The following is a 71,509-nucleotide window of genomic DNA, read 5'->3' on the forward strand; positions in this document are numbered from 1 at the left end:
GTGGAATCTCTTCAGGCAAAAACTAGCACATGTGCTACGTACGTCACCTAACACTATTTCACCGACACACGTCCTTCTGCCTGATGACGTGCCATATCCTAACACTAAAAGAAGGTCAGCCAACTGGCTCAAAGGACTGACAGTCCATTACATCTCAACGGCTATGACGAAAAGTGAAGCAGATTATTGGATGTACCTGATGACAGAACATCAAAAGCTCGAACGACAAATGAAATACAAAGACAACTACGCAAATTTTTTGAACCGAACATTGTCTCACCGACAGAGCTGAAGAACGATCAAACGACATGTTGTTCAACCTCAGGATTCCTTTTTTTTCCTTTATGAAATTATCTATTAAGCTTCTCATTCATTTTACGCCAACAAGGTGGCTATTTCGTTTATCCATCGCCCTCGTGTCACAGCACTAATAGGTTGCTGACACACACATGAGAAGCCATCAGGCTGAAGTAAGCCTGGCTCTCCTATAAAAATCGCTCCCACACAACGATGGAAGAATGTAACAGAACTATTTGATTTCCATAACCCCAAAAGAAGGGATTTTATTTACTTGTATACATTTACTTCGTCACTCACCTATCTCAAAAAAAAAAAAAAAAACACAAAAACACATAATAAAAAAAAGAAAAAAAACAACAAAAAGAAAAAAAAAGAGACAAAAAAAAAGTGGTTAAAAAAATAAAAAAAATAAAAAGTCGGTAGAGCGTCAGACTCTTAATCCCAGGGTCGTGGGTTCGAGCCAGACGCTGGGCGGAACGGAATTTTGTTCCGCTGCAGGTGTAAATTACCGTTTTTCTGATTAACGAGATTTAATGGAAATAGCAACTTTAAACTTTGCCTACGTCTCTGTCAGTCGCAAGGAAACTGTATTTGAAGGTGAAGGTGATTTTGTAGATATGTGTGAAAGACATGTTCTGAAATGCAAGTGTTGTTGTTTGGAGAGCACATCGGTTACGTGTCAGATGTGTAGCCAAGCAGTAATTTGTCGCCATAGCTGCAAATATTAGCCGGTGATATGAAGTGTTGTCAGCTAAAGTCTGATGATGCAGACGACCGTAAGGACGAAGTACCCAAGAGTACCGCTAGGCCGCGTCTCTTTAGCTCAGTGGTAGAGCACTGGTCTAATAAACCAGGGGTCGTAAGTTCCATCCTCACAGGAGAAAGATGAATTTTGGAAATCAGTTGCGCGTCGTGGCCGTATAGCAAACAGTACCTGTGATGACGAACAATTAGCGACAGGCGTTTTTTTTAAGAATTACTCTCAGATGCGATTAAGGCGAATGGCGCAGATAAAGCATTTGCCAAAGCGGTACAGCATAAGGTGGGACGAGGCAGTCTCAATTACATTTTATAGATGTATTTCTCACATATCTCAGAGCCTCTCGCGATATTCGTCGTCGTCGTCGTCGTCGTCGTCGTCGCCGCCGCCGCTTCTGCAGAAGTAGCAAATGGCAATCGTAGCAAATGCGGCGAGGGACGCCCTGCCTTCGATTCCGAATGCACAAAGTGTGTGGTCTTGTTTCTCAGTCTATATTTGGTCGGTCTCGTCAGAGGTTGAATGTAACGAATGGGTGGGAAAGAGCAAGGGGCAGCGGCTGTGTAGAACGAAAACACAAATCCTCAGGGGTGTGAGCGTTTCGAGATGAGTCGTATACATGTAAATGTTGGTCGTCAGTGACCGTGTGGCCTAATGGATAAGGCGTCGGACTTCGGATCTGAAGATTACAGGTTCGAATGCTGTCACGCTTGTATTTTTCCAGTTCTGAAAAAGAAACATAACGTTTTAATGTAGCAATTGAGCAGTACGAAACCGTCTGAATGTTGCTGTTGACCATTTTTTGCTTGGAGATGCTCTTGAGCTTGAAACACACACAACAAGACCGGTGTTAACTAGCGAAATGGTCGGCAGAGTGCCGACACAGCGAGTTCTGACTATCACTTGCACATCTAAAACAACGTCGGAAAGTAACTCGTTCGGCTTTTCAGTCACATAAAGTATGTGTGTTAATTTTGACGCCACTAGCTCTGCATGTTGTCATGCAATTTCTTTACCTCTCAGAAATGATTATGACATAAAAGTGAAGTACGTGACGAGTGTGACGTTAGGAAAACATTAGGCATCATGGAGAGATTCTATATGGGACCACCCAACCCAAACGAGTACTGTGTGACGTGCTACCCGGCAGGTATTCACCGAGGTAGCCGGCTAGCTCAGTCGGTAGAGCGTCAGACTCTTAATCCCAGGGTCGTGGGTTCGAGCCAGACGCTGGGCGGAACGGAATTTTGTTCCGCTGCAGGTGTAAATTACCGTTTTTCTGATTAACGAGATTTAATGGAAATAGCAACTTTAAACTTTGCCTACGTCTCTGTCAGTCGCAAGGAAACTGTATTTGAAGGTGAAGGTGATTTTGTAGATATGTGTGAAAGACATGTTCTGAAATGCAAGTGTTGTTGTTTGGAGAGCACATCGGTTACGTGTCAGATGTGTAGCCAAGCAGTAATTTGTCGCCATAGCTGCAAATATTAGCCGGTAATATGAAGTGTTGTCAGCTAAAGTCTGATGATGCAGACGACCGTAAGGACGAAGTACCCAAGAGTACCGCTAGGCCGCGCCTCTTTAGCTCAGTGGTAGAGCACTGGTCTAATAAACCAGGAGTCGTAAGTTCCATCCTAACACGAAAAAGATGAATTTTGGAAATCAGTTGCGCGTCGTGGCCGTATAGCAAACAGTACCTGTGATGACGAACAATTAGCGACAGGCGTTTTTTTAAGAATTACTCTCAGATGCGATTAAGGCGAATGGCGCAGATAAAGCATTTGCTAAAGCGGTACAGCATAAGGTGGGACGAGGCAGTCTGCATTACATTTTATAGATGTATTTCTCACATATCTCAGAGCCTCTCGCGATATTCGTCGTCGTCGTCGTCGTCGTCGTCGTCGTCGTCTTCGCCGCCGCCGCCGCTTCTGCAGAAGTAGCAAATGGCAATCGTAGCAAATGCGGCGAGGGACGCCCTGCCTTCGATTCCGAATGCACAAAGTGTGTGGTCTTGTTTCTCAGTCTATATTTGGTCGGTCTCGTCAGAGGTTGAATGTAACGAATGGGTGGGAAAGAGCAAGGGGCAGCGGCTGTGTAGAACGAAAACACAAATCCTCAGGGGTGTGAGCGTTTCGAGATGAGTCGTATACATGTAAATGTTGGTCGTCAGTGACCGTGTGGCCTAATGGATAAGGCGTCGGACTTCGGATCTGAAGATTACAGGTTCGAATGCTGTCACGCTTGTATTTTTCCAGTTCTGAAAAAGAAACATAACGTTTTAATGTAGCAATTGAGCAGTACGAAACCGTCTGAATGTTGCTGTTGACCATTTTTTGCTTGGAGATGCTCTTGAGCTTGAAACACACACAACAAGACCGGTGTTAACTAGCGAAATGGTCGGCAGAGTGCCGACACAGCGAGTTCTGACTATCACTTGCACATCTAAAACAACGTCGGAAAGTAACTCGTTCGGCTTTTCAGTCACATAAAGTATGTGTGTTAATTTTGACGCCACTAGCTCTGCATGTTGTCATGCAATTTCTTTACCTCTCAGAAATGATTATGACATAAAAGTGAAGTACGTGACGAGTGTGACGTTAGGAAAACATTAGGCATCATGGAGAGATTCTATATGGGACCACCCAACCCAAACGAGTACTGTATGACATACTACCCGGCAGGTATTCACCGAGGTAGCCGGCTAGCTCAGTCGGTAGAGCGTCAGACTCTTAATCCCAGGGTCGTGGGTTCGAGCCAGACGCTGGGCGGAACGGAATTTTGTTCCGCTGCAGGTGTAAATTACCGTTTTTCTGATTAACGAGATTTAATGGAAATAGCAACTTTAAACTTTGCCTACGTCTCTGTCAGTCGCAAGGAAACTGTATTTGAAGGTGAAGGTGATTTTGTAGATATGTGTGAAAGACATGTTCTGAAATGCAAGTGTTGTTGTTTGGAGAGCACATCGGTTACGTGTCAGATGTGTAGCCAAGCAGTAATTTGTCGAAATAGCTGCAAATATTAGCCGGTGATATGAAGTGTTGTCAGCTAAAGTCTGATGATGCAGACGACCGTAAGGACGAAGTACCCAAGAGTACCGCTAGGCCGCGCCTCTTTAGCTCAGTGGTAGAGCACTGGTCTAATAAACCAGGGGTCGTAAGTTCCATCCTCACAGGAGAAAGATGAATTTTGGAAATCAGTTGCGCGTCGTGGCCGTATAGCAAACAGTACCTGTGATGACGAACAATTAGCGACAGGCGTTTTTTTTAAGAATTACTCTCAGATGCGATTAAGGCGAATGGCGCAGATAAAGCATTTGCCAAAGCGGTACAGCATAAGGTGGGACGAGGCAGTCTGCATTACATTTTATAGATGTATTTCTCACATATCTCAGAGCCTCTCGCGATATTCGTCGTCGTCGTCGTCGTCGTAGTCGTCGTCGCCGCCGCCGCCGCTTCTGCAGAAGTAGCAAATGGCAATCGTAGCAAATGCGGCGAGGGACGCCCTGCCTTCGATTCCGAATGCACAAAGTGTGTGGTCTTGTTTCTCAGTCTATATTTGGTCGGTCTCGTCAGAGGTTGAATGTAACGAATGGGTGGGAAAGAGCAAGGGGCAGCGGCTGTGTAGAACGAAAACACAAATCCTCAGGGGTGTGAGCGTTTCGAGATGAGTCGTATACATGTAAATGTTGGTCGTCAGTGACCGTGTGGCCTAATGGATAAGGCGTCGGACTTCGGATTTGAAGATTACAGGTTCGAATGCTGTCACGCTTGTATTTTTCCAGTTCTGAAAAAGAAACATAACGTTTTAATGTAGCAATTGAGCAGTGCGAAACCGTCTGAATGTTGCTGTTGACCATTTTTTGCTTGGAGATGCTCTTGAGCTTGAAACACACACAACAAGACCGGTGTTAACTAGCGAAATGGTCGGCAGAGTGCCGACACAGCGAGTTCTGACTATCACTTGCACATCTAAAACAACGTCGGAAAGTAACTCGTTCGGCTTTTCAGTCACATAAAGTATGTGTGTTAATTTTGACGCCACTAGCTCTGCATGTTGTCATGCAATTTCTTTACCTCTCAGAAATGATTATGACATAAAAGTGAAGTACGTGACGAGTGTGACGTTAGAAAAACATTAGGCATCATGGAGAGATTCTATATGGGACCACCCAACCCAAACGAGTACTGTATGACATGCTACCCGGCAGGTATTCACCGAGGTAGCCGGCTAGCTCAGTCGGTAGAGCGTCAGACTCTTAATCCCAGGGTCGTGGGTTCGAGCCAGACGCTGGGCGGAACGGAATTTTGTTCCGCTGCAGGTGTAAATTACCGTTTTTCTGATTAACGAGATTTAATGGAAATAGCAACTTTAAACTTTGCCTACGTCTCTGTCAGTCGCAAGGAAACTGTATTTGAAGGTGAAGGTGATTTTGTAGATATGTGTGAGAGACATGTTCTGAAATGCAAGTGTTGTTGTTTGGAGAGTACATCGGTTACGTGTCAGATGTGTAGCCAAGCAGTAATTTGTCGAAATAGCTGCAAATATTAGCCGGTGATATGAAGTGTTGTCAGCTAAAGTCTGATGATGCAGACGACCGTAAGGACGAAGTACCCAAGAGTACCGCTAGGCCGCGTCTCTTTAGCTCAGTGGTAGAGCACTGGTCTAATGAACCAGGGGTCGTAAGTTCCATCCTCACAGGAGAAAGATGAATTTTGGAAATCAGTTGCGCGTCGTGGCCGTATAGCAAACAGTACCTGTGATGACGAACAATTAGCGACAGGCGTTTTTTTTAAGAATTACTCTCAGATGCGATTAAGGCGAATGGCGCAGATAAAGCATTTGCCAAAGCGGTACAGCATAAGGTGGGACGAGGCAGTCTGCATTACATTTTATAGATGTATTTCTCACATATCTCAGAGCCTCTCGCGATATTCGTCGTCGTCGTCGTCGTCGTCGTCGTCGTCGTCGTCGTCGCTGCCGCCGCCGCCGCCGCCGCTTCTGCAGAAGTAGCAAATGGCAATCGTAGCAAATGCGGCGAGGGACGCCCTGCCTTCGATTCCGAATGCACAAAGTGTGTGGTCTTGTTTCTCAGTCTATATTTGGTCGGTCTCGTCAGAGGTTGAATGTAACGAATGGGTGGGAAAGAGCAAGGGGCAGCGGCTGTGTAGAACGAAAACACAAATCCTCAGGGGTGTGAGCGTTTCGAGATGAGTCGTATACATGTAAATGTTGGTCGTCAGTGACCGTGTGGCCTAATGGATAAGGCGTCGGACTTCGGATCTGAAGATTACAGGTTCGAATGCTGTCACGCTTGTATTTTTCCAGTTCTGAAAAAGAAACATAACGTTTTAATGTAGCAATTGAGCAGTACGAAACCGTCTGAATGTTGCTGTTGACCATTTTTTGCTTGGAGATGCTCTTGAGCTTGAAACACACACAACAAGACCGGTGTTAACTAGCGAAATGGTCGGCAGAGTGCCGACACAGCGAGTTCTGACTATCACTTGCACATCTAAAACAACGTCGGAAAGTAACTCGTTCGGCTTTTCAGTCACATAAAGTATGTGTGTTAATTTTGACGCCACTAGCTCTGCATGATGTCATGCAATTTCTTTACCTCTCAGAAATGATTATGACATAAAAGTGAAGTACGTGACGAGTGTGACGTTAGGAAAACATTAAGCATCATGGAGAGATTCTGTATGGGACCACCCAACCCAAACGAGTACTGTGTGACGTGCCACCCGGCAGGTATTCACCGAGGTAGCCGGCTAGCTCAGTCGGTAGAGCGTCAGACTCTTAATCCCAGGGTCGTGGGTTCGAGCCAGACGCTGGGCGGAACGGAATTTTGTTCCGCTGCAGGTGTAAATTACCGTTTTTCTGATTAACGAGATTTAATGGAAATAGCAACTTTAAACTTTGCCTACGTCTCTGTCAGTCGCAAGGAAACTGTATTTGAAGGTGAAGGTGATTTTGTAGACATGTGTGAAAGACATGTTCTGAAATGCAAGTGTTGTTGTTTGGAGAGCACATCGGTTACGTGTCAGATGTGTAGCCAAGCAGTAATTTGTCGCCATAGCTGCAAATATTAGCCGGTAATATGAAGTGTTGTCAGCTAAAGTCTGATGATGCAGACGACCGTAAGGACGAAGTACCCAAGAGTACCGCTAGGCCGCGCCTCTTTAGCTCAGTGGTAGAGCACTGGTCTAATAAACCAGGAGTCGTAAGTTCCATCCTAACACGAGAAATATGAATTTTGGAAATCAGTTGCGCGTCGTGGCCGTATAGCAAACAGTACCTGTGATGACGAACAATTAGCGACAGGCGTTTTTTTAAGAATTACTCTCAGATGCGATTAAGGCGAATGGCGCAGATAAAGCATTTGCCAAAGCGGTACAGCATAAGGTGGGACGAGGCAGTCTCAATTACATTTTATAGATGTATTTCTCACATATCACAGGGACTCTCGCGGTCGTCGTCGTCGTCGTCGCCGCCGCCGCCGCCGCCGCCGCCGCCGCTTCTGCAGAAGTAGCAAATGGCAATCGTAGCAAATGCGGCGAGGGACGCCCTGCCTTCGATTCCGAATGCACAAAGTGTGTGGTCTTGTTTCTCAGTCTATATTTGGTCGGTCTCGTCAGAGGTTGAATGTAACGAATGGGTGGGAAAGAGCAAGGGGCAGCGGCTGTGTAGAACGAAAACACAAATCCTCAGGGGTGTGAGCGTTTCGAGATGAGTCGTATACATGTAAATGTTGGTCGTCAGTGACCGTGTGGCCTAATGGATAAGGCGTCGGACTTCGGATCTGAAGATTACAGGTTCGAATGCTGTCACGCTTGTATTTTTCCAGTTCTGAAAAAGAAACATAACGTTTTAATGTAGCAATTGAGCAGTACGAAACCGTCTGAATGTTGCTGTTGACCATTTTTTGCTTGGAGATGCTCTTGAGCTTGAAACACACACAACAAGACCGGTGTTAACTAGCGAAATGGTCGGCAGAGTGCCGACACAGCGAGTTCTGACTATCACTTGCACATCTAAAACAACGTCGGAAAGTAACTCGTTCGGCTTTTCAGTCACATAAAGTATGTGTGTTAATTTTGACGCCACTAGCTCTGCATGTTGTCATGCAATTTCTTTACCTCTCAGAAATGATTATGACATAAAAGTGAAGTACGTGACGAGTGTGACGTTAGGAAAACATTAGGCATCATGGAGAGATTCTATATGGGACCACCCAACCCAAACGAGTACTGTATGACATGCTACCCGGCAGGTATTCACCGAGGTAGCCGGCTAGCTCAGTCGGTAGAGCGTCAGACTCTTAATCCCAGGGTCGTGGGTTCGAGCCAGACGCTGGGCGGAACGGAATTTTGTTCCGCTGCAGGTGTAAATTACCGTTTTTCTGATTAACGAGATTTAATGGAAATAGCAACTTTAAACTTTGCCTACGTCTCTGTCAGTCGCAAGGAAACTGTATTTGAAGGTGAAGGTGATTTTGTAGATATGTGTGAAAAACATGTTCTGAAATGCAAGTGTTGTTGTTTGGAGAGTACATCGGTTACGTGTCAGATGTGTAGCCAAGCAGTAATTTGTCGAAATAGCTGCAAATATTAGCCGGTGATATGAAGTGTTGTCAGCTAAAGTCTGATGATGCAGACGACCGTAAGGACGAAGTACCCAAGAGTACCGCTAGGCCGCGTCTCTTTAGCTCAGTGGTAGAGCACTGGTCTAATGAACCAGGGGTCGTAAGTTCCATCCTCACAGGAGAAAGATGAATTTTGGAAATCAGTTGCGCGTCGTGGCCGTATAGCAAACAGTACCTGTGATGACGAACAATTAGCGACAGGCGTTTTTTTTAAGAATTACTCTCAGATGCGATTAAGGCGAATGGCGCAGATAAAGCATTTGCCAAAGCGGTACAGCATAAGGTGGGACGAGGCAGTCTGCATTACATTTTATAGATGTATTTCTCACATATCTCAGAGCCTCTCGCGATATTCGTCGTCGTCATCGTCGTCGTCGTCGTCGCCGCCGCCGCCGCCGCCGCCGCTTCTGCAGAAGTAGCAAATGGCAATCGTAGCAAATGCGGCGAGGGACGCCCTGCCTTCGATTCCGAATGCACAAAGTGTGTGGTCTTGTTTCTCAGTCTATATTTGGTCGGTCTCGTCAGAGGTTGAATGTAACGAATGGGTGGGAAAGAGCAAGGGGCAGCGGCTGTGTAGAACGAAAACACAAATCCTCAGGGGTGTGAGCGTTTCGAGATGAGTCGTATACATGTAAATGTTGGTCGTCAGTGACCGTGTGGCCTAATGGATAAGGCGTCGGACTTCGTATCTGAAGATTACTGGTTCGAATGCTGTCACGCTTGTATTTTTCCAGTTCTGAAAAAGAAACATAACGTTTTAATGTAGCAATTGAGCAGTACGAAACCGTCTGAATGTTGCTGTTGACCATTTTTTGCTTGGAGATGCTCTTGAGCTTGAAACACACACAACAAGACCGGTGTTAACTAGCGAAATGGTCGGCAGAGTGCCGACACAGCGAGTTCTGACTATCACTTGCACATCTAAAACAACGTCGGAAAGTAACTCGTTCGGCTTTTCAGTCACATAAAGTATGTGTGTTAATTTTGACGCCACTAGCTCTGCATGTTGTCATGCAATTTCTTTACCTCTCAGAAATGATTATGACATAAAAGTGAAGTACGTGACGAGTGTGACGTTAGGAAAACATTAGGCATCATGGAGAGATTCTGTATGGGACCACCCAACCCAAACGAGTACTGTATGACATGCTACCCGGCAGGTATTCACCGAGATGGCCGGCTAGCTCAGTCGGTAGAGCGTCAGACTCTTAATCCCAGGGTCGTGGGTTCGAACCAGACGCTGGGCGGAACGGAATTTTGTTCCGCTGCAGGTGTAAATTACCGTTTTTCTGATTAACGAGATTTAATGGAAATAGCAACTTTAAACTTTGCCTACGTCTCTGTCAGTCGCAAGGAAACTGTATTTGAAGGTGAAGGTGATTTTGTAGATATGTGTGAAAGACATGTTCTGAAATGCAAGTGTTGTTGTTTGGAGAGCACATCGGTTACGTGTCAGATGTGTAGCCAAGCAGTAATTTGTCGCCATAGCTGCAAATATTAGCCGGTAATATGAAGTGTTGTCAGCTAAAGTCTGATGATGCAGACGACCGTAAGGACGAAGTACCCAAGAGTACCGCTAGGCCGCGCCTCTTTAGCTCAGTGGTAGAGCACTGGTCTAATAAACCAGGAGTCGTAAGTTCCATCCTAACACGAAAAAGATGTATTTTGGAAATCAGTTGCGCGTCGTGGCCGTATAGCAAACAGTACCTGTGATGACGAACAATTAGCGACAGGCGTTTTTTTAAGAATTACTCTCAGATGCGATTAAGGCGAATGGCGCAGATAAAGCATTTGCCAAAGCGGTACAGCATAAGGTGGGACGAGGCAGTCTGCATTACATTTTATAGATGTATTTCTCACATATCTCAGAGCCTCTCGCGATATTCGTCGTCGTCGTCGTCGTCGTCGTCGTCGTCGTCGTCGTCGTCGCCGCCGCCGCCGCCGCTTCTGCAGAAGTAGCAAATGGCAATCGTAGCAAATGCGGCGAGGGACGCCCTGCCTTCGATTCCGAATGCACAAAGTGTGTGGTCTTGTTTCTCAGTCTATATTTGGTCGGTCTCGTCAGAGGTTGAATGTAACGAATGGGTGGGAAAGAGCAAGGGGCAGCGGCTGTGTAGAACGAAAACACAAATCCTCAGGGGTGTGAGCGTTTCGAGATGAGTCGTATACATGTAAATGTTGGTCGTCAGTGACCGTGTGGCCTAATGGATAAGGCGTCGGACTTCGTATCTGAAGATTACAGGTTCGAATGCTGTCACGCTTGTATTTTTCCAGTTCTGAAAAAGAAACATAACGTTTTAATGTAGCAATTGAGCAGTACGAAACCGTCTGAATGTTGCTGTTGACCATTTTTTGCTTGGAGATGCTCTTGAGCTTGAAACACACACAACAAGACCGGTGTTAACTAGCGAAATGGTCGGCAGAGTGCCGACACAGCGAGTTCTGACTATCACTTGCACATCTAAAACAACGTCGGAAAGTAACTCGTTCGGCTTTTCAGTCACATAAAGTATGTGTGTTAATTTTGACGCCACTAGCTCTGCATGTTGTCATGCAATTTCTTTACCTCTCAGAAATGATTATGACATAAAAGTGAAGTACGTGACGAGTGTGACGTTAGAAAAACATTAGGCATCATGGAGAGATTCTATATGGGACCACCCAACCCAAACGAGTACTGTATGACATGCTACCCGGCAGGTATTCACCGAGGTAGCCGGCTAGCTCAGTCGGTAGAGCGTCAGACTCTTAATCCCAGGGTCGTGGGTTCGAGCCAGACGCTGGGCGGAACGGAATTTTGTTCCGCTGCAGGTGTAAATTACCGTTTTTCTGATTAACGAGATTTAATGGAAATAGCAACTTTAAACTTTGCCTACGTCTCTGTCAGTCGCAAGGAAACTGTATTTGAAGGTGAAGGTGATTTTGTAGATATGTGTGAAAGACATGTTCTGAAATGCAAGTGTTGTTGTTTGGAGAGTACATCGGTTACGTGTCAGATGTGTAGCCAAGCAGTAATTTGTCGAAATAGCTGCAAATATTAGCCGGTGATATGAAGTGTTGTCAGCTAAAGTCTGATGATGCAGACGACCGTAAGGACGAAGTACCCAAGAGTACCGCTAGGCCGCGTCTCTTTAGCTCAGTGGTAGAGCACTGGTCTAATGAACCAGGGGTCGTAAGTTCCATCCTCACAGGAGAAAGATGAATTTTGGAAATCAGTTGCGCGTCGTGGCCGTATAGCAAACAGTACCTGTGATGACGAACAATTAGCGACAGGCGTTTTTTTTAAGAATTACTCTCAGATGCGATTAAGGCGAATGGCGCAGATAAAGCATTTGCCAAAGCGGTACAGCATAAGGTGGGACGAGGCAGTCTGCATTACATTTTATAGATGTATTTCTCACATATCTCAGAGCCTCTCGCGATATTCGTCGTCGTCGTCGTCGTCGTCGTCGTAGTCGTCGTCGCCGCCGCCGCCGCTTCTGCAGAAGTAGCAAATGGCAATCGTAGCAAATGCGGCGAGGGACGCCCTGCCTTCGATTCCGAATGCACAAAGTGTGTGGTCTTGTTTCTCAGTCTATATTTGGTCGGTCTCGTCAGAGGTTGAATGTAACGAATGGGTGGGAAAGAGCAAGGGGCAGCGGCTGTGTAGAACGAAAACACAAATCCTCAGGGGTGTGAGCGTTTCGAGATGAGTCGTATACATGTAAATGTTGGTCGTCAGTGACCGTGTGGCCTAATGGATAAGGCGTCGGACTTCGGATTTGAAGATTACAGGTTCGAATGCTGTCACGCTTGTATTTTTCCAGTTCTGAAAAAGAAACATAACGTTTTAATGTAGCAATTGAGCAGTGCGAAACCGTCTGAATGTTGCTGTTGACCATTTTTTGCTTGGAGATGCTCTTGAGCTTGAAACACACACAACAAGACCGGTGTTAACTAGCGAAATGGTCGGCAGAGTGCCGACACAGCGAGTTCTGACTATCACTTGCACATCTAAAACAACGTCGGAAAGTAACTCGTTCGGCTTTTCAGTCACATAAAGTATGTGTGTTAATTTTGACGCCACTAGCTCTGCATGTTGTCATGCAATTTCTTTACCTCTCAGAAATGATTATGACATAAAAGTGAAGTACGTGACGAGTGTGACGTTAGAAAAACATTAGGCATCATGGAGAGATTCTATATGGGACCACCCAACCCAAACGAGTACTGTATGACATGCTACCCGGCAGGTATTCACCGAGGTAGCCGGCTAGCTCAGTCGGTAGAGCGTCAGACTCTTAATCCCAGGGTCGTGGGTTCGAGCCAGACGCTGGGCGGAACGGAATTTTGTTCCGCTGCAGGTGTAAATTACCGTTTTTCTGATTAACGAGATTTAATGGAAATAGCAACTTTAAACTTTGCCTACGTCTCTGTCAGTCGCAAGGAAACTGTATTTGAAGGTGAAGGTGATTTTGTAGATATGTGTGAGAGACATGTTCTGAAATGCAAGTGTTGTTGTTTGGAGAGTACATCGGTTACGTGTCAGATGTGTAGCCAAGCAGTAATTTGTCGAAATAGCTGCAAATATTAGCCGGTGATATGAAGTGTTGTCAGCTAAAGTCTGATGATGCAGACGACCGTAAGGACGAAGTACCCAAGAGTACCGCTAGGCCGCGTCTCTTTAGCTCAGTGGTAGAGCACTGGTCTAATGAACCAGGGGTCGTAAGTTCCATCCTCACAGGAGAAAGATGAATTTTGGAAATCAGTTGCGCGTCGTGGCCGTATAGCAAACAGTACCTGTGATGACGAACAATTAGCGACAGGCGTTTTTTTTAAGAATTACTCTCAGATGCGATTAAGGCGAATGGCGCAGATAAAGCATTTGCCAAAGCGGTACAGCATAAGGTGGGACGAGGCAGTCTGCATTACATTTTATAGATGTATTTCTCACATATCTCAGAGCCTCTCGCGATATTCGTCGTCGTCATCGTCGTCGTCGTCGTCGTCGTCGTCGCTGCCGCCGCCGCCGCCGCCGCTTCTGCAGAAGTAGCAAATGGCAATCGTAGCAAATGCGGCGAGGGACGCCCTGCCTTCGATTCCGAATGCACAAAGTGTGTGGTCTTGTTTCTCAGTCTATATTTGGTCGGTCTCGTCAGAGGTTGAATGTAACGAATGGGTGGGAAAGAGCAAGGGGCAGCGGCTGTGTAGAACGAAAACACAAATCCTCAGGGGTGTGAGCGTTTCGAGATGAGTCGTATACATGTAAATGTTGGTCGTCAGTGACCGTGTGGCCTAATGGATAAGGCGTCGGACTTCGGATCTGAAGATTACAGGTTCGAATGCTGTCACGCTTGTATTTTTCCAGTTCTGAAAAAGAAACATAACGTTTTAATGTAGCAATTGAGCAGTACGAAACCGTCTGAATGTTGCTGTTGACCATTTTTTGCTTGGAGATGCTCTTGAGCTTGAAACACACACAACAAGACCGGTGTTAACTAGCGAAATGGTCGGCAGAGTGCCGACACAGCGAGTTCTGACTATCACTTGCACATCTAAAACAACGTCGGAAAGTAACTCGTTCGGCTTTTCAGTCACATAAAGTATGTGTGTTAATTTTGACGCCACTAGCTCTGCATGATGTCATGCAATTTCTTTACCTCTCAGAAATGATTATGACATAAAAGTGAAGTACGTGACGAGTGTGACGTTAGGAAAACATTAAGCATCATGGAGAGATTCTGTATGGGACCACCCAACCCAAACGAGTACTGTGTGACGTGCCACCCGGCAGGTATTCACAGAGGTAGCCGGCTAGCTCAGTCGGTAGAGCGTCAGACTCTTAATCCCAGGGTCGTGGGTTCGAGCCAGACGCTGGGCGGAACGGAATTTTGTTCCGCTGCAGGTGTAAATTACCGTTTTTCTGATTAACGAGATTTAATGGAAATAGCAACTTTAAACTTTGCCTACGTCTCTGTCAGTCGCAAGGAAACTGTATTTGAAGGTGAAGGTGATTTTGTAGACATGTGTGAAAGACATGTTCTGAAATGCAAGTGTTGTTGTTTGGAGAGCACATCGGTTACGTGTCAGATGTGTAGCCAAGCAGTAATTTGTCGCCATAGCTGCAAATATTAGCCGGTAATATGAAGTGTTGTCAGCTAAAGTCTGATGATGCAGACGACCGTAAGGACGAAGTACCCAAGAGTACCGCTAGGCCGCGCCTCTTTAGCTCAGTGGTAGAGCACTGGTCTAATAAACCAGGAGTCGTAAGTTCCATCCTAACACGAGAAATATGAATTTTGGAAATCAGTTGCGCGTCGTGGCCGTATAGCAAACAGTACCTGTGATGACGAACAATTAGCGACAGGCGTTTTTTTAAGAATTACTCTCAGATGCGATTAAGGCGAATGGCGCAGATAAAGCATTTGCCAAAGCGGTACAGCATAAGGTGGGACGAGGCAGTCTCAATTACATTTTATAGATGTATTTCTCACATATCACAGGGACTCTCGCGGTCGTCGTCGTCGTCGTCGCCGCCGCCGCCGCCGCCGCCGCCGCCGCTTCTGCAGAAGTAGCAAATGGCAATCGTAGCAAATGCGGCGAGGGACGCCCTGCCTTCGATTCCGAATGCACAAAGTGTGTGGTCTTGTTTCTCAGTCTATATTTGGTCGGTCTCGTCAGAGGTTGAATGTAACGAATGGGTGGGAAAGAGCAAGGGGCAGCGGCTGTGTAGAACGAAAACACAAATCCTCAGGGGTGTGAGCGTTTCGAGATGAGTCGTATACATGTAAATGTTGGTCGTCAGTGACCGTGTGGCCTAATGGATAAGGCGTCGGACTTCGGATCTGAAGATTACAGGTTCGAATGCTGTCACGCTTGTATTTTTCCAGTTCTGAAAAAGAAACATAACGTTTTAATGTAGCAATTGAGCAGTACGAAACCGTCTGAATGTTGCTGTTGACCATTTTTTGCTTGGAGATGCTCTTGAGCTTGAAACACACACAACAAGACCGGTGTTAACTAGCGAAATGGTCGGCAGAGTGCCGACACAGCGAGTTCTGACTATCACTTGCACATCTAAAACAACGTCGGAAAGTAACTCGTTCGGCTTTTCAGTCACATAAAGTATGTGTGTTAATTTTGACGCCACTAGCTCTGCATGTTGTCATGCAATTTCTTTACCTCTCAGAAATGATTATGACATAAAAGTGAAGTACGTGACGAGTGTGACGTTAGGAAAACATTAGGCATCATGGAGAGATTCTATATGGGACCACCCAACCCAAACGAGTACTGTATGACATGCTACCCGGCAGGTATTCACCGAGGTAGCCGGCTAGCTCAGTCGGTAGAGCGTCAGACTCTTAATCCCAGGGTCGTGGGTTCGAGCCAGACGCTGGGCGGAACGGAATTTTGTTCCGCTGCAGGTGTAAATTACCGTTTTTCTGATTAACGAGATTTAATGGAAATAGCAACTTTAAACTTTGCCTACGTCTCTGTCAGTCGCAAGGAAACTGTATTTGAAGGTGAAGGTGATTTTGTAGATATGTGTGAAAGACATGTTCTGAAATGCAAGTGTTGTTGTTTGGAGAGTACATCGGTTACGTGTCAGATGTGTAGCCAAGCAGTAATTTGTCGAAATAGCTGCAAATATTAGCCGGTGATATGAAGTGTTGTCAGCTAAAGTCTGATGATGCAGACGACCGTAAGGACGAAGTACCCAAGAGTACCGCTAGGCCGCGTCTCTTTAGCTCAGTGGTAGAGCACTGGTCTAATGAACCAGGGGTCGTAAGTTCCATCCTCACAGGAGAAAGATGAATTTTGGAAATCAGTTGCGCGTCGTGGCCGTATAGCAAACAGTACCTGTGATGACGAACAATTAGCGACAGGCGTTTTTTTTAAGAATTACTCTCAGATGCGATTAAGGCGAATGGCGCAGATAAAGCATTTGCCAAAGCGGTACAGCATAAGGTGGGACGAGGCAGTCTGCATTACATTTTATAGATGTATTTCTCACATATCTCAGAGCCTCTCGCGATATTCGTCGTCGTCATCGTCGTCGTCGTCGTCGCCGCCGCCGCCGCCGCCGCCGCTTCTGCAGAAGTAGCAAATGGCAATCGTAGCAAATGCGGCGAGGGACGCCCTGCCTTCGATTCCGAATGCACAAAGTGTGTGGTCTTGTTTCTCAGTCTATATTTGGTCGGTCTCGTCAGAGGTTGAATGTAACGAATGGGTGGGAAAGAGCAAGGGGCAGCGGCTGTGTAGAACGAAAACACAAATCCTCAGGGGTGTGAGCGTTTCGAGATGAGTCGTATACATGTAAATGTTGGTCGTCAGTGACCGTGTGGCCTAATGGATAAGGCGTCGGACTTCGGATCTGAAGATTACAGGTTCGAATGCTGTCACGCTTGTATTTTTCCAGTTCTGAAAAAGAAACATAACGTTTTAATGTAGCAATTGAGCAGTACGAAACCGTCTGAATGTTGCTGTTGACCATTTTTTGCTTGGAGATGCTCTTGAGCTTGAAACACACACAACAAGACCGGTGTTAACTAGCGAAATGGTCGGCAGAGTGCCGACACAGCGAGTTCTGACTATCACTTGCACATCTAAAACAACGTCGGAAAGTAACTCGTTCGGCTTTTCAGTCACATAAAGTATGTGTGTTAATTTTGACGCCACTAGCTCTGCATGTTGTCATGCAATTTCTTTACCTCTCAGAAATGATTATGACATAAAAGTGAAGTACGTGACGAGTGTGACGTTAGGAAAACATTAGGCATCATGGAGAGATTCTGTATGGGACCACCCAACCCAAACGAGTACTGTATGACATGCTACCCGGCAGGTATTCACCGAGGTAGCCGGCTAGCTCAGTCGGTAGAGCGTCAGACTCTTAATCCCAGGGTCGTGGGTTCGAGCCAGACGCTGGGCGGAACGGAATTTTGTTCCGCTGCAGGTGTAAATTACCGTTTTTCTGATTAACGAGATTTAATGGAAATAGCAACTTTAAACTTTGCCTACGTCTCTGTCAGTCGCAAGGAAACTGTATTTGAAGGTGAAGGTGATTTTGTAGATATGTGTGAAAGACATGTTCTGAAATGCAAGTGTTGTTGTTTGGAGAGTACATCGGTTACGTGTCAGATGTGTAGCCAAGCAGTAATTTGTCGAAATAGCTGCAAATATTAGCCGGTGATATGAAGTGTTGTCAGCTAAAGTCTGATGATGCAGACGACCGTAAGGACGAAGTACCCAAGAGTACCGCTAGGCCGCGTCTCTTTAGCTCAGTGGTAGAGCACTGGTCTAATGAACCAGGGGTCGTAAGTTCCATCCTCACAGGAGAAAGATGAATTTTGGAAATCAGTTGCGCGTCGTGGCCGTATAGCAAACAGTACCTGTGATGACGAACAATTAGCGACAGGCGTTTTTTTTAAGAATTACTCTCAGATGCGATTAAGGCGAATGGCGCAGATAAAGCATTTGCCAAAGCGGTACAGCATAAGGTGGGACGAGGCAGTCTGCATTACATTTTATAGATGTATTTCTCACATATCTCAGAGCCTCTCGCGATATTCGTCGTCGTCGTCGTCGTCGTCGTCGCCGCCGCCGCCGCCGCCGCCGCTTCTGCAGAAGTAGCAAATGGCAATCGTAGCAAATGCGGCGAGGGACGCCCTGCCTTCGATTCCGAATGCACAAAGTGTGTGGTCTTGTTTCTCAGTCTATATTTGGTCGGTCTCGTCAGAGGTTGAATGTAACGAATGGGTGGGAAAGAGCAAGGGGCAGCGGCTGTGTAGAACGAAAACACAAATCCTCAGGGGTGTGAGCGTTTCGAGATGAGTCGTATACATGTAAATGTTGGTCGTCAGTGACCGTGTGGCCTAATGGATAAGGCGTCGGACTTCGGATCTGAAGATTACAGGTTCGAATGCTGTCACGCTTGTATTTTTCCAGTTCTGAAAAAGAAACATAACGTTTTAATGTAGCAATTGAGCAGTACGAAACCGTCTGAATGTTGCTGTTGACCATTTTTTGCTTGGAGATGCTCTTGAGCTTGAAACACACACAACAAGACCGGTGTTAACTAGCGAAATGGTCGGCAGAGTGCCGACACAGCGAGTTCTGACTATCACTTGCACATCTAAAACAACGTCGGAAAGTAACTCGTTCGGCTTTTCAGTCACATAAAGTATGTGTGTTAATTTTGACGCCACTAGCTCTGCATGATGTCATGCAATTTCTTTACCTCTCAGAAATGATTATGACATAAAAGTGAAGTACGTGACGAGTGTGACGTTAGGAAAACATTAAGCATCATGGAGAGATTCTGTATGGGACCACCCAACCCAAACGAGTACTGTGTGACGTGCCACCCGGCAGGTATTCACAGAGGTAGCCGGCTAGCTCAGTCGGTAGAGCGTCAGACTCTTAATCCCAGGGTCGTGGGTTCGAGCCAGACGCTGGGCGGAACGGAATTTTGTTCCGCTGCAGGTGTAAATTACCGTTTTTCTGATTAACGAGATTTAATGGAAATAGCAACTTTAAACTTTGCCTACGTCTCTGTCAGTCGCAAGGAAACTGTATTTGAAGGTGAAGGTGATTTTGTAGACATGTGTGAAAGACATGTTCTGAAATGCAAGTGTTGTTGTTTGGAGAGCACATCGGTTACGTGTCAGATGTGTAGCCAAGCAGTAATTTGTCGCCATAGCTGCAAATATTAGCCGGTAATATGAAGTGTTGTCAGCTAAAGTCTGATGATGCAGACGACCGTAAGGACGAAGTACCCAAGAGTACCGCTAGGCCGCGCCTCTTTAGCTCAGTGGTAGAGCACTGGTCTAATAAACCAGGAGTCGTAAGTTCCATCCTAACACGAGAAATATGAATTTTGGAAATCAGTTGCGCGTCGTGGCCGTATAGCAAACAGTACCTGTGATGACGAACAATTAGCGACAGGCGTTTTTTTAAGAATTACTCTCAGATGCGATTAAGGCGAATGGCGCAGATAAAGCATTTGCCAAAGCGGTACAGCATAAGGTGGGACGAGGCAGTCTCAATTACATTTTATAGATGTATTTCTCACATATCACAGGGACTCTCGCGGTCGTCGTCGTCGTCGTCGCCGCCGCCGCCGCCGCCGCCGCCGCCGCTTCTGCAGAAGTAGCAAATGGCAATCGTAGCAAATGCGGCGAGGGACGCCCTGCCTTCGATTCCGAATGCACAAAGTGTGTGGTCTTGTTTCTCAGTCTATATTTGGTCGGTCTCGTCAGAGGTTGAATGTAACGAATGGGTGGGAAAGAGCAAGGGGCAGCGGCTGTGTAGAACGAAAACACAAATCCTCAGGGGTGTGAGCGTTTCGAGATGAGTCGTATACATGTAAATGTCGGTCGTCAGTGACCGTGTGGCCTAATGGATAAGGCGTCGGACTTCGGATCTGAAGATTACAGGTTCGAATGCTGTCACGCTTGTATTTTTCCAGTTCTGAAAAAGAAACATAACGTTTTAATGTAGCAATTGAGCAGTACGAAACCGTCTGAATGTTGCTGTTGACCATTTTTTGCTTGGAGATGCTCTTGAGCTTGAAACACACACAACAAGACCGGTGTTAACTAGCGAAATGGTCGGCAGAGTGCCGACACAGCGAGTTCTGACTATCACTTGCACATCTAAAACAACGTCGGAAAGTAACTCGTTCGGCTTTTCAGTCACATAAAGTATGTGTGTTAATTTTGACGCCACTAGCTCTGCATGTTGTCATGCAATTTCTTTACCTCTCAGAAATGATTATGACATAAAAGTGAAGTACGTGACGAGTGTGACGTTAGGAAAACATTAGGCATCATGGAGAGATTCTATATGGGACCACCCAACCCAAACGAGTACTGTATGACATGCTACCCGGCAGGTATTCACCGAGGTAGCCGGCTAGCTCAGTCGGTAGAGCGTCAGACTCTTAATCCCAGGGTCGTGGGTTCGAGCCAGACGCTGGGCGGAACGGAATTTTGTTCCGCTGCAGGTGTAAATTACCGTTTTTCTGATTAACGAGATTTAATGGAAATAGCAACTTTAAACTTTGCCTACGTCTCTGTCAGTCGCAAGGAAACTGTATTTGAAGGTGAAGGTGATTTTGTAGATATGTGTGAAAGACATGTTCTGAAATGCAAGTGTTGTTGTTTGGAGAGTACATCGGTTACGTGTCAGATGTGTAGCCAAGCAGTAATTTGTCGAAATAGCTGCAAATATTAGCCGGTGATATGAAGTGTTGTCAGCTAAAGTCTGATGATGCAGACGACCGTAAGGACGAAGTACCCAAGAGTACCGCTAGGCCGCGTCTCTTTAGCTCAGTGGTAGAGCACTGGTCTAATGAACCAGGGGTCGTAAGTTCCATCCTCACAGGAGAAAGATGAATTTTGGAAATCAGTTGCGCGTCGTGGCCGTATAGCAAACAGTACCTGTGATGACGAACAATTAGCGACAGGCGTTTTTTTTAAGAATTACTCTCAGATGCGATTAAGGCGAATGGCGCAGATAAAGCATTTGCCAAAGCGGTACAGCATAAGGTGGGACGAGGCAGTCTGCATTACATTTTATAGATGTATTTCTCACATATCTCAGAGCCTCTCGCGATATTCGTCGTCGTCATCGTCGTCGTCGTCGTCGCCGCCGCCGCCGCCGCCGCCGCTTCTGCAGAAGTAGCAAATGGCAATCGTAGCAAATGCGGCGAGGGACGCCCTGCCTTCGATTCCGAATGCACAAAGTGTGTGGTCTTGTTTCTCAGTCTATATTTGGTCGGTCTCGTCAGAGGTTGAATGTAACGAATGGGTGGGAAAGAGCAAGGGGCAGCGGCTGTGTAGAACGAAAACACAAATCCTCAGGGGTGTGAGCGTTTCGAGATGAGTCGTATACATGTAAATGTTGGTCGTCAGTGACCGTGTGGCCTAATGGATAAGGCGTCGGACTTCGTATCTGAAGATTACTGGTTCGAATGCTGTCACGCTTGTATTTTTCCAGTTCTGAAAAAGAAACATAACGTTTTAATGTAGCAATTGAGCAGTACGAAACCGTCTGAATGTTGCTGTTGACCATTTTTTGCTTGGAGATGCTCTTGAGCTTGAAACACACACAACAAGACCGGTGTTAACTAGCGAAATGGTCGGCAGAGTGCCGACACAGCGAGTTCTGACTATCACTTGCACATCTAAAACAACGTCGGAAAGTAACTCGTTCGGCTTTTCAGTCACATAAAGTATGTGTGTTAATTTTGACGCCACTAGCTCTGCATGTTGTCATGCAATTTCTTTACCTCTCAGAAATGATTATGACATAAAAGTGAAGTACGTGACGAGTGTGACGTTAGGAAAACATTAGGCATCATGGAGAGATTCTGTATGGGACCACCCAACCCAAACGAGTACTGTATGACATGCTACCCGGCAGGTATTCACCGAGATGGCCGGCTAGCTCAGTCGGTAGAGCGTCAGACTCTTAATCCCAGGGTCGTGGGTTCGAACCAGACGCTGGGCGGAACGGAATTTTGTTCCGCTGCAGGTGTAAATTACCGTTTTTCTGATTAACGAGATTTAATGGAAATAGCAACTTTAAACTTTGCCTACGTCTCTGTCAGTCGCAAGGAAACTGTATTTGAAGGTGAAGGTGATTTTGTAGATATGTGTGAAAGACATGTTCTGAAATGCAAGTGTTGTTGTTTGGAGAGCACATCGGTTACGTGTCAGATGTGTAGCCAAGCAGTAATTTGTCGCCATAGCTGCAAATATTAGCCGGTAATATGAAGTGTTGTCAGCTAAAGTCTGATGATGCAGACGACCGTAAGGACGAAGTACCCAAGAGTACCGCTAGGCCGCGCCTCTTTAGCTCAGTGGTAGAGCACTGGTCTAATAAACCAGGAGTCGTAAGTTCCATCCTAACACGAAAAAGATGAATTTTGGAAATCAGTTGCGCGTCGTGGCCGTATAGCAAACAGTACCTGTGATGACGAACAATTAGCGACAGGCGTTTTTTTAAGAATTACTCTCAGATGCGATTAAGGCGAATGGCGCAGATAAAGCATTTGCCAAAGCGGTACAGCATAAGGTGGGACGAGGCAGTCTGCATTACATTTTATAGATGTATTTCTCACATATCTCAGAGCCTCTCGCGATATTCGTCGTCGTCGTCGTCGTCGTCGTCGTCGTCGTCGCCGCCGCCGCCGCTTCTGCAGAAGTAGCAAATGGCAATCGTAGCAAATGCGGCGAGGGACGCCCTGCCTTCGATTCCGAATGCACAAAGTGTGTGGTCTTGTTTCTCAGTCTATATTTGGTCGGTCTCGTCAGAGGTTGAATGTAACGAATGGGTGGGAAAGAGCAAGGGGCAGCGGCTGTGTAGAACGAAAACACAAATCCTCAGGGGTGTGAGCGTTTCGAGATGAGTCGTATACATGTAAATGTTAGTCGTCAGTGACCGTGTGGCCTAATGGATAAGGCGTCGGACTTCGGATCTGAAGATTACAGGTTCGAATGCTGTCACGCTTGTATTTTTCCAGTTCTGAAAAAGAAACGTAACGTTTTAATGTAGCAATTGAGCAGTACGAAACCGTCTGAATGTTGCTGTTGACCATTTTTTGCTTGGAGATGCTCTTGAGCTTGAAACACACACAACAAGACCGGTGTTAACTAGCGAAATGGTCGGCAGAGTGCCGACACAGCGAGTTCTGACTATCACTTGCACATCTAAAACAACGTCGGAAAGTAACTCGTTCGGCTTTTCAGTCACATAAAGTATGTGTGTTAATTTTGACGCCACTAGCTCTGCATGTTGTCATGCAATTTCTTTACCTCTCAGAAATGATTATGACATAAAAGTGAAGTACGTGACGAGTGTGACGTTAGGAAAACATTAGGCATCATGGAGAGATTCTGTATGGGACCACCCAACCCAAACGAGTACTGTGTGACGTGCTACCCGGCAGGTATTCACAGAGGTAGCCGGCTAGCTCAGTCGGTAGAGCGTCAGACTCTTAATCCCAGGGTCGTGGGTTCGAGCCAGACGCTGGGCGGAACGGAATTTTGTTCCGCTGCAGGTGTAAATTACCGTTTTTCTGATTAACGAGATTTAATGGAAATAGCAACTTTAAACTTTGCCTACGTCTCTGTCAGTCGCAAGGAAACTGTATTTGAAGGTGAAGGTGATTTTGTAGACATGTGTGAAAGACATGTTCTGAAATGCAAGTGTTGTTGTTTGGAGAGCACATCGGTTACGTGTCAGATGTGTAGCCAAGCAGTAATTTGTCGCCATAGCTGCAAATATTAGCCGGTAATATGAAGTGTTGTCAGCTAAAGTCTGATGATGCAGACGACCGTAAGGACGAAGTACCCAAGAGTACCGCTAGGCCGCGCCTCTTTAGCTCAGTGGTAGAGCACTGGTCTAATAAACCAGGAGTCGTAAGTTCCATCCTAACACGAGAAAGATGAATTTTGGAAATCAGTTGCACGTCGTGGCCGTATAGCAAACAGTACCTGTGATGACGAACAATTAGCGACAGGCGTTTTTTTAAGAATTACTCTCAGATGCGATTAAGGCGAATGGCGCAGATAAAGCATTTGCCAAAGCGGTACAGCATAAGGTGAGACGAGGCAGTCTCAATTACATTTTATAGATGTATTTCTCACATATCACAGGGACTCTCGCGGTCGTCGTCGTCGTCGTCGTCGCCGCCGCCGCCGCCGCCGCCGCTTCTGCAGAAGTAGCAAATGGCAATCGTAGCAAATGCGGCGAGGGACGCCCTGCCTTCGATTCCGAATGCACAAAGTGTGTGGTCTTGTTTCTCAGTCTATATTTGGTCGGTCTCGTCAGAGGTTGAATGTAACGAATGGGTGGGAAAGAGCAAGGGGCAGCGGCTGTGTAGAACGAAAACACAAATCCTCAGGGGTGTGAGCGTTTCGAGATGAGTCGTATACATGTAAATGTTGGTCGTCAGTGACCGTGTGGCCTAATGGATAAGGCGTCGGACTTCGGATCTGAAGATTACAGGTTCGAATGCTGTCACGCTTGTATTTTTCCAGTTCTGAAAAAGAAACATAACGTTTTAATGTAGCAATTGAGCAGTACGAAACCGTCTGAATGTTGCTGTTGACCATTTTTTGCTTGGAGATGCTCTTGAGCTTGAAACACACACAACAAGACCGGTGTTAACTAGCGAAATGGTCGGCAGAGTGCCGACACAGCGAGTTCTGACTATCACTTGCACATCTAAAACAACGTCGGAAAGTAACTCGTTCGGCTTTTCAGTCACATAAAGTATGTGTGTTAATTTTGACGCCACTAGCTCTGCATGTTGTCATGCAATTTCTTTACCTCTCAGAAATGATTATGACATAAAAGTGAAGTACGTGACGAGTGTGACGTTAGGAAAACATTAAGCATCATGGAGAGATTCTGTATGGGACCACCCAACCCAAACGAGTACTGTGTGACGTGCCACCCGGCAGGTATTCACAGAGGTAGCCGGCTAGCTCAGTCGGTAGAGCGTCAGACTCTTAATCCCAGGGTCGTGGGTTCGAGCCAGACGCTGGGCGGAACGGAATTTTGTTCCGCTGCAGGTGTAAATTACCGTTTTTCTGATTAACGAGATTTAATGGAAATAGCAACTTTAAACTTTGCCTACGTCTCTGTCAGTCGCAAGGAAACTGTATTTGAAGGTGAAGGTGATTTTGTAGACATGTGTGAAAGACATGTTCTGAAATGCAAGTGTTGTTGTTTGGAGAGCACATCGGTTACGTGTCAGATGTGTAGCCAAGCAGTAATTTGTCGCCATAGCTGCAAATATTAGCCGGTAATATGAAGTGTTGTCAGCTAAAGTCTGATGATGCAGACGACCGTAAGGACGAAGTACCCAAGAGTACCGCTAGGCCGCGCCTCTTTAGCTCAGTGGTAGAGCACTGGTCTAATAAACCAGGAGTCGTAAGTTCCATCCTAACACGAGAAATATGAATTTTGGAAATCAGTGGCGCGTCGTGGCCGTATAGCAAACAGTACCTGTGATGACGAACAATTAGCGACAGGCGTTTTTTTAAGAATTACTCTCAGATGCGATTAAGGCGAATGGCGCAGATAAAGCATTTGCCAAAGCGGTACAGCATAAGGTGGGACGAGGCAGTCTCAATTACATTTTATAGATGTATTTCTCACATATCACAGGGACTCTCGCGGTCGTCGTCGTCGTCGTCGCCGCCGCCGCCGCCGCCGCCGCTTCTGCAGAAGTAGCAAATGGCAATCGTAGCAAATGCGGCGAGGGACGCCCTGCCTTCGATTCCGAATGCACAAAGTGTGTGGTCTTGTTTCTCAGTCTATATTTGGTCGGTCTCGTCAGAGGTTGAATGTAACGAATGGGTGGGAAAGAGCAAGGGGCAGCGGCTGTGTAGAACGAAAACACAAATCCTCAGGGGTGTGAGCGTTTCGAGATGAGTCGTATACATGTAAATGTTGGTCGTCAGTGACCGTGTGGCCTAATGGATAAGGCGTCGGACTTCGGATCTGAAGATTACAGGTTCGAATGCTGTCTCGCTTGTATTTTTCCAGTTCTGAAAAAGAAACATAACGTTTTAATGTAGCAATTGAGCAGTACGAAACCGTCTGAATGTTGCTGTTGACCATTTTTTGCTTGGAGATGCTCTTGAGCTTGAAACACACACAACAAGACCGGTGTTAACTAGCGAAATGGTCGGCAGAGTGCCGACACAGCGAGTTCTGACTATCACTTGCACATCTAAAACAACGTCGGAAAGTAACTCGTTCGGCTTTTCAGTCACATAAAGTATGTGTGTTAATTTTGACGCCACTAGCTCTGCATGTTGTCATGCAATTTCTTTACCTCTCAGAAATGATTATGACATAAAAGTGAAGTACGTGACGAGTGTGACGTTAGGAAAACATTAGGCATCATGGAGAGATTCTGTATGGGACCACCCAACCCAAACGAGTACTGTGTGACGTGCTACCCGGCAGGTATTCACCGAGGTAGCCGGCTAGCTCAGTCGGTAGAGCGTCAGACTCTTAATCCCAGGGTCGTGGGTTCGAGCCAGACGCTGGGCGGAACGGAATTTTGTTCCGCTGCAGGTGTAAATTACCGTTTTTCTGATTAACGAGATTTAATGGAAATAGCAACTTTAAACTTTGCCTACGTCTCTGTCAGTCGCAAGGAAACTGTATTTGAAGGTGAAGGTGATTTTGTAGATATGTGTGAAAGACATGTTCTGAAATGCAAGTGTTGTTGTTTGGAGAGCACATCGGTTACGTGTCAGATGTGTAGCCAAGCAGTAATTTGTCGAAATAGCTGCAAATATTAGCCGGTGATATGAAGTGTTGTCAGCTAAAGTCTGATGATGCAGACGACCGTAAGGACAAAGTACCCAAGAGTACCGCTAGGCCGCGCCTCTTTAGCTCAGTGGTAGAGCACTGGTCTAATAAACCAGGGGTCGTAAGTTCCATCCTCACAGGAGAAAGATGAATTTTGGAAATCAGTTGCGCGTCGTGGCCGTATAGCAAACAGTACCTGTGATGACGAACAATTAGCGACAGGCGTTTTTTTTTTAAGAATTACTCTCAGATGCGATTAAGGCGAATGGCGCAGATAAAGCATTTGCCAAAGAGGTACAGCATAAGGTGGGACGAGGCAGTCTGCATTACATTTTATAGATGTATTTCTCACATATCTCAGAGCCTCTCGCGATATTCGTCGTCGTCGTCGTCGTCGTCGTCGTCGTCGCCGCCGCCGCCGCTTCTGCAGAATTAGCAAATGGCAATCGTAGCAAATGCGGCGAGGGACGCCCTGCCTTCGATTCCGAATGCACAAAGTGTGTGGTCTTGTTTCTCAGTCTATATTTGGTCGGTCTCGTCAGAGGTTGAATGTAACGAATGGGTGGGAAAGAGCAAGGGGCAGCGGCTGTGTAGAACGAAAACACAAATCCTCAGGGGTGTGAGCGTTTCGAGATGAGTCGTATACATGTAAATGTTAGTCGTCAGTGACCGTGTGGCCTAATGGATAAGGCGTCGGACTTCGGATCTGAAGATTACAGGTTCGAATGCTGTCACGCTTGTATTTTTCCAGTTCTGAAAAAGAAACGTAACGTTTTAATGTAGCAATTGAGCAGTACGAAACCGTCTGAATGTTGCTGTTGACCATTTTTTGCTTGGAGATGCTCTTGAGCTTGAAACACACACAACAAGACCGGTGTTAACTAGCGAAATGGTCGGCAGAGTGCCGACACAGCGAGTTCTGACTATCACTTGCACATCTAAAACAACGTCGGAAAGTAACTCGTTCGGCTTTTCAGTCACATAAAGTATGTGTGTTAATTTTGACGCCACTAGCTCTGCATGTTGTCATGCAATTTCTTTACCTCTCAGAAATGATTATGACATAAAAGTGAAGTACGTGACGAGTGTGACGTTAGGAAAACATTAGGCATCATGGAGAGATTCTGTATGGGACCACCCAACCCAAACGAGTACTGTGTGACGTGCTACCCGGCAGGTATTCACAGAGGTAGCCGGCTAGCTCAGTCGGTAGAGCGTCACACTCTTAATCCCAGGGTCGTGGGTTCGAGCCAGACGCTGGGCGGAACGGAATTTTGTTCCGCTGCAGGTGTAAATTACCGTTTTTCTGATTAACGAGATTTAATGGAAATAGCAACTTTAAACTTTGCCTACGTCTCTGTCAGTCGCAAGGAAACTGTATTTGAAGGTGAAGGTGATTTTGTAGACATGTGTGAAAGACATGTTCTGAAATGCAAGTGTTGTTGTTTGGAGAGCACATCGGTTACGTGTCAGATGTGTAGCCAAGCAGTAATTTGTCGCCATAGCTGCAAATATTAGCCGGTAATATGAAGTGTTGTCAGCTAAAGTCTGATGATGCAGACGACCGTAAGGACGAAGTACCCAAGAGTACCGCTAGGCCGCGCCTCTTTAGCTCAGTGGTAGAGCACTGGTCTAATAAACCAGGAGTCGTAAGTTCCATCCTAACACGAGAAATATGAATTTTGGAAATCAGTTGCGCGTCGTGGCCGTATAGCAAACAGTACCTGTGATGACGAACAATTAGCGACAGGCGTTTTTTTAAGAATTACTCTCAGATGCGATTAAGGCGAATGGCGCAGATAAAGCATTTGCCAAAGCGGTACAGCATAAGGTGGGACGAGGCAGTCTGAATTACATTTTATAGATGTATTTCTCACATATCACAGAGACTCTCGCGGTCGTCGTCGTCGTCGTCGTCGCCGCCGCCGCCGCCGCCGCCGCCGCCGCTTCTGCAGAAGTAGCAAATGGCAATCGTAGCAAATGCGGCGAGGGACGCCCTGCCTTCGATTCCGAATGCACAAAATGTGTGGTCTTGTTTCTCAGTCTATATTTGGTCGGTCTCGTCAGAGGTTGAATGTAACGAATGGGTGGGAAAGAGCAAGGGGCAGCGGCTGTGTAGAACGAAAACACAAATCCTCAGGGGTGTGAGCGTTTCGAGATGAGTCGTATACATGTAAATGTTGGTCGTCAGTGACCGTGTGGCCTAATGGATAAGGCGTCGGACTTCGGATCTGAAGATTACAGGTTCGAATGCTGTCACGCTTGTATTTTTCCAGTTCTGAAAAAGAAACATAACGTTTTAATGTAGCACTTGAGCAGTACGAAACCGTCTGAATGTTGCTGTTGACCATTTTTTGCTTGGAGATGCTCTTGAGCTTGAAACACACACAACAAGACCGGTGTTAACTAGCGAAATGGTCGGCAGAGTGCCGACACAGCGAGTTCTGACTATCACTTGCACATCTAAAACAACGTCGGAAAGTAACTCGTTCGGCTTTTCAGTCACATAAAGTATGTGTGTTAATTTTGACGCCACTAGCTCTGCATGTTGTCATGCAATTTCTTTACCTCTCAGAAATGATTATGACATAAAAGTGAAGTACGTGACGAGTGTGACGTTAGGAAAACATTAGGCATCATGGAGAGATTCTGTATGGGACCACCCAACCCAAACGAGTACTGTGTGACGTGCTACCCGGCAGGTATTCACCGAGGTAGCCGGCTAGCTCAGTCGGTAGAGCGTCAGACTCTTAATCCCAGGGTCGTGGGTTCGAGCCAGACGCTGGGCGGAACGGAATTTTGTTCCGCTGCAGGTGTAAATTACCGTTTTTCTGATTAACGAGATTTAATGGAAATTGCAACTTTAAACTTTGCCTACGTCTCTGTCAGTCGCAAGGAAACTGTATTTGAAGGTGAAGGTGATTTTGTAGACATGTGTGAAAGACATGTTCTGAAATGCAAGTGTTGTTGTTTGGAGAGCACATCGGTTACGTGTCAGATGTGTAGCCAAGCAGTAATTTGTCGCCATAGCTGCAAATATTAGCCGGTAATATGAAGTGTTGTCAGCTAAAGTCTGATGATGCAGACGACCGTAAGGACGAAGTACCCAAGAGTACCGCTAGGCCGCGCCTCTTTAGCTCAGTGGTAGAGCACTGGTCTAATAAACCAGGAGTCGTAAGTTCCATCCTAACACGAGAAATATGAATTTTGGAAATCAGTTGCGCGTCGTGGCCGTATAGCAAACAGTACCTGTGATGACGAACAATTAGCGACAGGCGTTTTTTTAAGAATTACTCTCAGATGCGATTAAGGCGAATGGCGCAGATAAAGCATTTGCCAAAGCGGTACAGCATAAGGTGGGACGAGGCAGTCTCAATTACATTTTATAGATGTATTTCTCACATATCACAGGGACTCTCGCGGTCGTCGTCGTCGTCGTCGCCGCCGCCGCCGCCGCCGCTTCTGCAGAAGTAGCAAATGGCAATCGTAGCAAATGCGGCGAGGGACGCCCTGCCTTCGATTCCGAATGCACAAAGTGTGTGGTCTTGTTTCTCAGTCTATATTTGGTCGGTCTCGTCAGAGGTTGAATGTAACGAATGGGTGGGAAAGAGCAAGGGGCAGCGGCTGTGTAGAACGAAAACACAAATCCTCAGGGGTGTGAGCGTTTCGAGATGAGTCGTATACATGTAAATGTTGGTCGTCAGTGACCGTGTGGCCTAATGGATAAGGCGTCGGACTTCGGATCTGAAGATTACAGGTTCGAATGCTGTCTCGCTTGTATTTTTCCAGTTCTGAAAAAGAAACATAACGTTTTAATGTAGCAATTGAGCAGTACGAAACCGTCTGAATGTTGCTGTTGACCATTTTTTGCTTGGAGATGCTCTTGAGCTTGAAACACACACAACAAGACCGGTGTTAACTAGCGAAATGGTCGGCAGAGTGCCGACACAGCGAGTTCTGACTATCACTTGCACATCTAAAACAACGTCGGAAAGTAACTCGTTCGGCTTTTCAGTCACATAAAGTATGTGTGTTAATTTTGACGCCACTAGCTCTGCATGTTGTCATGCAATTTCTTTACCTCTCAGAAATGATTATGACATAAAAGTGAAGTACGTGACGAGTGTGACGTTAGGAAAACATTAGGCATCATGGAGAGATTCTGTATGGGACCACCCAACCCAAACGAGTACTGTGTGACGTGCTACCCGGCAGGTATTCACAGAGGTAGCCGGCTAGCTCAGTCGGTAGAGCGTCAGACTCTTAATCCCAGGGTCGTGGGTTCGAGCCAGACGCTGGGCGGAACGGAATTTTGTTCCGCTGCAGGTGTAAATTACCGTTTTTCTGATTAACGAGATTTAATGGAAATAGCAACTTTAAACTTTGCCTACGTCTCTGTCAGTCGCAAGGAAACTGTATTTGAAGGTGAAGGTGATTTTGTAGACATGTGTGAAAGACATGTTCTGAAATGCAAGTGTTGTTGTTTGGAGAGCACATCGGTTACGTGTCAGATGTGTAGCCAAGCAGTAATTTGTCGCCATAGCTGCAAATATTAGCCGGTAATATGAAGTGTTGTCAGCTAAAGTCTGATGATGCAGACGACCGTAAGGACGAAGTACCCAAGAGTACCGCTAGGCCGCGCCTCTTTAGCTCAGTGGTAGAGCACTGGTCTAATAAACCAGGAGTCGTAAGTTCCATCCTAACACGAGAAAGATGAATTTTGGAAATCAGTTGCGCGTCGTGGCCGTATAGCAAACAGTACCTGTGATGACGAACAATTAGCGACAGGCGTTTTTTTAAGAATTACTCTCAGATGCGATTAAGGCGAATGGCGCAGATAAAGCATTTGCCAAAGCGGTACAGCATAAGGTGGGACGAGGCAGTCTGAATTACATTTTATAGATGTATTTCTCACATATCACAGAGACTCTCGCGGTCGTCGTCGTCGTCGTCGTCGCCGCCGCCGCCGCCGCCGCCGCCGCCGCTTCTGCAGAAGTAGCAAATGGCAATCGTAGCAAATGCGGCGAGGGACGCCCTGCCTTCGATTCCGAATGCACAAAGTGTGTGGTCTTGTTTCTCAGTCTATATTTGGTCGGTCTCGTCAGAGGTTGAATGTAACGAATGGGTGGGAAAGAGCAAGGGGCAGCGGCTGTGTAGAACGAAAACACAAATCCTCAGGGGTGTGAGCGTTTCGAGATGAGTCGTATACATGTAAATGTTGGTCGTCAGTGACCGTGTGGCCTAATGGATAAGGCGTCGGACTTCGGATCTGAAGATTACAGGTTCGAATGCTGTCACGCTTGTATTTTTCCAGTTCTGAAAAAGAAACATAACGTTTTAATGTAGCAATTGAGCAGTACGAAACCGTCTGAATGTTGCTGTTGACCATTTTTTGCTTGGAGATGCTCTTGAGCTTGAAACACACACAACAAGACCGGTGTTAACTAGCGAAATGGTCGGCAGAGTGCCGACACAGCGAGTTCTGACTATCACTTGCACATCTAAAACAACGTCGGAAAGTAACTCGTTCGGCTTTTCAGTCACATAAAGTATGTGTGTTAATTTTGACGCCACTAGCTCTGCATGTTGTCATGCAATTTCTTTACCTCTCAGAAATGATTATGACATAAAAGTGAAGTACGTGACGAGTGTGACGTTAGGAAAACATTAAGCATCATGGAGAGATTCTGTATGGGACCACCCAACCCAAACGAGTACTGTGTGACGTGCCACCCGGTAGGTATTCACAGAGGTAGCCGGCTAGCTCAGTCGGTAGAGCGTCAGACTCTTAATCCCAGGGTCGTGGGTTCGAGCCAGACGCTGGGCGGAACGGAATTTTGTTCCGCTGCAGGTGTAAATTACCGTTTTTCTGATTAACGAGATTTAATGGAAATAGCAACTTTAAACTTTGCCTACGTCTCTGTCAGTCGCAAGGAAACTGTATTTGAAGGTGAAGGTGATTTTGTAGACATGTGTGAAAGACATGTTCTGAAATGCAAGTGTTGTTGTTGGGAGAGCACATCGGTTACGTGTCAGATGTGTAGCCAAGCAGTAATTTGTCGCCATAGCTGCAAATATTAGCCGGTAATATGAAGTGTTGTCAGCTAAAGTCTGATGATGCAGACGACCGTAAGGACGAAGTACCCAAGAGTACCGCTAGGCCGCGCCTCTTTAGCTCAGTGGTAGAGCACTGGTCTAATAAACCAGGAGTCGTAAGTTCCATCCTAACACGAGAAATATGAATTTTGGAAATCAGTTGCGCGTCGTGGCCGTATAGCAAACAGTACCTGTGATGACGAACAATTAGCGACAGGCGTTTTTTTAAGAATTACTCTCAGATGCGATTAAGGCGAATGGCGCAGATAAAGCATTTGCCAAAGCGGTACAGCATAAGGTGGGACGAGGCAGTCTCAATTACATTTTATAGATGTATTTCTCACATAACACAGGGACTCTCGCGGTCGTCGTCGTCGTCGTCGCCGCCGCCGCCGCCGCCGCCGCTTCTGCAGAAGTAGCAAATGGCAATCGTAGCAAATGCGGCGAGGGACGCCCTGCCTTCGATTCCGAATGCACAAAGTGTGTGGTCTTGTTTCTCAGTCTATATTTGGTCGGTCTCGTCAGAGGTTGAATGTAACGAATGGGTGGGAAAGAGCAAGGGGCAGCGGCTGTGTAGAACGAAAACACAAATCCTCAGGGGTGTGAGCGTTTCGAGATGAGTCGTATACATGTAAATGTTGGTCGTCAGTGACCGTGTGGCCTAATGGATAAGGCGTCGGACTTCGGATCTGAAGATTACAGGTTCGAATGCTGTCTCGCTTGTATTTTTCCAGTTCTGAAAAAGAAACATAACGTTTTAATGTAGCAATTGAGCAGTACGAAACCGTCTGAATGTTGCTGTTGACCATTTTTTGCTTGGAGATGCTCTTGAGCTTGAAACACACACAACAAGACCGGTGTTAACTAGCGAAATGGTCGGCAGAGTGCCGACACAGCGAGTTCTGACTATCACTTGCACATCTAAAACAACGTCGGAAAGTAACTCGTTCGGCTTTTCAGTCACATAAAGTATGTGTGTTAATTTTGACGCCACTAGCTCTGCATGTTGTCATGCAATTTCTTTACCTCTCAGAAATGATTATGACATAAAAGTGAAGTACGTGACGAGTGTGACGTTAGGAAAACATTAGGCATCATGGAGAGATTCTGTATGGGACCACCCAACCCAAACGAGTACTGTGTGACGTGCTACCCGGCAGGTATTCACAGAGGTAGCCGGCTAGCTCAGTCGGTAGAGCGTCAGACTCTTAATCCCAGGGTCGTGGGTTCGAGCCAGACGCTGGGCGGAACGGAATTTTGTTCCGCTGCAGGTGTAAATTACCGTTTTTCTGATTAACGAGATTTAATGGAAATAGCAACTTTAAACTTTGCCTACGTCTCTGTCAGTCGCAAGGAAACTGTATTTGAAGGTGAAGGTGATTTTGTAGACATGTGTGAAAGACATGTTCTGAAATGCAAGTGTTGTTGTTTGGAGAGCACATCGGTTACGTGTCAGATGTGTAGCCAAGCAGTAATTTGTCGCCATAGCTGCAAATATTAGCCGGTAATATGAAGTGTTGTCAGCTAAAGTCTGATGATGCAGACGACCGTAAGGACGAAGTACCCAAGAGTACCGCTAGGCCGCGCCTCTTTAGCTCAGTGGTAGAGCACTGGTCTAATAAACCAGGAGTCGTAAGTTCCATCCTAACACGAGAAAGATGAATTTTGGAAATCAGTTGCGCGTCGTGGCCGTATAGCAAACAGTACCTGTGATGACGAACAATTAGCGACAGGCGTTTTTTTAAGAATTACTCTCAGATGCGATTAAGGCGAATGGCGCAGATAAAGCATTTGCCAAAGCGGTACAGCATAAGGTGGGACGAGGCAGTCTGAATTACATTTTATAGATGTATTTCTCACATATCACAGAGACTCTCGCGGTCGTCGTCGTCGTCGTCGTCGCCGCCGCCGCCGCCGCCGCCGCCGCCGCTTCTGCAGAAGTAGCAAATGGCAATCGTAGCAAATGCGGCGAGGGACGCCCTGCCTTCGATTCCGAATGCACAAAGTGTGTGGTCTTGTTTCTCAGTCTATATTTGGTCGGTCTCGTCAGAGGTTGAATGTAACGAATGGGTGGGAAAGAGCAAGGGGCAGCGGCTGTGTAGAACGAAAACACAAATCCTCAGGGGTGTGAGCGTTTCGAGATGAGTCGTATACATGTAAATGTTGGTCGTCAGTGACCGTGTGGCCTAATGGATAAGGCGTCGGACTTCGGATCTGAAGATTACAGGTTCGAATGCTGTCACGCTTGTATTTTTCCAGTTCTGAAAAAGAAACATAACGTTTTAATGTAGCAATTGAGCAGTACGAAACCGTCTGAATGTTGCTGTTGACCATTTTTTGCTTGGAGATGCTCTTGAGCTTGAAACACACACAACAAGACCGGTGTTAACTAGCGAAATGGTCGGCAGAGTGCCGACACAGCGAGTTCTGACTATCACTTGCACATCTAAAACAACGTCGGAAAGTAACTCGTTCGGCTTTTCAGTCACATAAAGTATGTGTGTTAATTTTGACGCCACTAGCTCTGCATGTTGTCATGCAATTTCTTTACCTCTCAGAAATGATTATGACATAAAAGTGAAGTACGTGACGAGTGTGACGTTAGGAAAACATTAGGCATCATGGAGAGATTCTGTATGGGACCACCCAACCCAAACGAGTACTGTGTGACGTGCCACCCGGTAGGTATTCACACAGGTAGCCGGCTAGCTCAGTCGGTAGAGCGTCAGACTCTTAATCCCAGGGTCGTGGGTTCGAGCCAGACGCTGGGCGGAACGGAATTTTGTTCCGCTGCAGGTGTAAATTACCGTTTTTCTGATTAACGAGATTTAATGGAAATAGCAACTTTAAACTTTGCCTACGTCTCTGTCAGTCGCAAGGAAACTGTATTTGAAGGTGAAGGTGATTTTGTAGACATGTGTGAAAGACATGTTCTGAAATGCAAGTGTTGTTGTTTGGAGAGCACATCGGTTACGTGTCAGATGTGTAGCCAAGCAGTAATTTGTCGCCATAGCTGCAAATATTAGCCGGTAATATGAAGTGTTGTCAGCTAAAGTCTGATGATGCAGACGACCGTAAGGACGAAGTACCCAAGAGTACCGCTAGGCCGCGCCTCTTTAGCTCAGTGGTAGAGCACTGGTCTAATAAACCAGGAGTCGTAAGTTCCATCCTAACACGAGAAATATGAATTTTGGAAATCAGTTGCGCGTCGTGGCCGTATAGCAAACAGTACCTGTGATGACGAACAATTAGCGACAGGCGTTTTTTTAAGAATTACTCTCAGATGCGATTAAGGCGAATGGCGCAGATAAAGCATTTGCCAAAGCGGTACAGCATAAGGTGGGACGAGGCAGTCTCAATTACATTTTATAGATGTATTTCTCACATATCACAGGGACTCTCGCGGTCGTCGTCGTCGTCGTCGCCGCCGCCGCCGCCGCCGCCGCTTCTGCAGAAGTAGCAAATGGCAATCGTAGCAAATGCGGCGAGGGACGCCCTGCCTTCGATTCCGAATGCACAAAGTGTGTGGTCTTGTTTCTCAGTCTATATTTGGTCGGTCTCGTCAGAGGTTGAATGTAACGAATGGGTGGGAAAGAGCAAGGGGCAGCGGCTGTGTAGAACGAAAACACAAATCCTCAGGGGTGTGAGCGTTTCGAGATGAGTCGTATACATGTAAATGTTGGTCGTCAGTGACCGTGTGGCCTAATGGATAAGGCGTCGGACTTCGGATCTGAAGATTACAGGGTCGAATGCTGTCTCGCTTGTATTTTTCCAGTTCTGAAAAAGAAACATAACGTTTTAATGTAGCAATTGAGCAGTACGAAACCGTCTGAATGTTGCTGTTGACCATTTTTTGCTTGGAGATGCTCTTGAGCTTGAAACACACACAACAAGACCGGTGTTAACTAGCGAAATGGTCGGCAGAGTGCCGACACAGCGAGTTCTGACTATCACTTGCACATCTAAAACAACGTCGGAAAGTAACTCGTTCGGCTTTTCAGTCACATAAAGTATGTGTGTTAATTTTGACGCCACTAGCTCTGCATGTTGTCATGCAATTTCTTTACCTCTCAGAAATGATTATGACATAAAAGTGAAGTACGTGACGAGTGTGACGTTAGGAAAACATTAGGCATCATGGAGAGATTCTGTATGGGACCACCCAACCCAAACGAGTACTGTGTGACGTGCTACCCGGCAGGTATTCACAGAGGTAGCCGGCTAGCTCAGTCGGTAGAGCGTCAGACTCTTAATCCCAGGGTCGTGGGTTCGAGCCAGACGCTGGGCGGAACGGAATTTTGTTCCGCTGCAGGTGTAAATTACCGTTTTTCTGATTAACGAGATTTAATGGAAATAGCAACTTTAAACTTTGCCTACGTCTCTGTCAGTCGCAAGGAAACTCTATTTGAAGGTGAAGGTGATTTTGTAGACATGTGTGAAAGACATGTTCTGAAATGCAAGTGTTGTTGTTTGGAGAGCACATCGGTTACGTGTCAGATGTGTAGCCAAGCAGTAATTTGTCGCCATAGCTGCAAATATTAGCCGGTAATATGAAGTGTTGTCAGCTAAAGTCTGATGATGCAGACGACCGTAAGGACGAAGTACCCAAGAGTACCGCTAGGCCGCGCCTCTTTAGCTCAGTGGTAGAGCACTGGTCTAATAAACCAGGAGTCGTAAGTTCCATCCTAACACGAGAAAGATGAATTTTGGAAATCAGTTGCGCGTCGTGGCCGTATAGCAAACAGTACCTGTGATGACGAACAATTAGCGACAGGCGTTTTTTTAAGAATTACTCTCAGATGCGATTAAGGCGAATGGCGCAGATAAAGCATTTGCCAAAGCGGTACAGCATAAGGTGGGACGAGGCAGTCTGAATTACATTTTATAGATGTATTTCTCACATATCACAGAGACTCTCGCGGTCGTCGTCGTCGTCGCCGCCGCCGCCGCCGCCGCCGCCGCCGCTTCTGCAGAAGTAGCAAATGGCAATCGTAGCAAATGCGGCGAGGGACGCCCTGCCTTCGATTCCGAATGCACAAAGTGTGTGGTCTTGTTTCTCAGTCTATATTTGGTCGGTCTCGTCAGAGGTTGAATGTAACGAATGGGTGGGAAAGAGCAAGGGGCAGCGGCTGTGTAGAACGAAAACACAAATCCTCAGGGGTGTGAGCGTTTCGAGATGAGTCGTATACATGTAAATGTTGGTCGTCAGTGACCGTGTGGCCTAATGGATAAGGCGTCGGACTTCGGATCTGAAGATTACAGGTTCGAATGCTGTCACGCTTGTATTTTTCCAGTTCTGAAAAAGAAACATAACGTTTTAATGTAGCAATTGAGCAGTACGAAACCGTCTGAATGTTGCTGTTGACCATTTTTTGCTTGGAGATGCTCTTGAGCTTGAAACACACACAACAAGACCGGTGTTAACTAGCGAAATGGTCGGCAGAGTGCCGACACAGCGAGTTCTGACTATCACTTGCACATCTAAAACAACGTCGGAAAGTAACTCGTTCGGCTTTTCAGTCACATAAAGTATGTGTGTTAATTTTGACGCCACTAGCTCTGCATGTTGTCATGCAATTTCTTTACCTCTCAGAAATGATTATGACATAAAAGTGAAGTACGTGACGAGTGTGACGTTAGGAAAACATTAAGCATCATGGAGAGATTCTGTATGGGACCACCCAACCCAAACGAGTACTGTGTGACGTGCCACCCGGCAGGTATTCACAGAGGTAGCCGGCTAGCTCAGTTGGTAGAGCGTCAGACTCTTAATCCCAGGGTCGTGGGTTCGAGCCAGACGCTGGGCGGAACGGAATTTTGTTCCGCTGCAGGTGTAAATTACCGTTTTTCTGATTAACGAGATTTAATGGAAATAGCAACTTTAAACTTTGCCTACGTCTCTGTCAGTCGCAAGGAAACTGTATTTGAAGGTGAAGGTGATTTTGTAGACATGTGTGAAAGACATGTTCTGAAATGCAAGTGTTGTTGTTTGGAGAGCACATCGGTTACGTGTCAGATGTGTAGCCAAGCAGTAATTTGTCGCCATAGCTGCAAATATTAGCCGGTAATATGAAGTGTTGTCAGCTAAAGTCTGATGATGCAGACGACCGTAAGGACGAAGTACCCAAGAGTACCGCTAGGCCGCGCCTCTTTAGCTCAGTGGTAGAGCACTGGTCTAATAAACCAGGAGTCGTAAGTTCCATCCTAACACGAGAAAGATGAATTTTGGAAATCAGTTGCGCGTCGTGGCCGTATAGCAAACAGTACCTGTGATGACGAACAATTAGCGACAGGCGTTTTTTTAAGAATTACTCTCAGATGCGATTAAGGCGAATGGCGCAGATAAAGCATTTGCCAAAGCGGTACAGCATAAGGTGGGACGAGGCAGTCTCAATTACATTTTATAGATGTATTTCTCACATATCACAGAGACTCTCGCGGTCGTCGTCGTCGTCGTCGTCGTCGCCGCCGCCGCCGCCGCTTCTGCAGAAGTAGCAAATGGCAATCGTAGCAAATGCGGCGAGGGACGCCCTGCCTTCGATTCCGAATGCACAAAGTGTGTTGTCTTGTTTCTCAGTCTACATTTGGTCGGTCTCGTCAGAGGTTGAATGTAACGAATGGGTGGGAAAGAGCAAGGGGCAGCGGCTGTGTAGAACGAAAACACAAATCCTCAGGGGTGTGAGCGTTTCGAGATGAGTCGTATACATGCAAATGTTGGTCGTCAGTGACCGTGTGGCCTAATGGATAAGGCGTCGGACTTCGGATCTGAAGATTACAGGTTCGAATGCTGTCACGCTTGTATTTTTCCAGTTCTGAAAAAGAAACATAACGATTTAATGTAGCACTTGAGCAGTACGAAACCGTCTGAATGTTGCTGTTGACCATTTTTTGCTTGGAGATGCTCTTGAGCTTGAAACACACACAACAAGACCGGTGTTAACTAGCGAAATGGTCGGCAGAGTGCCGACACAGCGAGTTCTGACTATCACTTGCACATCTAAAACAACGTCGGAAAGTAACTCGTTCGGCTTTTCAGTCACATAAAGTATGTGTGTTAATTTTGACGCCACTAGCTCTGCATGTTGTCATGCAATTTCTTTACCTCTCAGAAATGATTATGACATAAAAGTGAAGTACGTGACGAGTGTGACGTTAGGAAAACATTAGGCATCATGGAGAGATTCTGTATGGGACCACCCAACCCAAACGAGTACTGTGTGACGTGCTACCCGGCAGGTATTTACCGAGGTAGCCGGCTAGCTCAGTCGGTAGAGCGTCAGACCCTTAATCCCAGGGTCGTGGGTTCGAGCCAGACGCTGGGCGGAACGGAATTTTGTTCCGCTGCAGGTGTAAATTACCGTTTTTCTGATTAACGAGATTTAATGGAAATAGCAACTTTAAACTTTGCCTACGTCTCTGTCAGTCGCAAGGAAACTGTATATGAAGGTGAAGGTGATTTTGTAGACATGTGTGAAAGACATGTTCTGAAATGCAAGTGTTGTTGTTTGGAGAGCACATCGGTTACGTGTCAGATGTGTAGCCAAGCAGTAATTTGTCGCCATAGCTGCAAATATTAGCCGGTAATATGAAGTGTTGTCAGCTAAAGTCTGATGATGCAGACGACCGTAAGGACGAAGTACCCAAGAGTACCGCTAGGCCGCTCCTCTTTAGCTCAGTGGTAGAGCACTGGTCTAATAAACCAGGAGTCGTAAGTTCCATCCTAACACGAGAAAGATGAATTTTGGAAATCAGTTGCGCGTCGTGGCCGTATAGCAAACAGTACCTGTGATGACGAACAATTAGCGACAGGCGTTTTTTTAAGAATTACTCTCAGATGCGATTAAGGCGAATGGCGCAGATAAAGCATTTGCCAAAGCGGTACAGCATAAGGTGGGACGAGGCAGTCTCAATTACATTTTATAGATGTATTTCTCACATATCACAGAGACTCTCGCGGTCGTCGTCGTCGTCGTCGTCGTCGCCGCCGCCGCCGCCGCCGCTTCTGCAGAAGTAGCAAATGGCAATCGTAGCAAATGCGGCGAGGGACGCCCTGCCTTCGATTCCGAATGCACAAAGTGTGTTGTCTTGTTTCTCAGTCTACATTTGGTCGGTCTCGTCAGAGGTTGAATGTAACGAATGGGTGGGAAAGAGCAAGGGGCAGCGGCTGTGTAGAACGAAAACACAAATCCTCAGGGGTGTGAGCGTTTCGAGATGAGTCGTATACATGCAAATGTTGGTCGTCAGTGACCGTGTGGCCTAATGGATAAGGCGTCGGACTTCGGATCTGAAGATTACAGGTTCGAATGCTGTCACGCTTGTATTTTTCCAGTTCTGAAAAAGAAACATAACGATTTAATGTAGCACTTGAGCAGTACGAAACCGTCTGAATGTTGCTGTTGACCATTTTTTGCTTGGAGATGCTCTTGAGCTTGAAACACACACAACAAGACCGGTGTTAACTAGCGAAATGGTCGGCAGAGTGCCGACACAGCGAGTTCTGACTATCACTTGCACATCTAAAACAACGTCGGAAAGTAACTCGTTCGGCTTTTCAGTCACATAAAGTATGTGTGTTAATTTTGACGCCACTAGCTCTGCATGTTGTCATGCAATTTCTTTACCTCTCAGAAATGATTATGACATAAAAGTGAAGTACGTGACGAGTGTGACGTTAGGAAAACATTAGGCATCATGGAGAGATTCTGTATGGGACCACCAACCCAAACGAGTACTGTGTGACGTGCTACCCGGCAGGTATTCACAGAGGTAGCCGGCTAGCTCAGTCGGTAGAGCGTCAGACCCTTAATCCCAGGGTCGTGGGTTCGAGCCAGACGCTGGGCGGAACGGAATTTTGTTCCGCTGCAGGTGAAAATTACCGTTTTTCTGATTAACGAGATTTAATGGAAATAGCAACTTTAAACTTTGCCTACGTCTCTGTCAGTCGCAAGGAAACTGTATTTGAAGGTGAAGGTGATTTTGTAGACATGTGTGAAAGACATGTTCTGAAATGCAAGTGTTGTTGTTTGGAGAGCACATCGGTTACGTGTCAGATGTGTAGCCAAGCAGTAATTTGTCGCCATAGCTGCAAATATTAGCCGGTAATATGAAGTGTTGTCAGCTAAAGTCTGATGATGCAGACGACCGTAAGGACGAAGTACCCAAGAGTACCGCTAGGCCGCGCCTCTTTAGCTCAGTGGTAGAGCACTGGTCTAATAAACCAGGAGTCGTAAGTTCCATCCTAACACGAGAAAGATGAATTTTGGAAATCAGTTGCGCGTCGTGGCCGTATAGCAAACAGTACCTGTGATGACGAACAATTAGCGACAGGCGTTTTTTTAAGAATTACTCTCAGATGCGATTAAGGCGAATGGCGCAGATAAAGCATTTGCCAAAGCGGTACAGCATAGTGGGACGAGGCAGTCTGAATTACATTTTATAGATGTATTTCTCACATATCACAGAGACTCTCGCGGTCGTCGTCGTCGTCGTCGTCGTCGTCGTCGTCGTCGTCGTCGTCGCCGCCGCCGCTTCTGCAGAAGTAGCAAATGGCAATCGTAGCAAATGCGGCGAGGGACGCCCTGCCTTCGATTCCGAATGCACAAAGTGTGTGGTCTTGTTTCTCAGTCTATATTTGGTCGGTCTCGTCAGAGGTTGAATGTAACGAATGGGTGGGAAAGAGCAAGGGGCAGCGGCTGTGTAGAACGAAAACACAAATCCTCAGGGGTGTGAGCGTTTCGAGATGAGTCGTATACATGTAAATGTTGGTCGTCAGTGACCGTGTGGCCTAATGGATAAGGCGTCGGACTTCGGATCTGAAGATTACAGGTTCGAATGCTGTCACGCTTGTGTTTTTCCAGTTCTGAAAAAGAAACATAACGTTTTAATGTAGCACTTGAGCAGTACGAAACCGTCTGAATGTTGCTGTTGACCATTTTTTGCTTGGAGATGCTCTTGAGCTTGAAACACACACAACAAGACCGGTGTTAACTAGCGAAATGGTCGGCAGAGTGCCGACACAGCGAGTTCTGACTATCACTTGCACATCTAAAACAACGTCGGAAAGTAACTCGTTCGGCTTTTCAGTCACATAAAGTATGTGTGTTAATTTTGACGCCACTAGCTCTGCATGTTGTCATGCAATTTCTTTACCTCTCAGAAATGATTATGACATAAAAGTGATGTACGTGACGAGTGTGACGTTAGGAAAACATTAGGCATCATGGAGAGATTCTGTATGGGACCACCCAACCCAAACGAGTACTGTGTGACGTGCTACCCGGCAGGTATTTACCGAGGTAGCCGGCTAGCTCAGTCGGTAGAGCGTCAGACCCTTAATCCCAGGGTCGTGGGTTCGAGCCAGACGCTGGGCGGAACGGAATTTTGTTCCGCTGCAGGTGTAAATTACCGTTTTTCTGATTAACGAGATTTAATGGAAATAGCAACTTTAAACTTTGCCTACGTCTCTGTCAGTCGCAAGGAAACTGTATATGAAGGTGAAGGTGATTTTGTAGACATGTGTGAAAGACATGTTCTGAAATGCAAGTGTTGTTGTTTGGAGAGCACATCGGTTACGTGTCAGATGTGTAGCCAAGCAGTAATTTGTCGCCATAGCTGCAAATATTAGCCGGTAATATGAAGTGTTGTCAGCTAAAGTCTGATGATGCAGACGACCGTAAGGACGAAGTACCCAAGAGTACCGCTAGGCCGCGCCTCTTTAGCTCAGTGGTAGAGCACTGGTCTAATAAACCAGGAGTCGTAAGTTCCATCCTAACACGAGAAAGATGAATTTTGGAAATCAGTTGCGCGTCGTGGCCGTATAGCAAACAGTACCTGTGATGACGAACAATTAGCGACAGGCGTTTTTTTAAGAATTACTCTCAGATGTGATTAAGGCGAATGGCGCAGATAAAGCATTTGCCAAAGCGGTACAGCATAAGGTGGGACGAGGCAGTCTGCATTACATTTTATAGATGTATTTCTCACATATCTCAGAGCCTCTCGCGATATTCGTCGTCGTCGTCGTCGTCGTCGTCGTCGTCGCCGCCGCCGCCGCTTCTGCAGAAGTAGCAAATGGCAATCGTAGCAAATGCGGCGAGGGACGCCCTGCCTTCGATTCCGAATGCACAAAGTGTGTGGTCTTGTTTCTCAGTCTATATTTGGTCGGTCTCGTCAGAGGTTGAATGTAACGAATGGGTGGGAAAGAGCAAGGGGCAGCGGCTGTGTAGAACGAAAACACAAATCCTCAGGGGTGTGAGCGTTTCGAGATGAGTCGTATACATGTAAATGTTGGTCGTCAGTGACCGTGTGGCCTAATGGATAAGGCGTCGGACTTCGGATCTGAAGATTACAGGTTCGAATGCTGTCACGCTTGTGTTTTTCCAGTTCTGAAAAAGAAACATAACGTTTTAATGTAGCACTTGAGCAGTACGAAACCGTCTGAATGTTGCTGTTGACCATTTTTTGCTTGGAGATGCTCTTGAGCTTGAAACACACACAACAAGACCGGTGTTAACTAGCGAAATGGTCGGCAGAGTGCCGACACAGCGAGTTCTGACTATCACTTGCACATCTAAAACAACGTCGGAAAGTAACTCGTTCGGCTTTTCAGTCACATAAAGTATGTGTGTTAATTTTGACGCCACTAGCTCTGCATGTTGTCATGCAATTTCTTTACCTCTCAGAAATGATTATGACATAAAAGTGATGTACGTGACGAGTGTGACGTTAGGAAAACATTAGGCATCATGGAGAGATTCTGTATGGGACCACCCAACCCAAACGAGTACTGTGTGACGTGCTACCCGGCAGGTATTTACCGAGGTAGCCGGCTAGCTCAGTCGGTAGAGCGTCAGACCCTTAATCCCAGGGTCGTGGGTTCGAGCCAGACGCTGGGCGGAACGGAATTTTGTTCCGCTGCAGGTGTAAATTACCGTTTTTCTGATTAACGAGATTTAATGGAAATAGCAACTTTAAACTTTGCCTACGTCTCTGTCAGTCGCAAGGAAACTGTATATGAAGGTGAAGGTGATTTTGTAGACATGTGTGAAAGACATGTTCTGAAATGCAAGTGTTGTTGTTTGGAGAGCACATCGGTTACGTGTCAGATGTGTAGCCAAGCAGTAATTTGTCGCCATAGCTGCAAATATTAGCCGGTAATATGAAGTGTTGTCAGCTAAAGTCTGATGATGCAGACGACCGTAAGGACGAAGTACCCAAGAGTACCGCTAGGCCGCGCCTCTTTAGCTCAGTGGTAGAGCACTGGTCTAATAAACCAGGAGTCGTAAGTTCCATCCTAACACGAGAAAGATGAATTTTGGAAATCAGTTGCGCGTCGTGGCCGTATAGCAAACAGTACCTGTGATGACGAACAATTAGCGACAGGCGTTTTTTTAAGAATTACTCTCAGATGTGATTAAGGCGAATGGCGCAGATAAAGCATTTGCCAAAGCGGTACAGCATAAGGTGGGACGAGGCAGTCTGCATTACATTTTATAGATGTATTTCTCACATATCTCAGAGCCTCTCGCGATATTCGTCGTCGTCGTCGTCGTCGTCGTCGTCGCCGCCGCCGCCGCTTCTGCAGAAGTAGCAAATGGCAATCGTAGCAAATGCGGCGAGGGACGCCCTGCCTTCGATTCCGAATGCACAAAGTGTGTGGTCTTGTTTCTCAGTCTATATTTGGTCGGTCTCGTCAGAGGTTGAATGTAACGAATGGGTGGGAAAGAGCAAGGGGCAGCGGCTGTGTAGAACGAAAACACAAATCCTCAGGGGTGTGAGCGTTTCGAGATGAGTCGTATACATGTAAATGTTGGTCGTCAGTGACCGTGTGGCCTAATGGATAAGGCGTCGGACTTCGGATCTGAAGATTACAGGTTCGAATGCTGTCACGCTTGTGTTTTTCCAGTTCTGAAAAAGAAACATAACGTTTTAATGTAGCACTTGAGCAGTACGAAACCGTCTGAATGTTGCTGTTGACCATTTTTTGCTTGGAGATGCTCTTGAGCTTGAAACACACACAACAAGACCGGTGTTAACTAGCGAAATGGTCGGCAGAGTGCCGACACAGCGAGTTCTGACTATCACTTGCACATCTAAAACAACGTCGGAAAGTAACTCGTTCGGCTTTTCAGTCACATAAAGTATGTGTGTTAATTTTGACGCCACTAGCTCTGCATGTTGTCATGCAATTTCTTTACCTCTCAGAAATGATTATGACATAAAAGTGATGTACGTGACGAGTGTGACGTTAGGAAAACATTAGGCATCATGGAGAGATTCTGTATGGGACCACCCAACCCAAACGAGTACTGTGTGACGTGCTACCCGGCAGGTATTTACCGAGGTAGCCGGCTAGCTCAGTCGGTAGAGCGTCAGACCCTTAATCCCAGGGTCGTGGGTTCGAGCCAGACGCTGGGCGGAACGGAATTTTGTTCCGCTGCAGGTGTAAATTACCGTTTTTCTGATTAACGAGATTTAATGGAAATAGCAACTTTAAACTTTGCCTACGTCTCTGTCAGTCGCAAGGAAACTGTATATGAAGGTGAAGGTGATTTTGTAGACATGTGTGAAAGACATGTTCTGAAATGCAAGTGTTGTTGTTTGGAGAGCACATCGGTTACGTGTCAGATGTGTAGCCAAGCAGTAATTTGTCGCCATAGCTGCAAATATTAGCCGGTAATATGAAGTGTTGTCAGCTAAAGTCTGATGATGCAGACGACCGTAAGGACGAAGTACCCAAGAGTACCGCTAGGCCGCGCCTCTTTAGCTCAGTGGTAGAGCACTGGTCTAATAAACCAGGAGTCGTAAGTTCCATCCTAACACGAGAAAGATGAATTTTGGAAATCAGTTGCGCGTCGTGGCCGTATAGCAAACAGTACCTGTGATGACGAACAATTAGCGACAGGCGTTTTTTTAAGAATTACTCTCAGATGTGATTAAGGCGAATGGCGCAGATAAAGCATTTGCCAAAGCGGTACAGCATAAGGTGGGACGAGGCAGTCTGCATTACATTTTATAGATGTATTTCTCACATATCTCAGAGCCTCTCGCGATATTCGTCGTCGTCGTCGTCGTCGTCGTCGTCGCCGCCGCCGCCGCTTCTGCAGAAGTAGCAAATGGCAATCGTAGCAAATGCGGCGAGGGACGCCCTGCCTTCGATTCCGAATGCACAAAGTGTGTGGTCTTGTTTCTCAGTCTATATTTGGTCGGTCTCGTCAGAGGTTGAATGTAACGAATGGGTGGGAAAGAGCAAGGGGCAGCGGCTGTGTAGAACGAAAACACAAATCCTCAGGGGTGTGAGCGTTTCGAGATGAGTCGTATACATGTAAATGTTGGTCGTCAGTGACCGTGTGGCCTAATGGATAAGGCGTCGGACTTCGGATCTGAAGATTACAGGTTCGAATGCTGTCACGCTTGTGTTTTTCCAGTTCTGAAAAAGAAACATAACGTTTTAATGTAGCAATTGAGCAGTACGAAACCGTCTGAATGTTGCTGTTGACCATTTTTTGCTTGGAGATGCTCTTGAGCTTGAAACACACACAACAAGACCGGTGTTAACTAGCGAAATGGTCGGCAGAGTGCCGACACAGCGAGTTCTGACTATCACTTGCACATCTAAAACAACGTCGGAAAGTAACTCGTTCGGCTTTTCAGTCACATAAAGTATGTGTGTTAATTTTGACGCCACTAGCTCTGCATGTTGTCATGCAATTTCTTTACCTCTCAGAAATGATTATGACATAAAAGTGAAGTACGTGACGAGTGTGACGTTAGGAAAACATTAGGCATCATGGAGAGATTCTGTATGGGACCACCCAACCCAAACGAGTACTGTGTGACGTGCTACCCGGCAGGTATTCACAGAGGTAGCCGGCTAGCTCAGTCGGTAGAGCGTCAGACCCTTAATCAAACGGTCGTGGGTTCGAGCCAGACGCTGGGCGGAACGGAATTTTGTTCCGCTGCAGGTGAAAATTACCGTTTTTCTGATTAACGAGATTTAATGGAAATTGCAACTTTAAACTTTGCCTACGTCTCTGTCAGTCGCAAGGAAACTGTATTTGAAGGTGAAGGTGATTTTGTAGACATGTGTGAAAGACATGTTCTGAAATGCAAGTGTTGTTGTTTGGAGAGCACATCGGTTACGTGTCAGATGTGTAGCCAAGCAGTAATTTGTCGCCATAGCTGCAAATATTAGCCGGTAATATGAAGTGTTGTCAGCTAAAGTCTGATGATGCAGACGACCGTAAGGACGAAGTACCCAAGAGTACCGCTAGGCCGCGCCTCTTTAGCTCAGTGGTAGAGCACTGGTCTAATAAACCAGGAGTCGTAAGTTCCATCCTAACACGAGAAAGATGAATTTTGGAAATCAGTTGCGCGTCGTGGCCGTATAGCAAACAGTACCTATGATGACGAACAATTAGCGACAGGCGTTTTTTTAAGAATTACTCTCAGATGCGATTAAGGCGAATGGCGCAGATAAAGCATTTGCCAAAGCGGTACAGCATAGTGGGACGAGGCAGTCTGAATTACATTTTATAGATGTATTTCTCACATATCACAGAGACTCTCGCGGTCGTCGTCGTCGTCGTCGTCGTCGTCGTCGTCGTCGTCGTCGTCGCCGCCGCCGCTTCTGCAGAAGTAGCAAATGGCAATCGTAGCAAATGCGGCGAGGGACGCCCTGCCTTCGATTCCGAATGCACAAAGTGTGTGGTCTTGTTTCTCAGTCTATATTTGGTCGGTCTCGTCAGAGGTTGAATGTAACGAATGGGTGGGAAAGAGCAAGGGGCAGCGGCTGTGTAGAACGAAAACACAAATCCTCAGGTGTGTGAGCGTTTCGAGATGAGTCGTATACATGTAAATGTTGGTCGTCAGTGACCGTGTGGCCTAATGGATAAGGCTTCGGACTTCGGATCTGAAGATTACAGGTTCGAATGCTGTCACGCTTGAGTTTTTCCAGTTCTGAAAAAGAAACATAACGTTTTAATGTAGCAATTGAGCAGTACGAAACCGTCTGAATGTTGCTGTTGACCATTTTTTGCTTGGAGATGCTCTTGAGCTTGAAACACACACAACAAGACCGGTGTTAACTAGCGAAATGGTCGGCAGAGTGCCGACACAGCGAGTTCTGACTATCACTTGCACATCTAAAACAACGTCGGAAAGTAACTCGTTCGGCTTTTCAGTCACATAAAGTATGTGTGTTAATTTTGACGCCACTAGCTCTGCATGTTGTCATGCAATTTCTTTACCTCTCAGAAATGATTATGACATAAAAGTGAAGTACGTGACGAGTGTGACGTTAGGAAAACATTAGGCATCATGGAGAGATTCTGTATGGGACCACCCAACCCAAACGAGTACTGTGTGACGTGCTACCCGGCAGGTATTCACCGAGGTAGCCGGCTAGCTCAGTCGGTAGAGCGTCAGACTCTTAATCCCAGGGTCGTGGGTTCGAGCCAGACGCTGGGCGGAACGGAATTTTGTTCCGCTGCAGGTGTAAATTACCGTTTTTCTGATTAACGAGATTTAATGGAAATAGCAACTTTAAACTTTGCCTACGTCTCTGTCAGTCGCAAGGAAACTCTATTTGAAGGTGAAGGTGATTTTGTAGACATGTGTGAAAGACATGTTCTGAAATGCAAGTGTTGTTGTTTGGAGAGCACATCGGTTACGTGTCAGATGTGTAGCCAAGCAGTAATTTGTCGCCATAGCTGCAAATATTAGCCGGTAATATGAAGTGTTGTCAGCTGAAGTCTGATGATGCAGACGACCGTAAGGACGAAGTACCCAAGAGTACCGCTAGGCCGCGCCTCTTTAGCTCAGTGGTAGAGCACTGGTCTAATAAACCAGGAGTCGTAAGTTCCATCCTAACACGAGAAAGATGAATTTTGGAAATCAGTTGCGCGTCGTGGCCGTATAGCAAACAGTACCTGTGATGACGAACAATTAGCGACAGGCGTTTTTTTAAGAATTACTCTCAGATGTGATTAAGGCGAATGGCGCAGATAAAGCATTTGCCAAAGCGGTACAGCATAAGGTGGGACGAGGCAGTCTGCATTACATTTTATAGATGTATTTCTCACATATCTCAGAGCCTCTCGCGATATTCGTCGTCGTCGTCGTCGTCGTCGTCGTCGTCGTCGCCGCCGCCGCCGCTTCTGCAGAAGTAGCAAATGGCAATCGTAGCAAATGCGGCGAGGGACGCCCTGCCTTCGATTCCGAATGCACAAAGTGTGTGGTCTTGTTTCTCAGTCTATATTTGGTCGGTCTCGTCAGAGGTTGAATGTAACGAATGGGTGGGAAAGAGCAAGGGGCAGCGGCTGTGTAGAACGAAAACACAAATCCTCAGGGGTGTGAGCGTTTCGAGATGAGTCGTATACATGTAAATGTTGGTCGTCAGTGACCGTGTGGCCTAATGGATAAGGCGTCGGACTTCGGATCTGAAGATTACAGGTTCGAATGCTGTCACGCTTGTGTTTTTCCAGTTCTGAAAAAGAAACATAACGTTTTAATGTAGCAATTGAGCAGTACGAAACCGTCTGAATGTTGCTGTTGACCATTTTTTGCTTGGAGATGCTCTTGAGCTTGAAACACACACAACAAGACCGGTGTTAACTAGCGAAATGGTCGGCAGAGTGCCGACACAGCGAGTTCTGACTATCACTTGCACATCTAAAACAACGTCGGAAAGTAACTCGTTCGGCTTTTCAGTCACATAAAGTATGTGTGTTAATTTTGACGCCACTAGCTCTGCATGTTGTCATGCAATTTCTTTACCTCTCAGAAATGATTATGACATAAAAGTGAAGTACGTGACGAGTGTGACGTTAGGAAAACATTAGGCATCATGGAGAGATTCTGTATGGGACCACCCAACCCAAACGAGTACTGTGTGACGTGCTACCCGGCAGGTATTCACAGAGGTAGCCGGCTAGCTCAGTCGGTAGAGCGTCAGGCCCTTAATCCCACGGTCGTGGGTTCGAGCCAGACGCTGGGCGGAACGGAATTTTGTTCCGCTGCAGGTGAAAATTACCATTTTTCTGATTAACGAGATTTAATGGAAATAGCAACTTTAAACTTTGCTACGTCTCTGTCAGTCGCAAGGAAACTGTATTTGAAGATGAAGGTGATTTTGTAGACATGTGTGAAAGACATGTTCTGAAATGCAAGTGTTGTTGTTTGGAGAGCACATCGGTTACGTGTCAGATGTGTAGCCAAGCAGTAATTTGTCGCCATAGCTGCAAATATTAGCCGGTAATATGAAGTGTTGTCAGCTAAAGTCTGATGATGCAGACGACCGTAAGGACGAAGTACCCAAGAGTACCGCTAGGCCGCGCCTCTTTAGCTCAGTGGTAGAGCACTGGTCTAATAAACCAGGAGTCGTAAGTTCCATCCTAACACGAGAAAGATGAATTTTGGAAATCAGTTGCGCGTCGTGGCCGTATAGCAAACAGTACCTGTGATGACGAACAATTAGCGACAGGCGTTTTTTTAAGAATTACTCTCAGATGTGATTAAGGCGAATGGCGCAGATAAAGCATTTGCCAAAGCGGTACAGCATAAGGTGGGACGAGGCAGTCTGCATTACATTTTATAGATGTATTTCTCACATATCTCAGAGCCTCTCGCGATATTCGTCGTCGTCGTCGTCGTCGTCGTCGTCGTCGCCGCCGCCGCCGCTTCTGCAGAAGTAGCAAATGGCAATCGTAGCAAATGCGGCGAGGGACGCCCTGCCTTCGATTCCGAATGCACAAAGTGTGTGGTCTTGTTTCTCAGTCTATATTTGGTCGGTCTCGTCAGAGGTTGAATGTAACGAATGGGTGGGAAAGAGCAAGGGGCAGCGGCTGTGTAGAACGAAAACACAAATCCTCAGGGGTGTGAGCGTTTCGAGATGAGTCGTATACATGTAAATGTTAGTCGTCAGTGACCGTGTGGCCTAATGGATAAGGCGTCGGACTTCGGATCTGAAGATTACAGGTTCGAATGCTGTCACGCTTGTGTTTTTCCAGTTCTGAAAAAGAAACATAACGTTTTAATGTAGCACTTGAGCAGTACGAAACCGTCTGAATGTTGCTGTTGACCATTTTTTGCTTGGAGATGCTCTTGAGCTTGAAACACACACAACAAGACCGGTGTTAACTAGCGAAATGGTCGGCAGAGTGCCGACACAGCGAGTTCTGACTATCACTTGCACATCTAAAACAACGTCGGAAAGTAACTCGTTCGGCTTTTCAGTCACATAAAGTATGTGTGTTAATTTTGACGCCACTAGCTCTGCATGTTGTCATGCAATTTCTTTACCTCTCAGAAATGATTATGACATAAAAGTGAAGTACGTGACGAGTGTGACGTTAGGAAAACATTAGGCATCATGGAGAGATTCTGTATGGGACCACCCAACCCAAACGAGTACTGTGTGACGTGCTACCCGGCAGGTATTTACCGAGGTAGCCGGCTAGCTCAGTCGGTAGAGCGTCAGACCCTTAATCCCAGGGTCGTGGGTTCGAGCCAGACGCTGGGCGGAACGGAATTTTGTTCCGCTGCAGGTGTAAATTACCGTTTTTCTGATTAACGAGATTTAATGGAAATAGCAACTTTAAACTTTGCCTACGTCTCTGTCAGTCGCAAGGAAACTGTATATGAAGGTGAAGGTGATTTTGTAGACATGTGTGAAAGACATGTTCTGAAATGCAAGTGTTGTTGTTTGGAGAGCACATCGGTTACGTGTCAGATGTGTAGCCAAGCAGTAATTTGTCGCCATAGCTGCAAATATTAGCCGGTAATATGAAGTGTTGTCAGCTAAAGTCTGATGATGCAGACGACCGTAAGGACGAAGTACCCAAGAGTACCGCTAGGCCGCGCCTCTTTAGCTCAGTGGTAGAGCACTGGTCTAATAAACCAGGAGTCGTAAGTTCCATCCTAACACGAGAAAGATGAATTTTGGAAATCAGTTGCGCGTCGTGGCCGTATAGCAAACAGTACCTGTGATGACGAACAATTAGCGACAGGCGTTTTTTTAAGAATTACTCTCAGATGTGATTAAGGCGAATGGCGCAGATAAAGCATTTGCCAAAGCGGTACAGCATAAGGTGGGACGAGGCAGTCTGCATTACATTTTATAGATGTATTTCTCACATATCTCAGAGCCTCTCGCGATATTCGTCGTCGTCGTCGTCGTCGTCGTCGTCGTCGTCGTCGTCGCCGCCGCCGCCGCTTCTGCAGAAGTAGCAAATGGCAATCGTAGCAAATGCGGCGAGGGACGCCCTGCCTTCGATTCCGAATGCACAAAGTGTGTGGTCTTGTTTCTCAGTCTATATTTGGTCGGTCTCGTCAGAGGTTGAATGTAACGAATGGGTGGGAAAGAGCAAGGGGCAGCGGCTGTGTAGAACGAAAACACAAATCCTCAGGGGTGTGAGCGTTTCGAGATGAGTCGTATACATGTAAATGTTGGTCGTCAGTGACCGTGTGGCCTAATGGATAAGGCGTCGGACTTCGGATCTGAAGATTACAGGTTCGAATGCTGTCACGCTTGTGTTTTTCCAGTTCTGAAAAAGAAACATAACGTTTTAATGTAGCAATTGAGCAGTACGAAACCGTCTGAATGTTGCTGTTGACCATTTTTTGCTTGGAGATGCTCTTGAGCTTGAAACACACACAACAAGACCGGTGTTAACTAGCGAAATGGTCGGCAGAGTGCCGACACAGCGAGTTCTGACTATCACTTGCACATCTAAAACAACGTCGGAAAGTAACTCGTTCGGCTTTTCAGTCACATAAAGTATGTGTGTTAATTTTGACGCCACTAGCTCTGCATGTTGTCATGCAATTTCTTTACCTCTCAGAAATGATTATGACATAAAAGTGAAGTACGTGACGAGTGTGACGTTAGGAAAACATTAGGCATCATGGAGAGATTCTGTATGGGACCACCCAACCCAAACGAGTACTGTGTGACGTGCTACCCGGCAGGTATTCACAGAGGTAGCCGGCTAGCTCAGTCGGTAGAGCGTCAGACCCTTAATCAAACGGTCGTGGGTTCGAGCCAGACGCTGGGCGGAACGGAATTTTGTTCCGCTGCAGGTGAAAATTACCGTTTTTCTGATTAACGAGATTTAATGGAAATTGCAACTTTAAACTTTGCCTACGTCTCTGTCAGTCGCAAGGAAACTGTATTTGAAGGTGAAGGTGATTTTGTAGACATGTGTGAAAGACATGTTCTGAAATGCAAGTGTTGTTGTTTGGAGAGCACATCGGTTACGTGTCAGATGTGTAGCCAAGCAGTAATTTGTCGCCATAGCTGCAAATATTAGCCGGTAATATGAAGTGTTGTCAGCTAAAGTCTGATGATGCAGACGACCGTAAGGACGAAGTACCCAAGAGTACCGCTAGGCCGCGCCTCTTTAGCTCAGTGGTAGAGCACTGGTCTAATAAACCAGGAGTCGTAAGTTCCATCCTAACACGAGAAAGATGAATTTTGGAAATCAGTTGCGCGTCGTGGCCGTATAGCAAACAGTACCTGTGATGACGAACAATTAGCGACAGGCGTTTTTTTAAGAATTACTCTCAGATGCGATTAAGGCGAATGGCGCAGATAAAGCATTTGCCAAAGCGGTACAGCATAGTGGGACGAGGCAGTCTGAATTACATTTTATAGATGTATTTCTCACATATCACAGAGACTCTCGCGGTCGTCGTCGTCGTCGTCGTCGTCGTCGTCGTCGTCGCCCCGCCGCTTCTGCAGAAGTAGCAAATGGCAATCGTAGCAAATGCGGCGAGGGACGCCCTGCCTTCGATTCCGAATGCACAAAGTGTGTGGTCTTGTTTCTCAGTCTATATTTGGTCGGTCTCGTCAGAGGTTGAATGTAACGAATGGGTGGGAAAGAGCAAGGGGCAGCGGCTGTGTAGAACGAAAACACAAATCCTCAGGTGTGTGAGCGTTTCGAGATGAGTCGTATACATGTAAATGTTGGTCGTCAGTGACCGTGTGGCCTAATGGATAAGGCTTCGGACTTCGGATCTGAAGATTACAGGTTCGAATGCTGTCACGCTTGAGTTTTTCCAGTTCTGAAAAAGAAACATAACGTTTTAATGTAGCAATTGAGCAGTACGAAACCGTCTGAATGTTGCTGTTGACCATTTTTTGCTTGGAGATGCTCTTGAGCTTGAAACACACACAACAAGACCGGTGTTAACTAGCGAAATGATCGGCAGAGTGCCGACACAGCGAGTTCTGACTATCACTTGCACATCTAAAACAACGTCGGAAAGTAACTCGTTCGGCTTTTCAGTCACATAAAGTATGTGTGTTAATTTTGACGCCACTAGCTCTGCATGTTGTCATGCAATTTCTTTACCTCTCAGAAATGATTATGACATAAAAGTGAAGTACGTGACGAGTGTGACGTTAGGAAAACATTAGGCATCATGGAGAGATTCTGTATGGGACCACCCAACCCAAACGAGTACTGTGTGACGTGCTACCCGGCAGGTATTCACCGAGGTAGCCGGCTAGCTCAGTCGGTAGAGCGTCAGACTCTTAATCCCAGGGTCGTGGGTTCGAGCCAGACGCTGGGCGGAACGGAATTTTGTTCCGCTGCAGGTGTAAATTACCGTTTTTCTGATTAACGAGATTTAATGGAAATAGCAACTTTAAACTTTGCCTACGTCTCTGTCAGTCGCAAGGAAACTCTATTTGAAGGTGAAGGTGATTTTGTAGACATGTGTGAAAGACATGTTCTGAAATGCAAGTGTTGTTGTTTGGAGAGCACATCGGTTACGTGTCAGATGTGTAGCCAAGCAGTAATTTGTCGCCATAGCTGCAAATATTAGCCGGTAATATGAAGTGTTGTCAGCTGAAGTCTGATGATGCAGACGACCGTAAGGACGAAGTACCCAAGAGTACCGCTAGGCCGCGCCTCTTTAGCTCAGTGGTAGAGCACTGGTCTAATAAACCAGGAGTCGTAAGTTCCATCCTAACACGAGAAAGATGAATTTTGGAAATCAGTTGCGCGTCGTGGCCGTATAGCAAACAGTACCTGTGATGACGAACAATTAGCGACAGGCGTTTTTTTAAGAATTACTCTCAGATGTGATTAAGGCGAATGGCGCAGATAAAGCATTTGCCAAAGCGGTACAGCATAAGGTGGGACGAGGCAGTCTGCATTACATTTTATAGATGTATTTCTCACATGTCTCAGAGCCTCTCGCGATATTCGTCGTCGTCGTCGTCGTCGTCGTCGTCGCCGCCGCCGCCGCTTCTGCAGAAGTAGCAAATGGCAATCGTAGCAAATGCGGCGAGGGACGCCCTGCCTTCGATTCCGAATGCACAAAGTGTGTGGTCTTGTTTCTCAGTCTATATTTGGTCGGTCTCGTCAGAGGTTGAATGTAACGAATGGGTGGGAAAGAGCAAGGGGCAGCGGCTGTGTAGAACGAAAACACAAATCCTCAGGGGTGTGAGCGTTTCGAGATGAGTCGTATACATGTAAATGTTGGTCGTCAGTGACCGTGTGGCCTAATGGATAAGGCGTCGGACTTCGGATCTGAAGATTACAGGTTCGAATGCTGTCACGCTTGTGTTTTTCCAGTTCTGAAAAAGTAACATAACGTTTTAATGTAGCAATTGAGCAGTACGAAACCGTCTGAATGTTGCTGTTGACCATTTTTTGCTTGGAGATGCTCTTGAGCTTGAAACACACACAACAAGACCGGTGTTAACTAGCGAAATGGTCGGCAGAGTGCCGACACAGCGAGTTCTGACTATCACTTGCACATCTAAAACAACGTCGGAAAGTAACTCGTTCGGCTTTTCAGTCACATAAAGTATGTGTGTTAATTTTGACGCCACTAGCTCTGCATGTTGTCATGCAATTTCTTTACCTCTCAGAAATGATTATGACATAAAAGTGAAGTACGTGACGAGTGTGACGTTAGGAAAACATTAGGCATCATGGAGAGATTCTGTATGGGACCACCCAACCCAAACGAGTACTGTGTGACGTGCTACCCGGCAGGTATTCACAGAGGTAGCCGGCTAGCTCAGTCGGTAGAGCGTCAGACCCTTAATCCCAGGGTCGTGGGTTCGAGCCAGACGCTGGGCGGAACGGAATTTTGTTCCGCTGCAGGTGAAAATTACCGTTTTTCTGATTAACGAGATTTAATGGAAATAGCAACTTTAAACTTTGCCTACGTCTCTGTCAGTCGCAAGGAAACTGTATTTGAAGATGAAGGTGATTTTGTAGACATGTGTGAAAGACATGTTCTGAAATGCAAGTGTTGTTGTTTGGAGAGCACATCGGTTACGTGTCAGATGTGTAGCCAAGCAGTAATTTGTCGCCATAGCTGCAAATATTAGCCGGTAATATGAAGTGTTGTCAGCTAAAGTCTGATGATGCAGACGACTGTAAGGACGAAGTACCCAAGAGTACCGCTAGGCCGCGCCTCTTTAGCTCAGTGGTAGAGCACTGGTCTAATAAACCAGGAGTCGTAAGTTCCATCCTAACACGAGAAAGATGAATTTTGGAAATCAGTTGCGCGTCGTGGCCGTATAGCAAACAGTACCTGTGATGACGAACAATTAGCGACAGGCGTTTTTTTAAGAATTACTCTCAGATGCGATTAAGGCGAATGGCGCAGATAAAGCATTTGCCAAAGCGGTACAGCATAAGGTGGGACGAGGCAGTCTCAATTACATTTTATAGATGTATTTCTCACATATCTCAGAGCCTCTCGCGATATTCGTCGTCGTCGTCGTCGTCGTCGTCGTCGTCGTCGCCGCCGCCGCCGCCGCCGCCGCCGCCGCCGCCGCCGCCGCTTCTGCAGAAGTAGCAAATGGCAATCGTAGCAAATGCGGCGAGGGACGCCCTGCCTTCGATTCCGAATGCACAAAGTGTGTGGTCTTGTTTCTCAGTCTATATTTGGTCGGTCTCGTCAGAGGTTGAATGTAACGAATGGGTGGGAAAGAGCAAGGGGCAGCGGCTGTGTAGAACGAAAACACAAATCCTCAGGGGTGTGAGCGTTTCGAGATGAGTCGTATACATGTAAATGTTGGTCGTCAGTGACCGTGTGGCCTAATGGATAAGGCGTCGGACTTCGGATCTGAAGATTACAGGTTCGAATGCTGTCACGCTTGTGTTTTTCCAGTTCTGAAAAAGTAACATAACGTTTTAATGTAGCAATTGAGCAGTACGAAACCGTCTGAATGTTGCTGTTGACCATTTTTTGCTTGGAGATGCTCTTGAGCTTGAAACACACACAACAAGACCGGTGTTAACTAGCGAAATGGTCGGCAGAGTGCCGACACAGCGAGTTCTGACTATCACTTGCACATCTAAAACAACGTCGGAAAGTAACTCGTTCGGCTTTTCAGTCACATAAAGTATGTGTGTTAATTTTGACGCCACTAGCTCTGCATGTTGTCATGCAATTTCTTTACCTCTCAGAAATGATTATGACATAAAAGTGAAGTACGTGACGAGTGTGACGTTAGGAAAACATTAGGCATCATGGAGAGATTCTGTATGGGACCACCCAACCCAAACGAGTACTGTGTGACGTGCTACCCGGCAGGTATTCACAGAGGTAGCCGGCTAGCTCAGTCGGTAGAGCGTCAGACCCTTAATCCCAGGGTCGTGGGTTCGAGCCAGACGCTGGGCGGAACGGAATTTTGTTCCGCTGCAGGTGAAAATTACCGTTTTTCTGATTAACGAGATTTAATGGAAATAGCAACTTTAAACTTTGCCTACGTCTCTGTCAGTCGCAAGGAAACTGTATTTGAAGATGAAGGTGATTTTGTAGACATGTGTGAAAGACATGTTCTGAAATGCAAGTGTTGTTGTTTGGAGAGCACATCGGTTACGTGTCAGATGTGTAGCCAAGCAGTAATTTGTCGCCATAGCTGCAAATATTAGCCGGTAATATGAAGTGTTGTCAGCTAAAGTCTGATGATGCAGACGACTGTAAGGACGAAGTACCCAAGAGTACCGCTAGGCCGCGCCTCTTTAGCTCAGTGGTAGAGCACTGGTCTAATAAACCAGGAGTCGTAAGTTCCATCCTAACACGAGAAAGATGAATTTTGGAAATCAGTTGCGCGTCGTGGCCGTATAGCAAACAGTACCTGTGATGACGAACAATTAGCGACAGGCGTTTTTTTAAGAATTACTCTCAGATGCGATTAAGGCGAATGGCGCAGATAAAGCATTTGCCAAAGCGGTACAGCATAAGGTGGGACGAGGCAGTCTGCATTACATTTTATAGATGTATTTCTCACATATCTCAGAGCCTCTCGCGATATTCGTCGTCGTCGTCGTCGTCGTCGCCGCCGCCGCCGCCGCCGCCGCCGCCGCCGCCGCCGCCGCTTCTGCAGAAGTAGCAAATGGCAATCGTAGCAAATGCGGCGAGGGACGCCCTGCCTTCGATTCCGAATGCACAAAGTGTGTGGTCTTGTTTCTCAGTCTATATTTGGTCGGTCTCGTCAGAGGTTGAATGTAACGAATGGGTGGGAAAGAGCAAGGGGCAGCGGCTGTGTAGAACGAAAACACAAATCCTCAGGGGTGTGAGCGTTTCGAGATGAGTCGTATACATGTAAATGTTGGTCGTCAGTGACCGTGTGGCCTAATGGATAAGGCGTCGGACTTCGGATCTGAAGATTACAGGTTCGAATGCTGTCACGCTTGTATTTTTCCAGTTCTGAAAAAGAAACATAACGTTTTAATGTAGCAATTGAGCAGTACGAAACCGTCTGAATGTTGCTGTTGACCATTTTTTGCTTGGAGATGCTCTTGAGCTTGAAACACACACAACAAGACCGGTGTTAACTAGCGAAATGGTCGGCAGAGTGCCGACACAGCGAGTTCTGACTATCACTTGCACATCTAAAACAACGTCGGAAAGTAACTCGTTCGGCTTTTCAGTCACATAAAGTATGTGTGTTAATTTTGACGCCACTAGCTCTGCATGTTGTCATGCAATTTCTTTACCTCTCAGAAATGATTATGACATAAAAGTGAAGTACGTGACGAGTGTGACGTTAGGAAAACATTAGGCATCATGGAGAGATTCTGTATGGGACCACCCAACCCAAACGAGTACTGTGTGACGTGCTACCCGGCAGGTATTCACAGAGGTAGCCGGCTAGCTCAGTCGGTAGAGCGTCAGACTCTTAATCCCAGGGTCGTGGGTTCGAGCCAGACGCTGGGCGGAACGGAATTTTGTTCCGCTGCAGGTGTAAATTACCGTTTTTCTGATTAACGAGATTTAATGGAAATAGCAACTTTAAACTTTGCCTACGTCTCTGTCAGTCGCAAGGAAACTGTATTTGAAGGTGAATGTGATTATGTAGACATGTGTGAAAGACATGTTCTGAAATGCAAGTGTTGTTGTTTGGAGAGCACATCGGTTACGTGTCAGATGTGTAGCCAAGCAGTAATTTGTCGCCATAGCTGCAAATATTAGCCGGTAATATGAAGTGTTGTCAGCTAAAGTCTGATGATGCAGACGACCGTAAGGACAAAGTACCCAAGAGTACCGCTAGGCCGCGCCTCTTTAGCTCAGTGGTAGAGCACTGGTCTAATAAACCAGGAGTCGTAAGTTCCATCCTAACACGAGAAAGATGAATTTTGGAAATCAGTTGCGCGTCGTGGCCGTATAGCAAACAGTACCTGTGATGACGAACAATTAGCGACAGGCGTTTTTTTAAGAATTACTCTCAGATGTGATTAAGGCGAATGGCGCAGATAAAGCATTTGCCAAAGCGGTACAGCATAGTGGGACGAGGCAGTCTGAATTACATTTTATAGATGTATTTCTCACATATCACAGAGACTCTCGCGGTCGTCGTCGTCGACGTCGTCGTCGTCGTCGTCGTCGCCGCCGCCGCCGCCGCTTCTGCAGAAGTAGCAAATGGCAATCGTAGCAAATGCGGCGAGGGACGCCCTGCCTTCGATTCCGAATGCACAAAGTGTGTGGTCTTGTTTCTCAGTCTATATTTGGTCGGTCTCGTCAGAGGTTGAATGTAACGAATGGGTGGGAAAGAGCAAGGGGCAGCGGCTGTGTAGAACGAAAACACAAATCCTCAGGTGTGTGAGCGTTTCGAGATGAGTCGTATACATGTAAATGTTGGTCGTCAGTGACCGTGTGGCCTAATGGATAAGGCGTCGGACTTCGGATCTGAAGATTACAGGTTCGAATGCTGTCACGCTTGTATTTTTCCAGTTCTGAAAAAGAAACATAACGTTTTAATGTAGCAATTGAGCAGTACGAAACCGTCTGAATGTTGCTGTTGACCATTTTTTGCTTGGAGATGCTCTTGAGCTTGAAACACACACAACAAGACCGGTGTTAACTAGCGAAATGGTCGGCAGAGTGCCGACACAGCGAGTTCTGACTATCACTTGCACATCTAAAACAACGTCGGAAAGTAACTCGTTCGGCTTTTCAGTCACATAAAGTATGTGTGTTAATTTTGACGCCACTAGCTCTGCATGTTGTCATGCAATTTCTTTACCTCTCAGAAATGATTATGACATAAAAGTGAAGTACGTGACGAGTGTGACGTTAGGAAAACATTAGGCATCATGGAGAGATTCTGTATGGGACCACCCAACCCAAACGAGTACTGTGTGACGTGCTACCCGGCAGGTATTCACAGAGGTAGCCGGCTAGCTCAGTCGGTAGAGCGTCAGACTCTTAATCCCAGGGTCGTGGGTTCGAGCCAGACGCTGGGCGGAACGGAATTTTGTTCCGCTGCAGGTGTAAATTACCGTTTTTCTGATTAACGAGATTTAATGGAAATAGCAACTTTAAACTTTGCCTACGTCTCTGTCAGTCGCAAGGAAACTGTATTTGAAGGTGAACGTGATTATGTAGACATGTGTGAAAGACATGTTCTGAAATGCAAGTGTTGTTGTTTGGAGAGCACATCGGTTACGTGTCAGATGTGTAGCCAAGCAGTAATTTGTCGCCATAGCTGCAAATATTAGCCGGTAATATGAAGTGTTGTCAGCTAAAGTCTGATGATGCAGACGACCGTAAGGACAAAGTACCCAAGAGTACCGCTAGGCCGCGCCTCTTTAGCTCAGTGGTAGAGCACTGGTCTAATAAACCAGGAGTCGTAAGTTCCATCCTAACACGAGAAAGATGAATTTTGGAAATCAGTTGCGCGTCGTGGCCGTATAGCAAACAGTACCTGTGATGACGAACAATTAGCGACAGGCGTTTTTTTAAGAATTACTCTCAGATGTGATTAAGGCGAATGGCGCAGATAAAGCATTTGCCAAAGCGGTACAGCATAGTGGGACGAGGCAGTCTGAATTACATTTTATAGATGTATTTCTCACATATCACAGAGACTCTCGCGGTCGTCGTCGTCGACGTCGTCGTCGTCGTCGTCGTCGTCGTCGCCGCCGCCGCCGCCGCTTCTGCAGAAGTAGCAAATGGCAATCGTAGCAAATGCGGCGAGGGACGCCCTGCCTTCGATTCCGAATGCACAAAGTGTGTGGTCTTGTTTCTCAGTCTATATTTGGTCGGTCTCGTCAGAGGTTGAATGTAACGAATGGGTGGGAAAGAGCAAGGGGCAGCGGCTGTGTAGAACGAAAACACAAATCCTCAGGTGTGTGAGCGTTTCGAGATGTGTCGTATACATGTAAATGTTGGTCGTCAGTGACCGTGTGGCCTAATGGATAAGGCTTCGGACTTCGGATCTGAAGATTACAGGTTCGAATGCTGTCACGCTTGAGTTTTTCCAGTTCTGAAAAAGAAACATAACGTTTTAATGTAGCAATTGAGCATTACGAAACCGTCTGAATGTTGCTGTTGACCATTTTTTGCTTGGAGATGCTCTTGAGCTTGAAACACACACAACAAGACCGGTGTTAACTAGCGAAATGGTCGGCAGAGTGCCGACACAGCGAGTTCTGACTATCACTTGCACATCTAAAACAACGTCGGAAAGTAACTCGTTCGGCTTTTCAGTCACATAAAGTATGTGTGTTAATTTTGACGCCACTAGCTCTGCATGTTGTCATGCAATTTCTTTACCTCTCAGAAATGATTATGACATAAAAGTGAAGTACGTGACGAGTGTGACGTTAGGAAAACATTAGGCATCATGGAGAGATTCTGTATGGGACCACCCAACCCAAACGAGTACTGTGTGACGTGCTACCCGGCAGGTATTCACCGAGGTAGCCGGCTAGCTCAGTCGGTAGAGCGTCAGACTCTTAATCCCAGGGTCGTGGGTTCGAGCCAGACGCTGGGCGGAACGGAATTTTGTTCCGCTGCAGGTGTAAATTACCGTTTTTCTGATTAACGAGATTTAATGGAAATAGCAACTTTAAACTTTGCCTACGTCTCTGTCAGTCGCAAGGAAACTCTATTTGAAGGTGAAGGTGATTTTGTAGACATGTGTGAAAGACATGTTCTGAAATGCAAGTGTTGTTGTTTGGAGAGCACATCGGTTACGTGTCAGATGTGTAGCCAAGCAGTAATTTGTCGCCATAGCTGCAAATATTAGCCGGTAATATGAAGTGTTGTCAGCTGAAGTCTGATGATGCAGACGACCGTAAGGACGAAGTACCCAAGAGTACCGCTAGGCCGCGCCTCTTTAGCTCAGTGGTAGAGCACTGGTCTAATAAACCAGGAGTCGTAAGTTCCATCCTAACACGAGAAAGATGAATTTTGGAAATCAGTTGCGCGTCGTGGCCGTATAGCAAACAGTACCTGTGATGACGAACAATTAGCGACAGGCGTTTTTTTAAGAATTACTCTCAGATGCGATTAAGGCGAATGGCGCAGATAAAGCATTTGCCAAAGCGGTACAGCATAAGGTGGGACGAGGCAGTCTGCATTACATTTTATAGATGTATTTCTCACATATCTCAGAGCCTCTCGCGATATTCGTCGTCGTCGTCGTCGTCGTCGTCGTCGCCGCCGCCGCCGCCGCTTCTGCAGAAGTAGCAAATGGCAATCGTAGCAAATGCGGCGAGGGACGCCCTGCCTTCGATTCCGAATGCACAAAGTGTGTGGTCTTGTTTCTCAGTCTATATTTGGTCGGTCTCGTCAGAGGTTGAATGTAACGAATGGGTGGGAAAGAGCAAGGGGCAGCGGCTGTGTAGAACGAAAACACAAATCCTCAGGGGTGTGAGCGTTTCGAGATGAGTCGTATACATGTAAATGTTGGTCGTCAGTGACCGTGTGGCCTAATGGATAAGGCGTCGGACTTCGGATATGAAGATTACAGGTTCGAATGCTGTCACGCTTGTGTTTTTCCAGTTCTGAAAAAGAAACATAACGTTTTAATGTAGCAATTGAGCAGTACGAAACCGTCTGAATGTTGCTGTTGACCATTTTTTGCTTGGAGATGCTCTTGAGCTTGAAACACACACAACAAGACCGGTGTTAACTAGCGAAATGGTCGGCAGAGTGCCGACACAGCGAGTTCTGACTATCACTTGCACATCTAAAACAACGTCGGAAAGTAACTCGTTCGGCTTTTCAGTCACATAAAGTATGTGTGTTAATTTTGACGCCACTAGCTCTGCATGTTGTGATGCAATTTCTTTACCTCTCAGAAATGATTATGACATAAAAGTGAAGTACGTGACGAGTGTGACGTTAGGAAAACATTAGGCATCATGGAGAGATTCTGTATGGGACCACCCAACCCAAACGAGTACTGTGTGACTTGCTACCCGGCAGGTATTCACAGAGGTAGCCGGCTAGCTCAGTCGGTAGAGCGTCAGGCCCTTAATCCCACGGTCGTGGGTTCGAGCCAGACGCTGGGCGGAACGGAATTTTGTTCCGCTGCAGGTGAAAATTACCGTTTTTCTGATTAACGAGATTTAATGGAAATAGCAACTTTAAACTTTGCCTACGTCTCTGTCAGTCGCAAGGAAACTGTATTTGAAGATGAAGGTGATTTTGTAGACATGTGTGAAAGACATGTTCTGAAATGCAAGTGTTGTTGTTTGGAGAGCACATCGGTTACGTGTCAGATGTGTAGCCAAGCAGTAATTTGTCGCCATAGCTGCAAATATTAGCCGGTAATATGAAGTGTTGTCAGCTAAAGTCTGATGATGCAGACGACCGTAAGGACGAAGTACCCAAGAGTACCGCTAGGCCGCGCCTCTTTAGCTCAGTGGTAGAGCACTGGTCTAATAAACCAGGAGTCGTAAGTTCCATCCTAACACGAGAAAGATGAATTTTGGAAATCAGTTGCGCGTCGTGGCCGTATAGCAAACAGTACCTGTGATGACGAACAATTAGCGACAGGCGTTTTTTTAAGAATTACTCTCAGATGTGATTAAGGCGAATGGCGCAGATAAAGCATTTGCCAAAGCGGTACAGCATAAGGTGGGACGAGGCAGTCTGCATTACATTTTATAGATGTATTTCTCACATATCTCAGAGCCTCTCGCGATATTCGTCGTCGTCGTCGTCGTCGTCGTCGTCGCCGCCGCCGCCGCTTCTGCAGAAGTAGCAAATGGCAATCGTAGCAAATGCGGCGAGGGACGCCCTGCCTTCGATTCCGAATGCACAAAGTGTGTGGTCTTGTTTCTCAGTCTATATTTGGTCGGTCTCGTCAGAGGTTGAATGTAACGAATGGGTGGGAAAGAGCAAGGGGCAGCGGCTGTGTAGAACGAAAACACAAATCCTCAGGGGTGTGAGCGTTTCGAGATGAGTCGTATACATGTAAATGTTGGTCGTCAGTGACCGTGTGGCCTAATGGATAAGGCGTCGGACTTCGGATCTGAAGATTACAGGTTCGAATGCTGTCACGCTTGTGTTTTTCCAGTTCTGAAAAAGAAACATAACGTTTTAATGTAGCAATTGAGCAGTACGAAACCGTCTGAATGTTGCTGTTGACCATTTTTTGCTTGGAGATGCTCTTGAGCTTGAAACACACACAACAAGACCGGTGTTAACTACCGAAATGGTCGGCAGAGTGCCGACACAGCGAGTTCTGACTATCACTTGCACATCTAAAACAACGTCGGAAAGTAACTCGTTCGGCTTTTCAGTCACATAAAGTATGTGTGTTAATTTTGACGCCACTAGCTCTGCATGTTGTCATGCAATTTCTTTACCTCTCAGAAATGATTATGACATAAAAGTGAAGTACGTGACGAGTGTGACGTTAGGAAAACATTAGGCATCATGGAGAGATTCTGTATGGGACCACCCAACCCAATCGAGTACTGTGTGTCGTGATACCCGGGAGGTATTCATTGAGGTAGCCGGCTAGCTCAGTCGGTAGAGCGTGAGGCTCTTATTTCCAGGGTCGTGGGTTCGAGCCACACGCTGGGCGGAACGGAATTTTGTTCCGCTGCAGGTGAAAATTACCGTTTTTCTGATTAACGAGATTTAATGGAAATAGCAACTTTAAACTTTGCCTACGTCTCTGTCAGTCGCAAGGAAACTGTATTTGAAGATGAAGGTGATTTTGTAGACATGTGTGAAAGACATGTTCTGAAATGCAAGTGTTGTTGTTTGGAGAGCACATCGGTTACGTGTCAGATGTGTAGCCAAGCAGTAATTTGTCGCCATAGCTGCAAATATTAGCCGGTAATATGAAGTGTTGTCAGCTAAAGTCTGATGATGCAGACGACTGTAAGGACGAAGTACCCAAGAGTACCGCTAGGCCGCGCCTCTTTAGCTCAGTGGTAGAGCACTGGTCTAATAAACCAGGAGTCGTAAGTTCCATCCTAACACGAGAAAGATGAATTTTGGAAATCAGTTGCGCGTCGTGGCCGTATAGCAAACAGTACCTGTGATGACGAACAATTAGCGACAGGCGTTTTTTTAAGAATTACTCTCAGATGCGATTAAGGCGAATGGCGCAGATAAAGCATTTGCCAAAGCGGTACAGCATAAGGTGGGACGAGGCAGTCTCAATTACATTTTATAGATGTATTTCTCACATATCTCAGAGCCTCTCGCGATATTCGTCGTCGTCGTCGTCGTCGTCGTCGTCGTCGTCGCCGCCGCCGCCGCCGCCGCCGCCGCCGCCGCTTCTGCAGAAGTAGCAAATGGCAATCGTAGCAAATGCGGCGAGGGACGCCCTGCCTTCGATTCCGAATGCACAAAGTGTGTGGTCTTGTTTCTCAGTCTATATTTGGTCGGTCTCGTCAGAGGTTGAATGTAACGAATGGGTGGGAAAGAGCAAGGGGCAGCGGCTGTGTAGAACGAAAACACAAATCCTCAGGGGTGTGAGCGTTTCGAGATGAGTCGTATACATGTAAATGTTGGTCGTCAGTGACCGTGTGGCCTAATGGATAAGGCGTCGGACTTCGGATCTGAAGATTACAGGTTCGAATGCTGTCACGCTTGTATTTTTCCAGTTCTGAAAAAGAAACATAACGTTTTAATGTAGCAATTGAGCAGTACGAAACCGTCTGAATGTTGCTGTTGACCATTTTTTGCTTGGAGATGCTCTTGAGCTTGAAACACACACAACAAGACCGGTGTTAACTAGCGAAATGGTCGGCAGAGTGCCGACACAGCGAGTTCTGACTATCACTTGCACATCTAAAACAACGTCGGAAAGTAACTCGTTCGGCTTTTCAGTCACATAAAGTATGTGTGTTAATTTTGACGCCACTAGCTCTGCATGTTGTCATGCAATTTCTTTACCTCTCAGAAATGATTATGACATAAAAGTGAAGTACGTGACGAGTGTGACGTTAGGAAAACATTAGGCATCATGGAGAGATTCTGTATGGGACCACCCAACCCAAACGAGTGCTGTATGCCGTGCTACCCGGCAGGTATTCACCGAGGTAGCCGGCTAGCTCAGTCGGTAGAGCGTCAGACTCTTAATCCCAGGGTCGTGGGTTCGAGCCAGACGCTGGGCGGAACGGAATTTTGTTCCGCTGCAGGTGTAAATTACCGTTTTTCTGATTAACGAGATTTAATGGAAATAGCAACTTTAAACTTTGCCTACGTCTCTGTCAGTCGCAAGGAAACTGTATTTGAAGGTGAATGTGATTATGTAGACATGTGTGAAAGACATGTTCTGAAATGCAAGTGTTGTTGTTTGGAGAGCACATCGGTTACGTGTCAGATGTGTAGCCAAGCAGTAATTTGTCGCCATAGCTGCAAATATTAGCCGGTAATATGAAGTGTTGTCAGCTAAAGTCTGATGATGCAGACGACCGTAAGGACAAAGTACCCAAGAGTACCGCTAGGCCGCGCCTCTTTAGCTCAGTGGTAGAGCACTGGTCTAATAAACCAGGAGTCGTAAGTTCCATCCTAACACGAGAAAGATGAATTTTGGAAATCAGTTGCGCGTCGTGGCCGTATAGCAAACAGTACCTGTGATGACGAACAATTAGCGACAGGCGTTTTTTTAAGAATTACTCTCAGATGTGATTAAGGCGAATGGCGCAGATAAAGCATTTGCCAAAGCGGTACAGCATAGTGGGACGAGGCAGTCTGAATTACATTTTATAGATGTATTTCTCACATATCACAGAGACTCTCGCGGTCGTCGTCGTCGACGTCGTCGTCGTCGTCGTCGTCGTCGCCGCCGCCGCCGCCGCTTCTGCAGAAGTAGCAAATGGCAATCGTAGCAAATGCGGCGAGGGACGCCCTGCCTTCGATTCCGAATGCACAAAGTGTGTGGTCTTGTTTCTCAGTCTATATTTGGTCGGTCTCGTCAGAGGTTGAATGTAACGAATGGGTGGGAAAGAGCAAGGGGCAGCGGCTGTGTAGAACGAAAACACAAATCCTCAGGTGTGTGAGCGTTTCGAGATGAGTCGTATACATGTAAATGTTGGTCGTCAGTGACCGTGTGGCCTAATGGATAAGGCTTCGGACTTCGGATCTGAAGATTACAGGTTCGAATGCTGTCACGCTTGAGTTTTTCCAGTTCTGAAAAAGAAACATAACGTTTTAATGTAGCAATTGAGCAGTACGAAACCGTCTGAATGTTGCTGTTGACCATTTTTTGCTTGGAGATGCTCTTGAGCTTGAAACACACACAACAAGACCGGTGTTAACTAGCGAAATGGTCGGCAGAGTGCCGACACAGCGAGTTCTGACTATCACTTGCACATCTAAAACAACGTCGGAAAGTAACTCGTTCGGCTTTTCAGTCACATAAAGTATGTGTGTTAATTTTGACGCCACTAGCTCTGCATGTTGTCATGCAATTTCTTTACCTCTCAGAAATGATTATGACATAAAAGTGAAGTACGTGACGAGTGTGACGTTAGGAAAACATTAGGCATCATGGAGAGATTCTGTATGGGACCACCCAACCCAATCGAGTACTGTGTGACGTGCTACCCGGCAGGTATTCACAGAGGTAGCCGGCTAGCTCAGTCGGTAGAGCGTCAGACTCTTAATGCCAGGGTCGTGGGTTCGAGCCAGACGCTGGGCGGAACGGAATTTTGTTCCGCTGCAGGTGTAAATTACCGTTTTTCTGATTAACGAGATTTAATGGAAATAGCAACTTTAAACTTTGCCTACGTCTCTGTCAGTCGCAAGGAAACTCTATTTGAAGGTGAAGGTGATTTTGTAGACATGTGTGAAAGACATGTTCTGAAATGCAAGTGTTGTTGTTTGGAGAGCACATCGGTTACGTGTCAGATGTGTAGCCAAGCAGTAATTTGTCGCCATAGCTGCAAATATTAGCCGGTAATATGAAGTGTTGTCAGCTAAAGTCTGATGATGCAGACGACTGTAAGGACGAAGTACCCAAGAGTACCGCTAGGCCGCGCCTCTTTAGCTCAGTGGTAGAGCACTGGTCTAGTAAACCAGGAGTCGTAAGTTCCATCCTAACACGAGAAAGATGAATTTTGGAAATCAGTTGCGTGTCGTGGCCGTATAGCAAACAGTACCTGTGATGACGAACAATTAGCGACAGGCGTTTTTTTAAGAATTACTCTCAGATGCGATTAAGGCGAATGGCGCAGATAAAGCATTTGCCAAAGCGGTACAGCATAAGGTGGGACGAGGCAGTCTCAATTACATTTTATAGATGTATTTCTCACATATCTCAGAGCCTCTCGCGATATTCGTCGTCGTCGTCGTCGTCGTCGTCGTCGTCGCCGCCGCCGCCGCCGCCGCCGCCGCTTCTGCAGAAGTAGCAAATGGCAATCGTAGCAAATGCGGCGAGGGACGCCCTGCCTTCGATTCCGAATGCACAAAGTGTGTGGTCTTGTTTCTCAGTCTATATTTGGTCGGTCTCGTCAGAGGTTGAATGTAACGAATGGGTGGGAAAGAGCAAGGGGCAGCGGCTGTGTAGAACGAAAACACAAATCCTCAGGGGTGTGAGCGTTTCGAGATGAGTCGTATACATGTAAATGTTGGTCGTCAGTGACCGTGTGGCCTAATGGGTAAGGCGTCGGACTTCGGATCTGAAGATTACAGGTTCGAATGCTGTCACGCTTGTGTTTTTCCAGTTCTGAAAAAGAAACATAACGTTTTAATGTAGCAATTGAGCAGTACGAAACCGTCTGAATGTTGCTGTTGACCATTTTTTGCTTGGAGATGCTCTTGAGCTTGAAACACACACAACAAGACCGGTGTTAACTAGCGAAATGGTCGGCAGAGTGCCGACACAGCGAGTTCTGACTATCACTTGCACATCTAAAACAACGTCGGAAAGTAACTCGTTCGGCTTTTCAGTCACATAAAGTATGTGTGTTAATTTTGACGCCACTAGCTCTGCATGTTGTCATGCAATTTCTTTACCTCTCAGAAATGATTATGACATAAAAGTGAAGTACGTGACGAGTGTGACGTTAGGAAAACATTAGGCATCATGGAGAGATTCTGTATGGGACCACCCAACCCAAACGAGTACTGTGTGACGTGCTACCCGGCAGGTATTCACAGAGGTAGCCGGCTAGCTCAGTCGGTAGAGCGTCAGACTCTTAATCCCATGGTCGTGGGTTCGAGCCAGACGCTGGGCGGAACGGAATTTTGTTCCGCTGCAGGTGTAAATTACCGTTTTTCTGATTAACGAGATTTAATGGAAATAGCAACTTTAAACTTTGCCTACGTCTCTGTCAGTCGCAAGGAAACTGTATTTGAAGGTGAATGTGATTATGTAGACATGTGTGAAACACATGTTCTGAAATGCAAGTGTTGTTGTTTGGAGAGCACATCGGTTACGTGTCAGATGTGTAGCCAAGCAGTAATTTGTCGCCATAGCTGCAAATATTAGCCGGTAATATGAAGTGTTGTCAGCTAAAGTCTGATGATGCAGACGACCGTAAGGACGAAGTACCCAAGAGTACCGCTAGGCCGCGCCTCTTTAGCTCAGTGGTAGAGCACTGGTCTAATAAACCAGGAGTCGTAAGTTCCATCCTAACACGAGAAAGATGAATTTTGGAAATCAGTTGCGCGTCGTGGCCGTATAGCAAACAGTACCTGTGATGACGAACAAT

At 46.4% G+C, this 71,509-nt stretch overlaps 8 non-coding genes across 8 annotated transcripts; all 8 read left to right on the plus strand.

Annotated features, from left to right (window-relative positions):
* The first annotated feature begins 1,112 nt into the window (after nt 1-1,112).
* Trnai-aau (transfer RNA isoleucine (anticodon AAU)) lies at nt 1,113-1,184 on the plus strand. The gene has a single exon. It is a non-coding gene; the product is annotated as a tRNA-Ile (tRNA).
* A 4,505-nt stretch (nt 1,185-5,689) lies between these two features.
* On the plus strand, nt 5,690-5,761 carry Trnai-aau (transfer RNA isoleucine (anticodon AAU)). Its single transcript has one exon. It is a non-coding gene; the product is annotated as a tRNA-Ile (tRNA).
* Nucleotides 5,762-8,755: 2,994 nt separating this feature from the next.
* Trnai-aau (transfer RNA isoleucine (anticodon AAU)) lies at nt 8,756-8,827 on the plus strand. The gene has a single exon. It is a non-coding gene; the product is annotated as a tRNA-Ile (tRNA).
* A 3,000-nt stretch (nt 8,828-11,827) lies between these two features.
* Trnai-aau (transfer RNA isoleucine (anticodon AAU)) lies at nt 11,828-11,899 on the plus strand. The gene has a single exon. It is a non-coding gene; the product is annotated as a tRNA-Ile (tRNA).
* A 1,460-nt stretch (nt 11,900-13,359) lies between these two features.
* On the plus strand, nt 13,360-13,431 carry Trnai-aau (transfer RNA isoleucine (anticodon AAU)). Its single transcript has one exon. It is a non-coding gene; the product is annotated as a tRNA-Ile (tRNA).
* A 2,991-nt stretch (nt 13,432-16,422) lies between these two features.
* Trnai-aau (transfer RNA isoleucine (anticodon AAU)) lies at nt 16,423-16,494 on the plus strand. Its single transcript has one exon. It is a non-coding gene; the product is annotated as a tRNA-Ile (tRNA).
* A 1,460-nt stretch (nt 16,495-17,954) lies between these two features.
* Nucleotides 17,955-18,026, plus strand: Trnai-aau (transfer RNA isoleucine (anticodon AAU)). Its single transcript has one exon. It is a non-coding gene; the product is annotated as a tRNA-Ile (tRNA).
* A 2,979-nt stretch (nt 18,027-21,005) lies between these two features.
* Nucleotides 21,006-21,077, plus strand: Trnai-aau (transfer RNA isoleucine (anticodon AAU)). Its single transcript has one exon. It is a non-coding gene; the product is annotated as a tRNA-Ile (tRNA).
* Nucleotides 21,078-71,509: the final 50,432 nt, after the last annotated feature.

The sequence above is a fragment of the Schistocerca gregaria genome, chromosome 4 (genome assembly GCF_023897955.1).
Source record: "Schistocerca gregaria isolate iqSchGreg1 chromosome 4, iqSchGreg1.2, whole genome shotgun sequence".
Classification (NCBI taxonomy): Eukaryota; Metazoa; Arthropoda; class Insecta; order Orthoptera; family Acrididae; genus Schistocerca; species Schistocerca gregaria.